Here is a 69,513-nt window from a genome sequence, read left to right on the forward strand (position 1 = left end):
AAGTCGTGCCTCGCTGGAAAGCTCTTTGGCAGCCACTCGTGTGGCCCCACAGCCTGTGTGGCTGCGGGCTTTGCGGCGGCTGTCAGCCTCTCCGCCAACAGTGCCCACGTGGCGCTGCCGTGCCAGCTTGCGAAGCATTTTCCGGTAGGGCTGCGGCTCTGACGACAACTCCCAAGCCCGAAGAGCCAGGAGGGAAAGCCATGCCTCGTTGGAAAGCTCTTTGGCAGCCGCTCGCGTGGCCCCACAGCCCATGGGGCTGCGGGCTCTGCGGCGGCCGTCAGCCTCGCTGCCACCGGCGCCCACGTGGCGCCGCTGCGCCAGCCTGCGAAGCGTTTTCCGGTAGGGCCGCGGCTCTGGCGACAGCTCCCACGCCCGAAGAGCCAGGAGGGAAAGCCGTGCCTCGTTGGAAAGCTCTTTGGCAGCCGCTCGCCTGGCGAAACAGCCTGTGGGGCTGCGGGCTTTGCGGCGGCCGTCAGTCTCGGAGCCACCGGCACCCACCAGGTGCAGCCGCGCCAGCCTGCGAAGCATTATCCGGTAGGGCCGCGGCTCTGGCGACAGCTCCCACGCCCAAGAGCAGGGAGGGAAAGCCGTGCCTCGTTGGAAAGCTCTTTGGCAGCCGCTCGCCTCGCGAAACAGCCTGTGGGGCTGCGGGCTTTGCGGCGGCCGTCAGCCTCGCTGCCACCGGCGCCCACGTGGCGCCGCCGCGCCAGCCTGCGAAGCATTTTCCGGTAGGCCCGCGGCTCTGGCGACAGCTCCCACGCCCGAAGAGCCAGGAGGGAAAGCCGTGCCTCGTTGGAAAGCTCTTTGGCGGCCGCTCGCGTGGCCCCACAGTCCGTGAGGCTGCGGGCTTTCCGGCGGCCGTCAGCCTCGGTTCCATCGGCGCCCACCAGGTGCAGCCGCGCCAGCCTGCGAAGCATTTTCCGGTAGGGCCGCGGCTCTGGCGACAGCTCCCACGCCCGAAGAGCCAGGAGGGAAAGCCATGCCTCGTTGGAAAGCTCTTTGGCAGCCGCTCGCGTGGCCCCACAGCCCGTGGGGCTGCGGGCTCTGCGGCGGCCGTCAGCCTCGCCGCCACCGGCGCCCACGTGGCGCCGCTGCGCCAGCCTGCGAAGCATTTTCCTGTAGGGCCGCGGCTCTGGCGACAGCTCCCACGCCCGAAGAGCCAGGAGGGAAAGCCGTGCCTCGTTGGAAAGCTCTTTGGCAGCCGCTCGCGTGGCCCCACAGCCCGTGGGGCTGCGGGCTTTGCGGCGGCCGTCAGCCTCGGCGCCACCGGCGCCCACGTCGCGCCGCCACGCCAGCCTGCGAAGTATTTTCCGGTACGTTACTTCCGGGTGGTCACGTGGGGAGCGGCGTCTGCCGGTCGCGTTTCCGTCGGGCGGGAGGATGGTAGGCGGTCCCCGCTCCCGGGACGGACCCCCCCCCGCTCCCGGGACGGTTCCCCCCGTCCCCGCGTCCCCCCCCCGCGTCCCCGGGCTCCCAGCCCGGACCCGGCCCCACCCCCCCCGTCCTCCGGCTCGGACCCCCCCTGCGTCCTCTGGCTCGGACCCCCCCGCTCCCGGGACGGTTCCCCCCCCGCGTCCCGTCCCCTGGCTCCCAGGCCGGCCCCGGCCCCGGCCCCCCCCGCCGCGTCCTCCGGCTCGGACCCCCCCTCCCTCCCTCCCTCGCGTACCCCCCCCATCGGGACGGTTCTCCCCCCGCGTCCCCGGGCTCCCGGGCCGGCCCCCCCCTGCTCCCGGGCCGGCGTCCCCCCGCTCCCGGGCCCGCAGCACCCCCGCTCTCTGTTCCTTTGCGAGGAGACGGGCCCCGGCCCTCCTCCCCAGCCGAGGCACTGCCGGCAGATGTCCTCCCCCCGTCCTGTTCCCGACAGCGGCGGCCGCCCCTGGCTGCGCTTGGTCGCCTCTCGATGCAGGTGCCAGGAGCATCCGGGTGGGGAAAGCAGCGTCTCCAGGAGCTCCTGCTGCAGGGGGGGCTCCCGCTGGGGCGAGTGGTCGGGGAACTGCTGCCCCTTCTCTTTCTCTCCCGGAGGCCGCGGTTGTCCGCTCCTCCCCGGGGTTGTCGTGGGCTGCCTTTGCCACAGACTTGCCTGGGCTGTCTCCGTTCAGCCCCGTTCTCCCTCCTGGTGTGGGCGACCTGGGACTGGTGGACGTTTACTGGCTTTGAACAGGAGCTGCTGTGGGTGAAGCTTAAGATGCTTGAAAAACGTGAAACAGCCAGAGAACAACATCAAGGTGATTGAGCCAGAAGGTGCTTCCTGCGGCAGGGAAGAGACAGCCAAGCATTTCTGGGTGAGGAAGGGTCCCCTCTGAGTTGTCCTCAGCAGACCAGATTGCTGATATGTACCGCAGGGTCCGTACGCGTATCCAAAATCACGGTATGGCCATGGGGAAGGGTTGTGTGCGTGCAAGGCTGCACATCTGGGAAGCTTCATATCGCAAGAGCTGTAAGACACCGCTGTGTTCTCTTAGGTGGAGGATGGTCAAGTGACCAGCGCTGCAGAAGAGGAAGGGACAGAGAAAGAGAGAGGCACCTGAACTGGAAAATTCTGTGGGCAGCGCTGAAAGCAGGAGCTGCGGTGAGTCCCAGGCTTTGGGGCCGTGTCCCACTCGTCAGGAGCCTCCGTTGGCTGCAGTCTTCACAGACCTTCACGAAAGAAGGACGCTTTAGATTGCCACCTAGCTTTACGCCAGAAGTTTTTTTCCTGTCTTGGCAGAATTCCAGCTGCCAGCGTTTCTCCGTGGTCGCCCTTCCTTCTGCCGTGATGGTACAGGACAGACGGAAAGAATCCGGAGTGCTCTGCGAGTACGAGGTGCGTCTGCGATGCGCGTCTGCTTTTTTCCTGAGGTACTTGTAGTGTGGACTCTGAAGTTAACGGGAAGGATGTGCCAGCGCTCCTCCTATAGTTTTTCTGTGAAATATTTTAACAAAATCCTTATCGCTTCCCGCTGTCAGGAAAGAGGGGAGGGTAAGTGACTTCAGATTTGTAAATTCTCAGCGGCACGGACTAAGGTGAGATAAATCTCAAGGTCCATACAGAAACATTTATTAGCTTACCAAAATGGTTAGTATAGATCTTAACAAGCCCACGATAATTGGTTAGGTATATAAAAAATTATGGCAGGTGTTGGGGTGTACATTGTGTTAGTTAACACCAGGTGTAGGAGAACTTATGGCAAGCGGTGCTTAAGGTCGTACTTAAGGTCATCTTAAGGTCATCACTTCACAGCTCTAACTGTTACTTAACAATTCCAAGAGAAAAGAGAAACTGAGGGACAGAGAGAGGAAAAGACAGAGAAAAAGACAGAGATAAAGAGATCGCGGGTCCTGGTTCCAGCGTCTTTTTCAGGGATTCTTCCCAGGCATAATCTTCTTCTTTCTTGGGAAGAATCTTCCCAGGCACTATCTATTTCTTTTGTTTCTTTTTTGTTCCCTCGGGGCACTTATTTTCCCCTTTTACGTTTGCTGAATCAGCACGGTCCGCCCTCCTTGCTGAGGACGGGCTCAGCTCAGGTTTCTCCCTTCTCCCCGGTGACGTGTGCCATGATTTGGGTGGAGAGACGAGTGCCATGGTCACACATGTTTAGCGTGATCTCTGTAATCTTCATTAGCACATGCAGGGCGTGCGCTTTCATGTGCGTTTCGCGGATAATGAAGCAAAGGTCACTCATGGGACACAACGGCCTCGAGAACTGAGAACGAGCGAGCTCAGGGCACGAGTGGCAGAACCGACCTGTCTTCACAAGACAGTTCTCCCACACTTTCAGCCGCCAGAAGTGTGAGCCTCATCAGCTGTTTGAAGGCCAGGCCTGCGTTATTTATTTCCTTGCGAGTGTTTGAGGCGTTCCACTGAAGGCTTGGAGGGGCTCCTGCCCCTCGGCAGGGAATTTACAGTCCGTCCCTCACAATCCTAAAAACAAAATAAAGTCTGTCCTGGAGCACGTTACGCCTCTGCAAAGCTTACTTCCCTCCATTTATTTTTCTCTTCCTGAAAGCATATTCTTCTCTTTCTGGGTGCTCACTGTCAAACGATACTGTGAAAATAATTCTGTACTAGAAGAGGGAAGGAACTGTTTGTAAGAGTTCACATGTCCAGAAGAAGCAGGCTTTGCTTTCACGATAAAAACTTTATGCTTTCTCAGTCAATAAGTCTTTAAAATATTTCACAGCGGTACTCGAAAACCTCACTGAGATACTGGCATCTGTCCTAAAGGCGATTGAGGTCAAAGAGGAGACATGGACAAAACGGGACAAACGGGCATCGCCTCTCTGTGTTCTCCAGGCTTTGCCGTGAAGCAGCAGCAGCGTTTAACTCGTGACGGCGAATCCTGTGGTTTTGGTTGTGGTTTTGGTGAGTTACGGCTTCAACAATGTCCTTTTTCTGTAACCTCGGGAGGAAGTTCATTTCCTTCCGCAGGCCCAAGTGCCGCGCGTCTCCCCCCAGTTGCTGGCATCGCCGGCCTTTGGGTTCTCGGTTGGAACAGTCGAGATACCATAAAAACGCGTTCCTCTGCGCCTTCAGCACAGCCAAAAGCATTCGCGAATCTGCCGGTCCTTTTTGGTAGCCCTACGGATCGCGGCGCCGGCGATTTGATTCCCCGCCCCCAAAAGTAAAACCATTTGGAGGAGTTTTTTCTCTCACTGATTTTTCTATGTTAAATGAAGCTAAAAAAAAAAAAGTGAGAGTTGTATAATCGACAAACTGACTTGCGTAGTTTAAACTGCAGCCGCCTAAACGGCTGTAGTGTACAATTTATGAGGTGTACCTGGGCAGTTAGGTATTTGTTTGAAATGTTTAAAAGGAGAGACAACTGAATGTTACGCGGTTTTCCCCCCCGTTTTTTTGGCAGAGTGCTCTGAAGTACTTCTGTCTGGCTTTCAGTGCCGCCTTTTCCCGGCAGCCAGTAGTGTCTCTCTCGGGCAGCGCCGCTGCCCCGATGTCCCTCCTCCTCCTCGTGTAGCACACAAAAAACCCCCCGTGGTCAAATCATAGCTGTGTATTTTGGAGACGGATAGTTTAATAGTATCCGTTCACAGCTGTGCAAGTTAAATTAGCGCCGAAGGAAAGCCAAGTACTTTCACAGGGTAAGTATTTTCACTGGGTGGATGTAAACTTCATGCACACCTTCTCAGTGAAAGGGAAAGGGCCAGGTGTTTCCCAGCACCAGCCGGAGGGTTCGCCCTTATGCTAAGAACGTGTTCAAAATGGCACTGATTAGTCTTAATCCTGACTTTTAAGAGTTCAAATGGCGCTGGCTTTTGAAGGCTGTGCTGTATTTCGAGCTGAGCTGTTTCCCCAGCTCCTGTCCCGTCCCTCCGTCTGACGGAATTCCTCTGCTCTCTTCTGTGCTGTTTTTTTGGGATGCTGAGCTATAATTGGGGATTTTTGTTTTCCAGGTGCCTCGTCGTAGGCGTCTCGTGCTGCTCGAGAGATGCCCCAGCCCAGGTTTGCAGCCGGTGGCGGAGCCCCCCTGAGGAGAAGGGGCCAGCCCTGGGTCTGGGCGTTTTAAGCCTTTTTTTGGGGTGAATAGAAGGGTGTCTGTGTGTGTGTGTCTTGGGGGGTGATGGTGTCATTTGGGGCACCCCGATGTCACTGGGGCAGCGATGATGCAGCAGAGGAGCAGGTGAGTGGGAGATGGGGGGGGGGGGTTACGTGGAGTTGCCCCCCCAAAAGAAGTGGGTCGCGGCCCCAGAATGTCTGAAAATTCTTGGGATGCATTAAAAAATGTGAAAACCTGTAACTATGGGCAGGATGCATTGAAATAGGGAATGAGAAACATACATATATATAAATTATGTATGTAAAAGTTCAAAATAAAAACCTCTGTCTCTAAGGATTCTGTGATTCTGTGTTATATGAAAGATCCTAGAATATAAAAATACTTAGATGCGTTTATAAAAAGATATTAGTGTCAAACTAGGTGTGTAGGCAGACAGCCTAAATAGATATTCGGTATCAAAAGCGTTAACGTAGGAAATGGGCAACGTAAATTCCCTAAACGTACAGATGTGTGTCAATACCGGAGCGGGTGCTGCCGCCTGGCGGCTGAAGGCGCGTCCTGCAGGTGGGGGGCGGCGCATGCGCAGTGCCCGCGCCTCCCGGCCCCCCTCGGCCCCCGCCGCCGCGTGGGTTCCGCAGCTCGTGCGCAGGCGCGGCTTCGCGGAGGCCCGTCCGGCCGCAGTCTCAAGAGAGCGGCGGCCGGAGGGCGAACCAGGACCGCCGGGACTCTGGCGAGCTCCGCGCCACCTGGAGCGGCATCGGTGCCGCCCGCCCGGCCTCCAGAGCGGCCATCGGCCCCTCCGCATCGGCTCTTACACGTTACCACGGCCCCGTCAGTGCCCGGCAGTTTTCCGGGTTTCCATCTACGTGACCTCGCGGTCCTCCAGGACCCCGGAAGTGCCCCCTCAGTCCTCCGACGCGCGTCTCCGTGGCACTTCGGTCCTCCAGGACCCCGGAAGTGCCCCCTCAGTCCTCCGACGCGCGTCTCCGTGGCACTTCGGTCCTCCACGACCCCGGAAGTGCCCCCTCAGCCCTCCGACGCGCGTCTCCGTGGCACTTCGGTCCTCCACGACCCCGGAAGTGCCCCCTCAGTCCTCTGACGCGCGTCTCCGTGGCACTTCGGTCCTCCACGACCCCGGAAGTGCCCCCTCAGTCCTCCGACGCGCGTCTCTATGGCACTTTAGTCCTCCAGGAGCCCGTCCGTAAATGCTCATAAGTCTTCTGGAAATCATATGCTTCCAACACTCTTCCAAAACGATAAAACACGATTATCAGTTAACCACAAAAATATCTGAAGATCGCAAAAATAATGCAACCCCTGCAGAGCTCTCTTCTCCACAGCAACAACTGGACAGAAATCACACAAAAGCGGTAAGAGAATCACCAGAGGTTAGTCCCAAATGGAAATAAAAAGGGGAGGCGCTTCGCCTGCTGGGAACTTAAGGCAGGAGAAGCAAAGCTGCTGCTCCCGCTGCCACCCGCCTTCACGTCTTCTGGGGGTTGGCCCTGCCCCTTTCCCAGGGGATTGTGGGAAGGGCGGTGGGCGGGGCCCGGGGTACACGAGCCCCAGCCCGGGCTCAGGAGCTCATTCTGCTGCTGGGCCCCGTGGGGTGGGTGCTCTGCTGGTCCCTCGCTTTGCTGCAGCTTTGGGACAGGCTCAGCTGTTTGGGCAGGCGTGTTTCGGCATTTAGGGAGGCAGAGGTGAGAAGGCTGAGCTGAGACCTTCGGGAGCAGTAAACATCCAGCTGCCTGTATGGTAGAAAGTTGACTGGTATGCTCCTTTTTTTTTCGGGTCATAACTTTGTGATGAGTGTTTAAGGGGTGCCCAGATGGTTTAATAGTATGCTTTTCTTTGTTCTAGGAGCACTGCGTTTTCCTAGAATTTCTGACTTTATTGAAGATAGAACTGTGGGTTTTTCACCAGTTTTGCAGTATGCTGTGTAAATTGCTGATATTGTTTCTCTTAATTGGGTTGATGATGAGATTATCTTATGGGGGTTAGGGTGAGCGTTTTGTATGCATCTGCATATATGGCACCAGCATTTCTCAAGAAAGCAGCAGGGACGTAAGGCATAGCGTCGTTCAGGGTATGGCATGGCTCATCACCTTTCCCCGTTGCCCATGGAGTGCCACGGTGTCCCTAGAGTTTTTGCAGCGGGCAGCAGGCCCCTCATAGATTGTGTCAGGACATTATTTGTTTTGTGGGTCTGATGCAGAGCCCAGAGTCTGTGGGAAGACAGAAGATAGGAGGTGCCTGCCAAACGCAGGGCACAGCTCAGAAGAGCTGCTCCTGAGAAGCAGCCGGCGTAGGGGGTTCAGGGTTGCAAATACAGGATGGGAGCTGTCAGGAAGAAGTGAGGCTCCTTCCCTGACGGTTGAGGAGAAGAGAAGGGGTTTCTAAAGTTTTGGCGCTGGGGGCTGGCTAGGAAAAGGAGGTGGGTTCATCAGTCTCTGTCATATCGGTTTTGCATTTGGATTTGGGTGTCGACAGGGTCTGGTCTGTTCTAGTCTCTTGCATTTGAGGTGAGCTGGACAGTGTGGAGGAGGAGCACGGGACTGATGATTTTGCAGAAATGCAATGGTAATTTTGTGTTTGTTGGTATCTTAGGTGCCATAAATAATTGTTGCTGCAGCCTCTGACTGGAATCGACGTGAAGCAGGTGAGTGGATTGCCATGGCACCTCTGAGGATGAGGGTGTTGTGGAAGAGGTTGGCATCTACTGTCATGGTGGTCACTGCTGGAGCTGTGATTTCTTTTTGTTTTGCTGATGAAGAGGAACATGGTGACTGCAGGAACACATCAGTTAGCTGTTTGTTGTGGTTTTTTTTGTCAAGGATGAATTCAGACCACTGGCCCTCTGAAAGCGAAGTAGAGGGACAGGTGCTGGAGGGGGGCCAAGGTTGACAGTTTCAGGGAGGAGTTTTAAAGTCAGGCTAGAGCAGAGGGCTATGCGGGAGCAGTCTCCTCTGAGTAGGTAAAGGGAGTGGGTTACTTTTCAGCACAAAGCTAGTGTGTGCTGGGCAGGGCAGTTCTGGCCTGTGTCTTTGGTTGTGTAGTTTGTGTGCTCTGTCTTCTGTGTCTTGGACTTTCCTTAAGTTTTGGTGTCCTTATTTCTCTTTGCACTCAAGGAGCACAGCATGTGCCTCGGGCACCACCTGTAGGGTCTCAAATGCCTGTGCTAATTGGCAGAGTGCCCAATGGGCACTTCTTTTCTTGCATAACAATTTTAAAGTGCAGATAGGACTTGCCTCTCAGGAGTTTCTGAATGGTCCTCTTCTGCAGCGTCGTTCCCGGCTGCCTGAGCAGCTCTCTTCTCTGAGCCCTAGCCGTTCTAGCCACCTGCTGTTACGCACTGGGATTTCTTCCCTGCATCCTTACGTTCTCGGGTCTTGAAGCCATGCTTCCTGCACATACGTCATCTCCGTTTTGACAGGAACTTCTTGGAATGGTCCGTTACATTTGACTCTTTTATGGCTTGGCTGTAGAGCCTGGTCGTGTCAGCGCTGCAGCCCTGTCGCTCTTCTTGCCCGACAGCGTCTCTTGTCTGAAAGTCGCTCTTCTTGCCCGACAGCGTCTCTTGTCTGAAAGTCGCTCTTCTTGTGGAGAGTTTTCTCTCATCTTGGAGTCACGTTGTCTCTAGTGCTGTGTGGTGTTGGGCTGCACGTGGGTGTGTTTGGCTTGGAGCTGCGCTGCCTGGGGCTGTAGAGTCAGGGGTAGGGGGAACAGCAGTAAGAGTATATGGTTAATACATTGATCTAATGAGACTGTTGAGGCCAAGGTGGTACAGTCAACTCCCATCAAGTTAGCCATCAGCAGGTGGTCTGGGCAGCTCTTTAATTAAGGGTTTTTTTGGGATGAGCAGAGCTATGTGGGAGGGGCTGTTCAGCAGTAGTGAAGCAGACTGCATCTCAAAGATGTTAAAGCTGCTTTGTGTGGGGTGTGATGTTTGTGTAGTTTGTTTTTTTTTTTTTTTTTAATGTCAGGCTGTAATTGTACTCCAGATGGTATTTCTAAGTCAAAAGAAGACCTTTTCCGGGGGGGTGTGGGTTGTCACACTGGGTCCCCCCCAAAAGAGGCAGTTCACAACCTAAAAATGCCTGAAAATTCATGGGGGGAATGTGTGTTTAAAAATGGAATAAAACCTGTCTATATGGGCATGAGGCATTGAAATAAAGAAGAATTTCTCATTTTTATACCTATTGTAAAATATGAGTTTATGTATATAAATTTGTTTTTGTTCTAGCTACTTAGATGTTAATTAGGGTGCTTTATGCAGGTTCAGGAAATACATGACTTGTAATTCCATGCTTTTTTGTTGCTTTCTGTATTTTGGGACTCAAGTAGTGCTGTTGAGTAACAAGTCAAAATGAGATTATCAATATGACTTTAAATTGCTAGCAATTTACAATAAATAACTTATTTCACAGAGGAAAATGTTTTTGAGAAAGTTTTCTCATAGAATCTGATTCTGTTTTGTTATTCACTCCCATCCAAAAAGGGGTTCTGGCAGAAGTTCGTTAGTACACACGGTCTTGCTAGAAATAAGGAATGACCCCATAGTAATAGATTGTGTTTGGGTTTGTATTTTTTTTTTTGAAGGACACTCAAGTACATAAATTTTAATAATACTGTTATCATTGCATTGAATAAGCTACTTTTCTATAGAGATAAGTCTGATGTTTATTTTTTTTCTATTTACATTCCATAAAAAAATAACTTAATTGCTCACCTGGACATGTCATTGATGCAATAGGTGTAGCTGCAAGGGAGGAGCAGATAATGCTTTTTCTATCAAGGGTCACTCTTCACTACTTTGTAAATAGTAAACTTAAAGCAAATAACAACACCTGCTGCACCTTCAGGTGCTTTTATGCTTCTGGGGGTTGGCCCCACCCTTTACCCAGGGGATTGTGGGAAAGGTGGTGGGTGGGGCCTGAGGGCCTCAGGTGGGGCCCGGGGTATATGAGCCACAGCTTCAGGGCAGGACCTTGTTCTTCTGCTGGTCTTTTCCAGGGTCGGAGCTCTGGAGCTTCTTAAGAGTTGTTTTGGAGCTTGTGCAGCTGTTTGGGAAGGCTTGTTTTAGCGTTTAAACTAGCATAGGTAAGACATCAGAGGTAAGGCTTCTCAATGTAAGGGTGGTTGCCATAGAAAGTGGAGTTGTATGTTATCTTTTTTTTTTTTCCCCCCATATCTTTAGTTTTGTAGGGAGCATTTGGTTTGTTTAAATGGCTTAATAGTATGTATCTTTTTTTTTTTTGCTTATGGCAGGTGGTGTGTTTTACTATAATTTCTGACTTCATTGAGGATAAAATCTTGTGTTTTTTTCCAATTTTGATGTACACTATGTTAGTTGGTGTTTTTATTAGTCTTAATTGTGTGTGTTATGAGATACTGGAGTAGGATTTAGGGTGAGTGTTTTGTACGTATCTATATATTGAGTTTGTTTGTTTTGAGGAAGCAGCAGGGATGGCTCATCATTTTGCCCCAGAGCATGCAGGGTATCACGGTGGCCCTAAAGCTCTTGCGGGAGGCTACCAGTAGGTTCTGTAACTGTTTTCCCGGCTTTCCAGGTCTGTAGCAGAGCCCGGAGTCTCTATGAAGGCGGAAGACAGGAGGTGCCTGCCAAACACAGGGCAGGGCTCAGAACAGCAGGTCCTGAGGAGCAGTTGGAAAATAAGGGGCAGGAGTTGTGGGGAAGCAGTGGGCCTCCTTCCCTGATGGTTCAGGAGGGGGATGGCTAGGAAAGGGAGGCGGGTTCATGTGTCTTTCTCAAACCAGTTTTGTAATTGGGTTTGGTTGTTGATGGTATCTAGTCTGCTCTAGGCTCTCGCATTTGAGGCAAGACAGATAGTATTGAGGAGGAGCACAGGACTGGTGGTTTGGCAGAAGCGCAGTGCAAATGCTGTGTTTCTTGGTATCTTAGGTGCCGTGAATAACTGTCGCTACAGCATCCAACTCTAGAATCTGTGTGGAGCAGGCAATCAGACTGCATCAGCATTCAGGAGGCTTGAGGGGTTTTGTGGAGGAGGTCGTCATCTCCTCTCAGGATGCTTATTGCTGGTGTTGTGGCTGCTTTTGTGATGACTTTCTCTTTTCCTTTTCCTTTTGCAGAGGAAGAGTAAGCCGGTGACTGCAGGAACGTATCGGATGGTTGTGTTTTGTGGACTACGTCGAGGATGGAATCAGATGCTAGCCCTCCAAAAGCTAAGTTGAGAGACCAGCACTGGAGAGGGGTGGAGGCTGACAATTGTGTAATGGGGTCTTTGACGTTAGTGTAGGGGGGAGGGCTGTTCTGGGGCACAGTCTCCTTTGGGCAGGTAAACAATGTAGCTTACTGTCCAGTGTGATGTTAGCGCATCCTAGGCAGGGCAGTTGCAGCCTGTGTGTGTTGTCGTGTCGTTCGTGTGGTCTGTGTTTTGCATCCTAGACCCTTTTTTTGGGTCTTGAGATCATCTTTAAGCTCCAGGAGCACGGAATGTGCATTGGGTGCCATCCTTATGGTGTCGAACACCTGCACCCGTGGGCGTAGCACCAACCGTCTGCCTCTCTTCTTGCATTAGCATCTTAAAGCGTGCATCGGTCTTGCATCTTGGAACTTTCTGGATGGCCCGCGTCAGCGACTGGGGCTTCTTCCCTGTGTCGTTAAGTTCTTAGGTCTTGAAGCTAGGCTTCCTGTGTGTCCATCTTGTCAGGCTCAACAGTCCCTTCTCAGGAACTGTGAAGTTCTACACTTTGTTTCAGGGGGTTCTGTGGAGCCTCTTCACATCGTCACCATCACGGTCCTGCAGGCTGTCTTGCCCGACGATGACTTTGGTCCCGGTGTCATCCTTCTTGCTGAGAGTTTTCTCTCATCCTTGAGGCGCGTCGTTTGTTGTGTTCTGTGTAGCGTCAGTCTGTGTGTGTTTGGCTTGGGGCTGCCCTGCCTGGGTGTGTAGCGTCCAGGGTAGGCAGAATCACGACAGCAGTCTGTACTGAATATGAGGATCTGTCTAGACCCAGGCAAAGGTTGCTCAGTCGTCTCGAATTGATTAGCTTTCGAGAGGCTGTGTGGATGGGTGTTTCATTAGTGGGCGCGGGCATAAGTGGAGACAAGTTGGAGAGGGTGTTCATGGCTAGTGGAGGGGACAGTATCTCAAAGATGGTAAACCTGCATTGTGTGGGGTGTAATGTTTGCAGGCGTCTCTTCTTTGGATGACAGGCTGTAGTTGGACTTATGTGAACAGGGTTCCTAAGTAGAAACAAGACCTTTGGAATTAAGCTACTGCTCTGCATTAGGGTAATGTTTGATGTTGGTGTGTTGCTTTTTTTTCAGATGCAGAGAGATGAGGTGGCCAGGGATACACAGGGGAGCTGATGGGGGTGCAGGACAAAGGTGGCTGAGCCCGAGGTCTTAAAGGGAAGATGTGACCGGCGGCTCCATGAATACATTTGGCCACTTCTTCTTTTTTTCATGTGAATGTGAGGTTACGTAGCCATGTGTGGAAGTGCTGGTCTGAGGTACAACAGAACTGGTGTTGTTTGCAGTCACTTTACTTTTCAGGTAAGTCTCTTCCAATGAAGTGAACTCTCTGAAAATAATGACGTATTTTTCAGGTAGTATCTGCCTTCAGAGCACCAAGAACTTATATTTACACTTAATGCGAAGGGATGCCGTGCGGAGAGGCTCTTGCTTATACTTATTCCTACAACAGCACAGCCCAGCTAACTTTTATATATGCCCTGTTGGAGGGTTGGAAGCAGAAAAGCGTAGAGGGGTTGTACCCATAGTGAAGAGTAGACGGGACCGGTGACCCGAATCTGACTGATAGGGTATTCCATCCCATCCTCATCACGCTCAGTATAAAAGCGGAGGGATCAAAGGGGTCGGTACCTGTTGTCTGGCCTCTGAAGACTCCTCTGTCTGTTCATTGTCCTTTGACCTCGATCCGTGCATTTATGCAACCAGGTCCGGAGTCTGGTTCCGGACTGTCACGGAGTCTGGTTCCGGACTTTGCCAGTGAAGCAGCGGTCATCCTGGGAGCTCTGTATCGGGTTGTGTATGTCCTGTATATATTTAATTGTTTTCTTGTTACTGTTGTCTTTTCTTGGTATTATTTTGCTGTTAAGATTTCATTACAGTTCAGTTTATCTTTCAGTCCCTAAGTCTCTCTCTCTTGTTCTTTTCTGCCTCAGGAGAGAAGTTAAAAGGGAGCATGTGTCACTTGTTTTACTGCATGGCCTAAGGCACAACAGCAATGATGACAGACAGGGCACCGGAGCAGACTCGGCCGAGGAGAGCGGCGGCCCCAAGCCTTGGTTCTTTCTCAGCCACTGCATTACAGGCGGCACACAAGCCTCTGCTTGCACTCTGTCTGTCGGTCCGATCCAGAACACAGTTCTGGCAGAAGTCGGATAATATGCGTCGTCTTGCTAGAAATGCTGTATGACTCGTTGTGGGGTTTCTTTTACAAGGAAACTAAAGCACATTGAGTCTTGATAAAAATATTGTTACTGTGCTTCATGATCTTCTGGCCTATTTAGGTTAGGATGATGTCTTTCTCTTTATGTCTACGCCCTGCAGAAGTTTAATTAAGTTTACTTACCTACCGGGCCCTGTTGCTGACACAGTTGATGTAGTTGTAATAAAAGAGCACATATTGTCCGTTCCTCTAAGGGTCGCTTTCTCCGTTTTGGTGTTTTGCATGCTGTACTTCTCAGGCCTGTGAGGAAAGGAGCAGCTTTTCCTCTGGCAGGCTCTATGCCTTGTGGAGGTCAGCCAGGCCCTTTCCCAGGTGCTGGTGGGAAGGGCGTTGGGCGGGGCCCGGGGTATATAACCCACAGCCTCTGCTGGGGCAGCTCGTTCTGCTGCCAGGTGTCTCCAGGGTCAGAGCTCTGCCTGTCCTTCAGTCGATTGCAGCTTTGGAGGCGGCTCAGCTCCTTGGGTGGAGATGTTATCCCATTTAGAGAATAGCAGGTAAGAAGCTGGAGGTGGCAAGACCTTCAGGACCAGGTGAGGTTTGGCAGCGTGTATAGTAGAGAGCGGCCTCATGTGCCGGTTCTCTTCCTTGTGGTTTTTCAGGTGAGTCGCGTGGTAATGAGTCTTAGGGGGCGGTGAGATAGTTTAAGGGTATGGTTTTCTCTCTTCCAGGCGTGGCGCATTTTCCTGGAATCCCTGACTGTATTGAAGACGGAACTTTCTTGTTTGTGTTTTTTTTTTTTCCCCCACTAGCTTTGCTGTATCCCAGATAAGATGCCAATAGAATTTGTCTCAATCGGGCAGATGATGAGATTACTTTGCAGGGACTGGGTGAGCACCTTGTCTGCAGCTGTAGATGGAGTTTCCACATTTCTCAGGAAAGCAGCAGGGCCATAAAGCATAACGTATTTCAGGATGTGGGGTGCCTTGTCACCTTCCCCCACCGTGCTCAGGGTTTTGCCGTGTCCCTGGAGCCTTTGCGGCTTGTGGCAGGCCCCTGGTATAGGTCAGATCAGGGCTTCACTGACTCTGTGGGTCTGCAGCAGAGCCCAGAGTCCGTGGGAAGACAGAAGATAGGAGGTGGTGGTGGGACGCAGGGAGAGGCTGGGAAGAGTGGCTCTCAAGAAGTGTCCAACGCCGGGTGTTCGGGCTGGCAAATAAAGGGTGGGATCTATGGGGAAGAAGTGGGGCTCCTTCCCTGGCAGCTCAGGGAGAAGAGAAGGGGTTTCTAAAGTTTTGGCACTGGGGGAGGGCTAGAAAAGGTAGCCGGGTTCATGAGTCCTTCTTGGACAGGTTTTGCAGATGGGTTCGGGTGTCGTCGGAGCCTGGTGTGCTCTAGGCTCTCGCATTTGAGGCGAGCCAGATAGTATCGAGGAGGAGCACGGGACTGGTGGTTTGGCAGTAGCGCAGTGGTAATGCTGTGTTTCTTGGTATCTTAGGTGCCGTGAATAACTGTTGCCGCAGCGTCAGACTCTGGAATTGGCGCTGAGCGGGCGAGCAGAATGCCTCGGTGTTCATGAGGCTGAGGGTGTTGTGGAAGAGGTCGGCATCTCCTCTCAGGATGCTTATTGCTGGTGCTGTGGCTGCTTTTGGGATAACTTTTTTTTTTCTTTTCCTTTTGCAGAGGAAGAGGAGGAAGCTGGTGACCACAGGAACGTACTGGATGGCTGTTTTCTGTGGACTGCCTCAAGGATGGATTCGGACCCCTGGCCCTCCAAAAGCTAAGTTGAGAGACTGGCGCTCGAGAGGGGACGAGGTTGAGAATTGCAAAAAGGTGTCTTTGAAGTTGGCGTAGGGGAGAGGTTTGTCCTGGAGGGCAGTCTCCTTTAGGCACGTAAGGGATGCGGCTTACTGTTCGGCATTCCCGGGCAGGGTGGTTCCAGCCTGTGTGTGTTGTTGTCTTTCGTGTGGTCCGTGTTCTGTGTCTTAGACCTTTCTTGGGTCTCGAGGTCGTCTTTAAGCTCCAGGAGCACGGCATGGCGCCTCAGGCGCCATCCCTAGGGTCTCGAACGCCTGCACCCATGGGCATAGCACCATTCGGCTGCTGGTCGTCTTGCGTTAGAAGCTTAAAGCTTGCATTGGTCTTGCGTCTTGGAAGTTTCCGGATGGCCCGCGTCTACAACTGGGACTTCTTCCCTATGTCATTATGTTCTTAGGTCTTGAAGCCAGGCTTCCCCCGCATACATCTTATCAGTCTTGACAGTCCCTTCTTATTCACAGATGATGATGTCCTACACTCTGTTTCAGGGGCTTCCATAGAGCCTCTTCACATCACCACCACGGTCTCCAGGTCGTCTTGCCCGACGGTGACTTCCGTCTGGGTGTCATCCTTCTTGCTGAGAGTTTTCTCTCATCCTTGAGATGCGTTGTTTTTAGCGTTTTGTGTAGTGTTGGTCTGTGCTTGTGTGTGTGTCTGGCTCGGAGCCCCCCTGCCCGGGTGTGTAGAGTCCAGGGCAGGCAGAATAGTGACGAGAGTCTACAGTTAATATGTGGATCTGTGGCGACCGAGGCAAAGGTTGGGTAGTCATCTGGAATTAATTTGCTCTCAGTAGGTTGGGTGCGTGGGTGTTTTATTAGTGGGTGTTGGCATAAGCAGAGCCAAGTCGGAGAGGCTGTTCACAGTCAGTGAAGGACACAGTATCTCAAAGATGTTCAGGCTGCTTTGTGTGGGGTGTAATGTTTGTGGGCTTTTTCTGTGTTTTTTTTTTTTTTGATGGCAGGCTGTAGTTGGATCTAATTGAACAGTGTTCCGAAGTAGAAACAAGACCTTTGGAATTAAGCTATCGCTCTGCATCGGCGTAATGTTGGATTTTTTTTTTTTTCTCTTTTTAGATGCCGAGAGATGAGATGTGCAGGGTGACGTAGGGGAGCCGAGAGGAGCGCTGTACGGAGGTGGCTCGGCATGTGGCATTAGAGGGAAGATGTGACTGGCGCCTCTATGAATACAATTGGGTACTTTTTTTTTCATGTGAATGAAGACAGAAGATAGGAGTTGATGGTGTGGCGGTTTGGCAGAAGCGCAGTGGTAATGTTGTGTTTCTTGGTCTCTTAGGTGCTGTGAATAACTATCATTGCAGCCTCGGACTCCGGAATCGGCGCAGAGCGGGCAAGCAGAACGCCACGGCATTCGGGAGGCTGAGCGTGTCGTCGAAGAGGTTGGCATCTCCTCTCAGGATGCTTATTGCTGGTGCTGTGGCGGCCTCTGGGATTATGTTTTATTTTCCTTTTGCAGAGGAAGAGGAGGAACCTGGTGACTGCGGAAATGTATCGGATGGCTGGTTTTTGCGGACCGCATCGAAGAAGGATTCAGATGGCTGGCCCTCCAAAAGCTAAGTTGACAGTCAGGCGCCGGAGAGGGGCCGAGGTGGACAATTGCAAAATGGGGTCTTTGACGTTAGCGTAGTGGCGAGGGCTGTCCCGGGGCACAGTCATATTTAGGAAGGTAAAGGATGTTGCTTACTGCTCAGTGTGACGCTAGCGTGTCCCGGGCAGGGCAGTTCCAGCCCGTGCGTGTTGTCATGTCGTTCATGTGGTCTGTGTTGTGTATCTTCGCCCCTTCTTGGGTCTCGAGGTCATCTTTGAGCTCCAGGAGCACGACGTGGGGCCCTGGGCGTCATCCTTAGGGTCTCGAATGCTTGGGCCTGTGGGCGTAGCACCATTCATCTGATGCTCTTCTTGCGTTAGCATCTTAAAGCGTGCATCAATCTTGCCTCTCGGAAGTTTCTGGACGGCCCACTTCCACGTCTGGGAGTTCTTCCCTGCGTCGTTACGTTCTTAGGTCTTGAAGCCAGACTTCCTGCACGTCCATCTTAGCGGGCTCAACAGTCCATTCTTATTACGTACCATCACGTTCTACAGTTTGCTTCAGGGGGTTCCGTAGAGCGTCTTCATGTTGACATCATCACGATCCCACAGATTTTCTTGCACGACGGTGACTTTGGTCCCCGTGTCATCTTTCTTGCTGAGAGTTTTCTCTCATCTTTGAGGCGTGTCGTTCGTAGCGTTCCGTGTAGTGTCTGTCCGTAACCGTGAGTGTTTGGCTCGGGGCTGCCCTGCCTGGGCACGTAGTGTCCAGGGTGGGCGGAATCCTGTGGAGAGTCTATATGTAGTACATGAATCCCAGTAGATCGGGGCAAAGGTGTTAGAGTTGTCTCAGGGTAGCCTTTGGGAGGCTGTGTAGACACCTCTTCTGTTTTGTTTGGGAAGAGCAGAGGCATGTTGGAAAGGCAATACAGCAGCAGTGAAGAAGAGTTCATGTGGAAGAGGGTACAGCTGGTTTTGGTGCGGATTTTTTTTTTTGTAATTTTCTTTGTGTACGGTTGTATTTGGACCTTAGATGGTATTTGTAAAAAGGTGCAAGGCTTTTTGTTGTTATGACTCTATTGCTCTGCCTCAGGGTGATTTCTCTGATGTCGTTCTTGCAGATGCAACAGGACAAGCTTGGCGGGGCAGCGTAGGAGAGGAGAGCAATGTAAGAAGGTGAGTCAGCACGTGGTATTAGAGAGAAGATGTGGCTCTGAGTACTGTATGTATTGGTTCTTTCCAATTTGAAGTTTTGAAGCAATGAATGACATGGGATGTGGGGATGGGGATGAGTCAGTCACTTCAGCCCACCCGCCGCTGCTGACCTTATCACATCTGCCTCAGAGGGAGCAACTTTCAAGTTTTAAAGCAACCCATGTCTGTTGGGTTTTATGGGTGGTTTGCGAGCCTTCAGGTTGCACGCCTCGGGGGAGGATGGGCGGGCAAGGTGAGGGAGTGGGAGATGGGGAATTTGGTAGGGTTCTGGGCAGTATCTCGGCGTGTGTTTCTTCGGTTGGTGTGACATGCAGGGTCAGAGGGGCGATGCTGCACACCCACTGAGTAGTCCCAGCAAGTGAGGCGGTTGTGGACACGTTGGCGTCTAATAGCCCAGTGCTACATTGCGGCTCAGGGGAGTGTTTGTCTTTGGTTTTGCAGGCGCCGCAGGCATCCGGAGCCGGACGAGCGTTGGAGGTGAGCTGGGTAGCAGAGAGGTAGCGCATGGGGGTGGTGGTTTCCCGTAAGCTCAACAGTAATATTGTGTGTCTTAGGTGTTTTAGGTGCCAGAACCAGAGTGTGCCACAAAGTCCAAACCCAGAATCCATGCGGAGCAGGTGAGCAGAAGGGTACGGCGCGTGTGATGCGGGGTACAGTTGCAGTACAACTTAGTGTTGACGGACGTGATGGTGCCTGATGGCACCATTTTGTGCAAATTGGGATTACGTTGCTCAGTAACTTCCTTGACTGCCATTTGAGATGGTCTTGTGTCGTACGCTTAAGAATTTGGTTCCGTACTATGTTCTTGTATATTTGAAATAGTATTGCTCCGCCTCACTCAGTATCGGTTTCGCATCGTGTTGCCCCGTCACGCTCTTGATTGCTCTGTGTTCTATTCTGGCATCGTACCACACCGTGTTGCGTGGTTTTTTTTTTTTAATCGGTTGTTCTTTGACTGTGTAATGCCTTGTACCGCCCTCTATTGCGTTATGTCTCGTGTTATATTGCCCCGTCGTAGCCTTGACTGCCTTCTGATCTGTTCGGGCCTCGTACCACGCTGTATTGCGGGTTTTTTAATCGGTTGTTCTTCATCTGGCTTTCTAATGCCTTGTACCGCCCTGTATTGTGTAACATCTTGCATTATATTGCCCCGTCATAGTCTCGACTGCCTTCTGATCCACTCTGGCATCGCACCGCACTGTATTGTGTGGTTTTTAATCGGTTCTTCTTTATTTGACTGTGTAATGCCTTGTACTGCTGTGTATTGTGTTACTTCTCATGTTATAGTGTGCTGTCGTTGTCTTGACTGCCTTCTGATGTTTTCTGGTATTACAGTTGAACGTATGCTGGGTTTCTTAATCGGTTGTTCTTCGTTTGGCTGCATGTTGCCTTGTTACCACCTGGTATGGTGTTGTGTCTTGCATTGTATTGCCCTGTCACTGTCTCGACGGTCATTTTACACGTTCCGTCCTAGGACCGCGCTGTATTGTGAATTCTTTCATGGGTTGTTGTTTCCTTGACTGTGTCGCCTGGTAGGGCCCCGTATCGCGTTACGTCTTGCCTTGTATTGCTCTGTCATTGTGGTGACCGACATCTGATATATTCTACCGTTGTATGGCACCGTACCGTCAATTCTTTCATTGTCTGCTCTGCATTTGATTGTATGTTGCCTTGTACTGCCCTGTGTAAGGTTAGATCTTGCATGGTGTTGCCCTGTCGTTGTCTTGCCAGTTATTTTAGAGTCTCTGGCACAGTATTGTGCAATTTTGAACCGGTTGGTCTGTATTTGACCGCTGTTGCGATGTCACCCCCCTTTTTCCTCCAGGCTGCTGCTCGAGCTATAACGACCAGCAGGAGTCGCTACGAGTGGCACTTGAACTTTGTGGGGTGGCTGGCACCAGAGTCAAGACACTGTGAGTCAGTTAGCTTGCTGTAGACCTAGCGGACAGACCAAGAGCCCTTTGAGCTTTCTTGCAAGGCAGCGGCCTGTTTGCCAGCGTTTCCCGGGGACACTCACTTAAGGTTCTGCTCCTCTAGGTTGAGAGAAGCCTTGCCGCAACAGATTCTGGGTAAGTGACTAACAGCATGCCAGACTTTGCCATCTTAGCTGAGCGATACGAAGGGTTTGATCACGCAGATATGATCCTTTAGAGGTGAACCGTTGCCCAAGTCCGGGGCGAGGATGGGATCCAGCCGCACCTAGACTCCTCTCGGAGAAGGAGTTTAGAAAGCAAGGGGGTCCTTTCCGAGCCTCGTGACTCAACAGGAGGGTCTCCCAGACAGCGTGTCAGACCCTGGCCCTGAGGCAGTAAATGACCCGGGGTGCGTGGCCATATGGAACCTGGTAAAGTGCCATCACGTGCGCTGCTACCTTTAGTGAATCACTGTTATGTTTGTTAATGTTTCTCTACCTCTCTCTTAGGAGTGAATTTTATCATTGCGCCCGCCACAACTGCATATGGCCTGTGTTACATCTTGCATTGCATTGCCCTGTCGTCTTGACGGTCACGTTAGAGAATCTGTCCTAGGTCTGGACTGTAGTTTGATGTCTCTCATGGGTTCTGATGTGGCTGTGTATTGCCTTGTCCGGCCCCGTGTGGTGTTACGTCTTCCATTGTATTGCTCTGTTGTTGTCTTGATTGTCATCTGATCTATTCTGCCGTTGTAGGCCACCATATTGTCACTTCCTTCATCAGCTGTTTTTTATGAGCCATGTAAAGGGTTGACGGCACAGACATAATCCTTTAGAGGTGAACCGTTGCCCAAGTCCGGGGCTAGGAATTGGATCCAGCCGCACCTAGACTCCTCTCCGAGAAGGAGTTTAGAAAGCAAGGGGGTCCTCTCCGAGCTAGGAATTGGATCCAGCCGCACCTAGACTCCTCTCCGAGAAGGAGTTTAGAAAGCAAGGGGGTCCTTTCCGAGCCTCGTGACTCAACGGGAGGGTCTCCCTGACAGCTCGTCTGACCCTGGCCCCTAGGCAGGAAATAATCCAGGGTCCGTGGCCACGGAACCTGATAAAGCGCCGTCATGCGCACTGCTGCCTTTGGAGAATCACTGTGTTGATGTTTCTGAATGTTTCTCTACTTTTCTCTTAGGAGTGAAGTGAATGGCTCCACCTGCCACAACTGCATATTGCCTTGTCCGGCCCCGTGTTGGGTTACGTCTTGCCTTGTATTGCCCTATCGTTGTCATGATTGCCACCTGACCCATGGTGTCATAGTAGTGCACTGCATTGTGAATTTTTTGACTGTCTGTTATTTATTTGACTGAGTATTGGCTGGCAGTGGCCTGTATTGTGTTATCTTGCACCGTATTGCCCTGTATTTGCCGTGACTGCCCTCTGAGACTTCCTGAGATCGTAGGGCGTTCTGTTGTGGGTTTTGTAATTGGCTGTTCTTTGTGTGACTGTGTATTGCTTTGTGCTGCCCTGTATTGTGTTACAGCTCGTGTTGCATTACTCTGTCATTGTTTTGACTGCGTTTTGGGACAGTGTCATAGTGCTGCACTGGATTATGGGTATTTTAACTGTTCTTGACTTGGCTGCGCGTTGCCTTTTACTGCTCTGTATGATGTTAGGTCTTGCACTGTATTGGTCTGTCGTTGTCTTGGCTGTTACTTTGGACTGTCTGGGATTGTACTTATTTATTGTGAAAGTTCCATTGGTTGTTCCTTATTTGACTGCTGGGGTGGTGCGGGCGCCCCTTCGTTTTGGCGCCCCAATCATCCATGGAGTTGTTCTGAGTGGTACTTGAAGTTGGGGGATGGTTGGCAACACAGTGGGGACCTAGATATTTTGTTCCTGTGCTGATGTGACTATAAGTCAATTAGCTTACCCCATAAATAGTGGACAGCCCAAGAGCCTTTTGACTTCTGCATGGCAGGGGCCTCCGTGCCAGGATCTCCCCTTGAGCAGGGACGCTCAATTAAGGTTCTGCTCCTCGAGATAGAGATGCCTTGCCGCAACAGATTCTCAGTAAGTGACTAATAGCATACAAAACCTTGTAGCCTTAGCTCAGTGATATAAAGGGTCGATGGCGCAGATACAATCCTTTAGAGGTGAACTGTTGCCTAAGTCCGGGGCTAGGAATTGGATCCAGCCGCACCTAGACTCCTCTCCGAGAAGGAGTTTAGAAAGCAAGGGGGTCCTTTCCGAGCCTCGTGACTCAACGGGAGGGTCTCCCTGACAGCTTGTCTGACCCTGGCCCCTAGGCAGTAAATAATCCGGGGTGCGTGGCCATATGGAATCTGGTAAAGCGCCGTCACATGCGCTGCTGCCTTTGGAGAATCACTGTGTTGATGTTTCTGAATGTTTCACCGCTTCTCTCTTAGAAGCGAAGTTAGCCGCTCGGCCTGCCACAACTGCGTATTGCCTTGTCCGGCCCTGTATGGCATCACGTTTGGCATTGTATTGTCCTCTATTTGCCCGGACTGCCATCTGATCTGTTCCGGCATTGTACTGGTGTGTATTGTGGGTTTTTTAATCGGTTGTGCGTTATTTGAATGCGTATTGCCCTGTCTAGTGTTGTATCTTGCATTGTACTGCCCCGTCATTCCGTTCACTGTCACTTTAGATGTTCTGGGATTGCAGCGATCCGTATTGTGCAGGTTTTATTCGTTAGTCTGTGTTTGACCGTGTATTGCCTTGTTACCACCTTGTATTGTGTTGCGGCTTGCATTGTATCGCCATGTTATTGTTCTGAGTGCCATCTGATACATTTTGGTGTTGTACAGCCCTGCATTGTTACGTCTTCCATTGTATAGCTCTGTCACTGCCTCGACTGCTGTCTCACGCGTTTTGGCATTGCATCGCACGGTATTGCGGGATACTTAATCAGTTATTTATTTGACCGTGTATTTCACTGTACTGCCCTGTATTGCGTTATTTCTTGCCTTGTATTGCTCTGTCATTGTCTTGACTGGCATCTCCATTTATTTTTGTTTTCTCCCGCACTGTATTGCGGTTCTTCTAATTGGTTGGTATTTAGTTGACTGCGTCTTCAGTTCTGCTCTGTCGTGTAATGTTGCATCTTGGATCGTGTCGCCCTATAGTTGTTTTGACTGCCACCCGAGACCGTGTGGGATCGTACTGCACCGTATTGTGGCGTTTTGATGGGTTGTTTCCTATATTATTCTGTATCGTGTTGTAGCAACCTGTATTGTGTTACATTGTGCGTTGTGTTGCCATGAAATAGTCTTAACTGTCCTTTTACACTCTCTGGGGTTGTACCGCACCGAACTGAGGGTGTTTTTGATCGGCTGTTCTATATTTGACTACGTATTGCTTTGTACTGCCCTGTATTTTCCTGAGTCTTGCGTCGTATTGCCCTCTCACCGTGCTGCGAGCCATCTGATGTATTCTGGCGTTGACAGGCACTGTATTGAGGGCTTCTTAGGCTGTTGTACTCTATTTGACCGTGCATCAATTTTGTGATCGGTCATTCCCTATTTGACTGTGTATTGGCCTTGTACTGCCCTGTGTAAAGTTACGTCTCGCATTGTATTGCCCTGTCATAGTATTGCCTGTCATAGTCTGTCATAGCACCAGGATGTGCCCTTGAGCGGGGACGCTTGCTTCAGGTTCTGCTCCTCAAGGCTGAGAGATCCCTTGCCGCAACAGAGTCTCGGTAAGTGACTAATACCACGCTAAACCTCGTAGCCTTAGCTCAGTGATATAAAGGGTTGATGGCGCGGATACAATCCTTTAGAGGTGAACCGGTGCCCAAGTCCAGGGCTAGGAATTGGATCCAGCCGCACTTAGACTGCTCTTCAAGAAGGAGTTTAGAAAGCAAGGGGGTTGTGGCTCGACGGGAGGGTCTCCCTAACAGCTCGTCTGACCCTGGCCCCTGTGCAATAAATGATCTGGGGTACGTGGCCACGGAACCTGGTAAAGGGATGTTACGTTCACTGCTGCCTTTGTCGAAACACTGTGTTGATGTTTCTAAATGTTTCTCTACTTCTCTCAGGACTGAAGTGAATCGCTCCACCCGCCACAACTGCATATTGCCTTGTCCGGCCCCGTATTGGGTTACCTCTCGCCTTGTATTGCCCTGTCCTTCTTTTGGTTGCCATCTGACCCATGTGAATTCACTGCACTGTGAATTTTGTGACTGTCTGTTATTTATTTGACTGAGTATTGCCTTGTACTGCCTTGTGTACTGCGACGTAGTGCTTTGTCTTGCCCTGTAATTGCCTTGACTGCCATCCGAGATGTTTTGAGATCGTACGGCAGCGTAGTGCGGGTTTTCTGGTCAGCTGTTCTCTATTTGACTGTGTACGGCCTTGCGCTGCCCTGCACGGTGTTCTGTCTCGCGTTGTCATTGTCTCGACCGACGTGTGGGATTGTTTGCCAGTGTTTGCCAGTGTGGTTTGGGTATTGTAGTTTACTGTTCTTCATTTGACTGCGTATTGCCTTGTACTGACCTGTATAACGTTATGTCTTGCACTGCATTGCCCTGGCATTGTCTTGACCGACATCTGAGACGGTCTGGCATTGTACTGTACTGTATTGGGAGTCTTGTAATTTGCTCTAATTTATTTGTCTGCGAATCGGGTTGTACTGCCCTGTATACTGTAACGTGTGGCATTGTACCGCCTGTCACTGGCTTAACGGTGGCTTTAGAGATTCTATCGTAAGACCGCACTCCGTTGTGAATTTCTCTACTGGTGATTCTGTGACGGCGTATTGCCTCGCACGGCCCAGTACTGTGTTACGCTTGACGTTGCATCGCTCTGTCATTGTCTTCAATGAGATGTGACACTTGGTAACATACGATGGCACTGTATTGCCAATTTTTCCAGTGGCTATGCTTAATTTGAGCATGTATTGATGTGTAGCGCTCTGTATGATGTTAAGTCGTACACTGTCTTGACTTAATAATAGAAATGCTAGAGGCTGGCGTGGTGCCAAGTGGGAAAGGGTGGCTGTGAGACTCTGAAGGCAGCAGGAAAGCCCGCAGCCCGAGGTGGTGCCGCCGCGCCAGCCTCCAAACCATTTTCCGGTAGGGCCGCGGCTCTGGCGACAGCTCCCACGCCGGAAGAGCCAGGAGGGAAAGCCATGCCTTGTTGGAAAGCTCTTTGGCAGCCGCTCGCGTGGCCCCACAGCCCGTGGGGCTGCGGGCTTTGCGGCGGCCGTCAGCCTCAGCGCCACCGGCGCCCACCAGCTACAGCCGCGCCAGCCTGCGAAGCATTTTCCGGTAGGGCCGCGACTCTGGCGACAGCTCCCACGCCTGAAGAGCCAGGAGGGAAAGCCATGCCTCGTTGGAAAGCTCTTTGGCAGCCGCTCGCCTGGCAAAACAGCCCGTGTGGCTGCGGGCTTTGCGGCGGCCGTCAGCCTCGCCGCCAACGGTGCCCACGTGGCGCTGCCGCGCCAGCTTGCGAAGCATTTTCCGGTAGGGCTGCGGCTCTGACGACAACTCCCAAGCCCGAAGAGCCAGGAAGGAAAGCCATGCCTCGTTGGAAAGCTCTTTGGCAGCCGCTCGCGTGGCCCCACAGCCCGTGGGGCTGCGGGCTTTCCGGCGGCCGTCAGCCTCGGCGCCACCAGCGCCCACGTGGCGCCGCTGCGCCAGCCTGCGAAGCATTGTCCGGTAGGGCCGCGGCTCTGACGACAGCTCCCAAGCCCGAAGAGCCAGGAGGGAAAGCCGTGCCTCGTTGGAAAGCTCTTTGGCAGACGCTCGCCTGGCGAAACAGCCTGTGGGGCTGCGGGCTTTGCGGCGGCCGTCAGCCTCGCTGCCACCGGCGCCCACGTGGCGCCGCCGCGCCAGCCTGCGAAGCATTTTCCGGTAGGGCCACGGCTCTGGCGACAGCTCCCACGCCCGAAGAGCCAGGAGGAAAAGCCGTGCCTCGTTGGAAAGCTCTTTGGCAGCCTCTTCCGTGGCCCCACAGCCCGTGGGGCTGCGGGCTTTGCGGCGGCCGTCAGCCTCTCCGCCAACGGTGCCCATGTGGCGCCGCCGCGCAAGTATGCAGAGCTTTTTGCGGTAGGGCCGCGACTCTGGCGACAGCTCCCAAGCCCGAAGACCCAGGAGGGAAAGCCGTGCCTCGTTGGAAAGCTCTTTGGCAGCCGCTCGCGTGGCCCCACAGCCCGTGGGGCTGCGGGCTTTGCGGCGACCGTCAGCCTCCCCGCCACCGGCGCCCACCAGGTGCAGCCGCGCCAGCCTGCGAAGCATTTTCCTGTAGGGCCGCGGCTCTGGCGACAGCTCCCACGCCCGAAGAGCAGGGAGGGAAAGCCATGCCTCGTTGGAAAGCTCTTTGGCAGCCGCTCGCCTGGCGAAACAGCCCGTGGGGCTGCGGGCTTTGCGGCGGCCGTCAGCCTCGGAGCCACCGGCGCCCACGTGGCGCCGCCGCGCCAGCCTGCGAAGCATTTTCCGGTAGGGCCGCAACTCTGGCGACAGCTCCCTCGCCCGAAGAGCCAGGAGGGAAAGCCGTGCCTCGTTGGAAAGCTCTTTGGCAGCCGATCGCGTGGCCCCACAGCCCGTGGGGCTGCGGGCTTTGTGGCGGCCGTCAGCCTCCCCGCCACCGGCGCCCACCAGGTGCAGCCGCGCCAGCCTGCGAAGCATTTTCCGGTAGGGCCGCGACTCTGGCGACAGCTCCCACGCCCGAAGACCTAGGAGGGAAAGCCGTGCCTCGTTGGAAAGCTCTTTGGCAGCCGCTCGCCTGGCGAAACAGCCCGTGGGCCTGCGGGCTTTGCGGCGGCCGTCATCCTCGCTGCCACCGGCGCCCACGTGGCGCCGCTGCGCCAGCCTACGAAGCATTTTCCGGTAGGGCCGCGTCTCTGGCGACAGCTCCCACGCCCGAAGAGCCAGGAGGGAAAGCCATGCCTCGTTGGAAAGCTCTTCGGCAGCCGCTCGCGTGGCCCCACAGCCCGTAGGGCTGCGGGCTTTGCGGCGGCCGTCAGCCTCAGCGCCACCGGCGCCCACCAGCTACAGCCGCGCCAGCCTGCGAAGCATTTTCCGGTAGGGCCGCGGCTCTGGCGACAGCTCCCACGCCCGAAGAGCCAGGAGGGAAAGCCGTGCCTTGTTGGAAAGCTCTTTGGCAGCCGCTCGCGTGGCCCCACAGCCCATGGGGCTGCGGGCTTTGTGGCGGCCGTCAGCCTCCCCGCCACCGGCGCCCACCAGGTGCAGCCGCGCCAGCCTGCGAAGCATTTTCCTGTAGGGCCGCGGCTCTGGCGACAGCTCCCACGCCCGAAGAGCCAGGAGGGAAAGCCGTGCCTCGTTGGAAAGCTCTTTGGCAGCCGCTCGCGTGGCCTCACAGCCCGTGGGGCTGCGGGCTTTGCGGCGGCCGTCAGCCTCGGCGCCACCGGCGCCCACGTGGCGCTGCCGAGCCAGCTTGCGAAGCATTTTCCAGTAGGGCCACGGCTCTGACGACAACTCCAAAGCCCGAAGACCCAGGAGGGAAAGCCGTGCCTCGTTGGAAAGCTCTTTGGCAGCCGCTTGCGTGGCCCCACAGCCCGTGGGGCTGCGGGCTTTGCGGCGGCCGTCAGCCTCGGAGCCACCAGCGCCCACGTGGCGCCGCCCCACCAGCCTGCGAAGCATTTTCCGGTAGGGCCGCGGCTCTGGCGACAGCTCCCACGCCCGAAGAGCCAGGAGGGAAAGCCGTGCCTCGTTGGAAAGCTCTTTGGCAGCCGCTCGCGTGGCCCCACAGCCCGTGGGGCTGCGGGCTTTGCGGCGGCCGTCAGCCTCCGCGCCACCGGCGCCCACGTGGCGCCGCCGCACAAGCCTGCGAAGCATTTTCCGGTAGGGCCGCGGCTCTGGCGACAGCTCCCACGCCCGAAGAGCCAGGAGGGAAAGCCGTGCCTCGTTGGAAAGCTCTTTGGCAGCCGCTCGCCTGGCGAAACAGCCTGTGGGGCTGCGGGCTTTGCGGCGGCCGTCAGCCTCGCTGCCACCGGCGCCCATGTGTCACCGCCTCACCAGGCTGCGAAGCATTTTCCGGTAGGGCTGCGGCTCTGGCGACAGCTCCCACGCCCGAAGAGCCAGGAGGGGGAGGATGGGCGGGCAAGGTGAGGGAGTGGGAGATGGGGAATTTGGTAGGGTTTTGGGCAGTATCTCGGCGTGTGTTTTTTCGGTTGGTGTGACATGCAGGGTCAGAGGGGCGATGCTGCGCACCCACTGAGTAGTCCCAGCAAGTGAGGCGGTTGTGGACACGTTGGCGTCTAATAGCCCAGTGCTACATTGCGGCTCAGGGGAGTGTTTGTCTTTGGTTTTGCAGGCACCGCAGGCATCCGGAGCCGGACGAGCGTTGGAGGTGAGCTGGGTAGCAGAGAGGTAGCGCATGGGGGTGGTGGTTTCCCGTAAGCTCAAGAGTAATATTGTGTGTCTTAGGTGTTTTAGGTGCCAGAACCAGAGTGTGCCACAAAGTCCAAACCCAGAATCCATGCGGAGCAGGTGAGCAGAAGGGTACGGCGCGTGTGATGCGGGGTACAGTTGCAGTACAACTTAGTGTTGACGGACGTGATGGTGCCTGATGGCACCATTTTGTGCAAATCGGGATTACGTTGCTCAGTAACTTCCTTGACTGCCATTTGAGATGGTCTTGTGTCGTACGCTTAAGAATTTGGTTCCGTACTATGTTCTTGTATATTTGAAATAGTATTGCTCCGCCTCACTCAGTATCGGTTTCGCATCGTGTTGCCCCGTCACGCTCTTGATTGCTCTGTGTTCTATTCTGGCATCGTACCACACCGTGTTGCGTGGTTTTTTTTTTTTTAATCGGTTGTTCTTTGACTGTGTAATGCCTTGTACCGCCCTCTATTGCGTTATGTCTCGTGTTATATTGCCCCGTCGTAGCCTTGACTGCCTTCTGATCTGTTCGGGCCTCGTACCACGCTGTATTGCGGGTTTTTTAATCGGTTGTTCTTCATCTGGCTTTCTAATGCCTTGTACCGCCCTGTATTGTGTAACATCTTGCATTATATTGCCCCGTCATAGTCTCGACTGCCTTCTGATCCACTCTGGCATCGCACCGCACTGTATTGTGTGGTTTTTAATCGGTTCTTCTTTATTTGACTGTGTAATGCCTTGTACTGCTGTGTATTGTGTTACTTCTCATGTTATAGTGTGCTGTCGTTGTCTTGACTGCCTTCTGATGTTTTCTGGTATTACAGTTGAACGTATGCTGGGTTTCTTAATCGGTTGTTCTTCGTTTGGCTGCATGTTGCCTTGTTACCACCTGGTATGGTGTTGTGTCTTGCATTGTATTGCCCTGTCACTGTCTCGACGGTCATTTTACACGTTCCGTCCTAGGACCGCGCTGTATTGTGAATTCTTTCATGGGTTGTTGTTTCCTTGACTGTGTCGCCTGGTAGGGCCCCGTATCGCGTTACGTCTTGCCTTGTATTGCTCTGTCATTGTGGTGACCGACATCTGATATATTCTACCGTTGTATGGCACCGTACCGTCAATTCTTTCATTGTCTGCTCTGCATTTGATTGTATGTTGCCTTGTACTGCCCTGTGTAAGGTTAGATCTTGCATGGTGTTGCCCTGTCGTTGTCTTGCCAGTTATTTTAGAGTCTCTGGCACAGTATTGTGCAATTTTTAACCGGTTGTTGTGTATTTGACCGCTGTTGCGATGTCACCCCCCTTTTTCCTCCAGGCTGCTGCTCGAGCTATAACGACCAGCAGGAGTCGCTACGAGTGGCACTTGAACTTTGTGGGGTGGCTGGCACCAGAGTCAAGACACTGTGAGTCAGTTAGCTTGCTATAGACCTAGCGGACAGACCAAGAGCCCTTTGAGCTTTCTTGCAAGGCAGCGGCCTGTTTGCCAGCGTTTCCCGGGGACACTCACTTAAGGTTCTGCTCCTCTAGGTTGAGAGAAGCCTTGCCGCAACAGATTCTGGGTAAGTGACTAACAGCATGCCAGACTTTGCCATCTTAGCTGAGCGATACGAAGGGTTTGATCACGCAGATATGATCCTTTAGAGGTGAACCGTTGCCCAAGTCCGGGGCGAGGATGGGATCCAGCCGCACCTAGACTCCTCTCGGAGAAGGAGTTTAGAAAGCAAGGGGGTCCTTTCCGAGCCTCGTGACTCAACAGGAGGGTCTCCCAGACAGCGTGTCAGACCCTGGCCCTGAGGCAGTAAATGACCCGGGGTGCGTGGCCATATGGAACCTGGTAAAGTGCCATCACGTGCGCTGCTACCTTTAGTGAATCACTGTTATGTTTGTTAATGTTTCTCTACCTCTCTCTTAGGAGTGAATTTTATCATTGCGCCCGCCACAACTGCATATGGCCTGTGTTACATCTTGCATTGCATTGCCCTGTCGTCTTGACGGTCACGTTAGAGAATCTGTCCTAGGTCTGGACTGTAGTTTGATGTCTCTCATGGGTTCTGATGTGGCTGTGTATTGCCTTGTCCGGCCCCGTGTGGTGTTACGTCTTCCATTGTATTGCTCTGTTGTTGTCTTGATTGTCATCTGATCTATTCTGCCGTTGTAGGCCACCATATTGTCACTTCCTTCATCAGCTGTTTTTTATGAGCCATGTAAAGGGTTGACGGCACAGACATAATCCTTTAGAGGTGAACCGTTGCCCAAGTCCGGGGCTAGGAATTGGATCCAGCCGCACCTAGACTCCTCTCCGAGAAGGAGTTTAGAAAGCAAGGGGGTCCTCTCCGAGCTAGGAATTGGATCCAGCCGCACCTAGACTCCTCTCCGAGAAGGAGTTTAGAAAGCAAGGGGGTCCTTTCCGAGCCTCGTGACTCAACGGGAGGGTCTCCCTGACAGCTCGTCTGACCCTGGCCCCTAGGCAGGAAATAATCCAGGGTCCGTGGCCACGGAACCTGATAAAGCGCCGTCATGCGCACTGCTGCCTTTGGAGAATCACTGTGTTGATGTTTCTGAATGTTTCTCTACTTTTCTCTTAGGAGTGAAGTGAATGGCTCCACCTGCCACAACTGCATATTGCCTTGTCCGGCCCCGTGTTGGGTTACGTCTTGCCTTGTATTGCCCTATCGTTGTCATGATTGCCACCTGACCCATGGTGTCATAGTAGTGCACTGCATTGTGAATTTTTTGACTGTCTGTTATTTATTTGACTGAGTATTGGCTGGCAGTGGCCTGTATTGTGTTATCTTGCACCGTATTGCCCTGTATTTGCCGTGACTGCCCTCTGAGACTTCCTGAGATCGTAGGGCGTTCTGTTGTGGGTTTTGTAATTGGCTGTTCTCTGTGTGACTGTGTATTGCTTTGTGCTGCCCTGTATTGTGTTACAGCTCGTGTTGCATTACTCTGTCGTTGTTTTGACTGCGTTTTGGGACAGTGTCATAGTGCTGCACTGGATTATGGGTATTTTAACTGTTCTTGACTTGGCTGCGCGTTGCCTTTTACTGCTCTGTGTGATGTTAGGTCTTGCACTGTATTGGTCTGTCGTTGTCTTGGCTGTTACTTTGGACTGTCTGGGATTGTACTTATTTATTGTGAAAGTTCCATTGGTTGTTCCTTATTTGACTGCTGGGGTGGTGCGGGCGCCCCTTCGTTTTGGCGCCCCAGTCATCCATGGAGTTGTTCTGAGTGGTACTTGAAGTTGGGGGATGGTTGGCAACACAGTGGGGACCTAGATATTTTGTTCCTGTGCTGATGTGACTATAAGTCAATTAGCTTACCCCATAAATAGTGGACAGCCCAAGAGCCTTTTGACTTCTGCATGGCAGGGGCCTCCGTGCCAGGATCTCCCCTTGAGCAGGGACGCTCAATTAAGGTTCTGCTCCTCGAGATAGAGATGCCTTGCCGCAACAGATTCTCAGTAAGTGACTAATAGCATACAAAACCTTGTAGCCTTAGCTCAGTGATATAAAGGGTCGATGGCGCAGATACAATCCTTTAGAGGTGAACCGTTGCCTAAGTCCGGGGCTAGGAATTGGATCCAGCCGCACCTAGACTCCTCTCCGAGAAGGAGTTTAGAAAGCAAGGGGGTCCTTTCCGAGCCTCGTGACTCAACGGGAGGGTCTCCCTGACAGCTTGTCTGACCCTGGCCCCTAGGCAGTAAATAATCCGGGGTGCGTAGCCATATGGAATCTGGTAAAGCGCCGTCACATGCGCTGCTGCCTTTGGAGAATCACTGTGTTGATGTTTCTGAATGTTTCACCGCTTCTCTCTTAGAAGCGAAGTTAGCCGCTCGGCCTGCCACAACTGCGTATTGCCTTGTCCGGCCCTGTATGGCATCACGTTTGGCATTGTATTGTCCTCTATTTGCCCGGACTGCCATCTGATCTGTTCCGGCATTGTACTGGTGTGTATTGTGGGTTTTTTAATCGGTTGTGCGTTATTTGAATGCGTATTGCCCTGTCTAGTGTTGTATCTTGCATTGTACTTCCCCGTCATTCCGTTCACTGTCACTTTAGATGTTCTGGGATTGCAGCGATCCGTATTGTGCAGGTTTTATTCGTTAGTCTGTGTTTGACCGTGTATTGCCTTGTTACCACCTTGTATTGTGTTGCGGCTTGCATTGTATCGCCATGTTATTGTTCTGAGTGCCATCTGATACATTTTGGTGTTGTACAGCCCTGCATTGTTACGTCTTCCATTGTATAGCTCTGTCACTGCCTCGACTGCTGTCTCACGCGTTTTGGCATTGCATCGCACGGTATTGCGGGATACTTAATCAGTTATTTATTTGACCGTGTATTTCACTGTACTGCCCTGTATTGCGTTATTTCTTGCCTTGTATTGCTCTGTCATTGTCTTGACTGGCATCTCCATTTATTTTTGTTTTCTCCCGCACTGTATTGCGGTTCTTCTAATTGGTTGGTATTTAGTTGACTGCGTCTTCAGTTCTGCTCTGTCGTGTAATGTTGCATCTTGGATCGTGTCGCCCTATAGTTGTTTTGACTGCCACCCGAGACCGTGTGGGATCGTACTGCACCGTATTGTGGCGTTTTGATGGGTTGTTTCCTATATTATTCTGTATCGTGTTGTAGCAACCTGTATTGTGTTACATTGTGCGTTGTGTTGCCATGAAATAGTCTTAACTGTCCTTTTACACTCTCTGGGGTTGTACCGCACCGAACTGAGGGTGTTTTTGATCGGCTGTTCTATATTTGACTACGTATTGCTTTGTACTGCCCTGTATTTTCCTGAGTCTTGCGTCGTATTGCCCTCTCACCGTGCTGCGAGCCATCTGATGTATTCTGGCGTTGACAGGCACTGTATTGAGGGCTTCTTAGGCTGTTGTACTCTATTTGACCGTGCATCAATTTTGTGATCGGTCATTCCCTATTTGACTGTGTATTGGCCTTGTACTGCCCTGTGTAAAGTTACGTCTCGCATTGTATTGCCCTGTCATAGTATTGCCTGTCATAGTCTGTCATAGCACCAGGATGTGCCCTTGAGCGGGGACGCTTGCTTCAGGTTCTGCTCCTCAAGGCTGAGAGATCCCTTGCCGCAACAGAGTCTCGGTAAGTGACTAATACCACGCTAAACCTCGTAGCCTTAGCTCAGTGATATAAAGGGTTGATGGCGCGGATACAATCCTTTAGAGGTGAACCGGTGCCCAAGTCCAGGGCTAGGAATTGGATCCAGCCGCACTTAGACTGCTCTTCAAGAAGGAGTTTAGAAAGCAAGGGGGTTGTGGCTCGACGGGAGGGTCTCCCTAACAGCTCGTCTGACCCTGGCCCCTGTGCAATAAATGATCTGGGGTACGTGGCCACGGAACCTGGTAAAGGGATGTTACGTTCACTGCTGCCTTTGTCGAAACACTGTGTTGATGTTTCTAAATGTTTCTCTACTTCTCTCAGGACTGAAGTGAATCGCTCCACCCGCCACAACTGCATATTGCCTTGTCCGGCCCCGTATTGGGTTACCTCTCGCCTTGTATTGCCCTGTCCTTCTTTTGGTTGCCATCTGACCCATGTGAATTCACTGCACTGTGAATTTTGTGACTGTCTGTTATTTATTTGACTGAGTATTGCCTTGTACTGCCTTGTGTACTGCGACGTAGTGCTTTGTCTTGCCCTGTAATTGCCTTGACTGCCATCCGAGATGTTTTGAGATCGTACGGCAGCGTAGTGCGGGTTTTCTGGTCAGCTGTTCTCTATTTGACTGTGTACTGCCTTGCGCTGCCCTGCACGGTGTTCTGTCTCGCGTTGTCATTGTCTCGACCGACATGTGGGATTGTTTGCCATTGTTTGCCAGTGTGGTTTGGGTATTGTAGTTTACTGTTCTTCATTTGACTGCGTATTGCCTTGTACTGACCTGTATAACGTTATGTCTTGCACTGCATTGCCCTGGCATTGTCTTGACCGACATCTGAGACGGTCTGGCATTGTACTGTACTGTATTGGGAGTCTTGTAATTTGCTCTAATTTATTTGTCTGCGAATCGGGTTGTACTGCCCTGTATACTGTAACGTGTGGCATTGTACCGCCTGTCACTGGCTTAACGGTGGCTTTAGAGATTCTATCGTAAGACCGCACTCCGTTGTGAATTTCTCTACTGGTGATTCTGTGACGGCGTATTGCCTCGCACGGCCCAGTACTGTGTTACGCTTGACGTTGCATCGCTCTGTCATTGTCTTCAATGAGATGTGACACTGGGTAACATACGATGGCACTGTATTGCCAATTTTTCCAGTGGCTATGCTTAATTTGAGCATGTATTGATGTGTAGCGCTCTGTATGATGTTAAGTCGTACACTGTCTTGACTTAATAATAGAAATGCTAGAGGCTGGCGTGGTGCCAAGTGGGAAAGGGTGGCTGCGAGACTCTGAAGGCAGCAGGAAAGCCCGCAGCCCGAGGTGGTGCCGCCGCGCCAGCCTCCAAACCATTTTCCGGTAGGGCCGCGGCTCTGGCGACAGCTCCCACGCCCGAAGAGCCAGGAGGGAAAGCCGTGCCTCGTTGGAAAGCTCTTTGGCAGCCGCTCGCGTGGCCCCACAGCCCGTGGGGCTGCGGGCTTTGTGGTGGCCGTCATCCTCCCCGCCACTGGCGCCCACCAGGTGCAGCCGCGCCAGCCTGCGAAGCATTTTCCGGTAGGGCCGCGGCTCTGGCGACAGCTCCCACGCCCGAAGAGCCAGGAGGGAAAGCCGTGCCTCGTTGGAAAGCTCTTTGGCAGCCGCTCGCGTGGCCCCACAGCCCGTGGGGCTGCGGGCTTTGCGGCGGCCGTCAGCCTCAGCGCCACCGGCGCCCACCAGCTACAGCCGCGCCAGCCTGCGAAGCATTTTCCGGTAGGGCCGCGACTCTGGCGACAGCTCCCACGCCTGAAGAGCCAGGAGGGAAAGCCATGCCTCGTTGGAAAGCTCTTTGGCAGCCGCTCGCCTGGCAAAACAGCCCGTGTGGCTGCGGGCTTTGCGGCGGCCGTCAGCCTCGCCGCCAACGGTGCCCACGTGGCGCTGCCGCGCCAGCTTGCGAAGCATTTTCCGGTAGGGCTGCGGCTCTGACGACAACTCCCAAGCCCGAAGAGCCAGGAAGGAAAGCCATGCCTCGTTGGAAAGCTCTTTGGCAGCCGCTCGCGTGGCCCCACAGCCCGTGGGGCTGCGGGCTTTCCGGCGGCCGTCAGCCTCGGCGCCACCAGCGCCCACGTGGCGCCGCTGCGCCAGCCTGCGAAGCATTGTCCGGTAGGGCCGCGGCTCTGACGACAGCTCCCAAGCCCGAAGAGCCAGGAGGGAAAGCCGTGCCTCGTTGGAAAGCTCTTTGGCAGACGCTCGCCTGGCGAAACAGCCTGTGGGGCTGCGGGCTTTGCGGCGGCCGTCAGCCTCGCTGCCACCGGCGCCCACGTGGCGCCGCCGCGCCAGCCTGCGAAGCATTTTCCGGTAGGGCCACGGCTCTGGCGACAGCTCCCACGCCCGAAGAGCCAGGAGGGAAAGCCGTGCCTCGTTGGAAAGCTCTTTGGCAGCCTCTTCCGTGGCCCCACAGCCCGTGGGGCTGCGGGCTTTGCGGCGGCCGTCAGCCTCTCCGCCAACGGTGCCCATGTGGCGCCGCCGCGCAAGTATGCAGAGCTTTTTGCGGTAGGGCCGCGACTCTGGCGACAGCTCCCACGCCCGAAGACCCAGGAGGGAAAGCCGTGCCTCGTTGGAAAGCTCTTTGGCAGCCGCTCGCGTGGCCCCACAGCCCGTGGGGCTGCGGGCTTTGCGGCGACCGTCAGCCTCCCCGCCACCGGCGCCCACCAGGTGCAGCCGCGCCAGCCTGCGAAGCATTTTCCTGTAGGGCCGCGGCTCTGGCGACAGCTCCCACGCCCGAAGAGCAGGGAGGGAAAGCCATGCCTCGTTGGAAAGCTCTTTGGCAGCCGCTCGCCTGGCGAAACAGCCCGTGGGGCTGCGGGCTTTGCGGCGGCCGTCAGCCTCGGAGCCACCGGCGCCCACGTGGCGCCGCCGCGCCAGCCTGCGAAGCATTTTCCGGTAGGGCCGCAACTCTGGCGACAGCTCCCTCGCCTGAAGAGCCAGGAGGGAAAGCCGTGCCTCGTTGGAAAGCTCTTTGGCAGCCGCTCGCCTGGCGAAACAGCCTGTGGGGCTGCGGGCTTTGCGGCGGCCGTCATCCTCGCTGCCACCGGCGCCCACGTGGCGCCGCTGCGCCAGCCTACGAAGCATTTTCCGGTAGGGCCGCGTCTCTGGCGACAGCTCCCACGCCCGAAGAGCCAGGAGGGAAAGCCATGCCTCGTTGGAAAGCTCTTCGGCAGCCGCTCGCGTGGCCCCACAGCCCGTAGGGCTGCGGGCTTTGCGGCGGCCGTCAGCCTCAGCGCCACCGGCGCCCACCAGCTACAGCCGCGCCAGCCTGCGAAGCATTTTCCGGTAGGGCCGCGGCTCTGGCGACAGCTCCCACGCCCGAAGAGCCAGGAGGGAAAGCCGTGCCTTGTTGGAAAGCTCTTTGGCAGCCGCTCGCGTGGCCCCACAGCCCATGGGGCTGCGGGCTTTGTGGCGGCCGTCAGCCTCCCCGCCACCGGCGCCCACCAGGTGCAGCCGCGCCAGCCTGCGAAGCATTTTCCTGTAGGGCCGCGGCTCTGGCGACAGCTCCCACGCCCGAAGAGCCAGGAGGGAAAGCCGTGCCTCGTTGGAAAGCTCTTTGGCAGCCGCTCGCGTGGCCTCACAGCCCGTGGGGCTGCGGGCTTTGCGGCGGCCGTCAGCCTCGGCGCCACCGGCGCCCACGTGGCGCTGCCGAGCCAGCTTGCGAAGCATTTTCCAGTAGGGCCACGGCTCTGACGACAACTCCAAAGCCCGAAGACCCAGGAGGGAAAGCCGTGCCTCGTTGGAAAGCTCTTTGGCAGCCGCTTGCGTGGCCCCACAGCCCGTGGGGCTGCGGGCTTTGCGGCGGCCGTCAGCCTCGGAGCCACCAGCGCCCACGTGGCGCCGCCCCACCAGCCTGCGAAGCATTTTCCGGTAGGGCCGCGGCTCTGGCGACAGCTCCCACGCCCGAAGAGCCAGGAGGGAAAGCCGTGCCTCGTTGGAAAGCTCTTTGGCAGCCGCTCGCGTGGCCCCACAGCCCGTGGGGCTGCGGGCTTTGCGGCGGCCGTCAGCCTCCGCGCCACCGGCGCCCACGTGGCGCCGCCGCACAAGCCTGCGAAGCATTTTCCGGTAGGGCCGCGGCTCTGGCGACAGCTCCCACGCCCGAAGAGCCAGGAGGGAAAGCCGTGCCTCGTTGGAAAGCTCTTTGGCAGCCGCTCGCCTGGCGAAACAGCCTGTGGGGCTGCGGGCTTTGCGGCGGCCGTCAGCCTCGCTGCCACCGGCGCCCATGTGTCACCGCCTCACCAGGCTGCGAAGCATTTTCCGGTAGGGCTGCGGCTCTGGCGACAGCTCCCACGCCCTAAGAGCCAGGAGGGGGAGGATGGGCGGGCAAGGTGAGGGAGTGGGAGATGGGGAATTTGGTAGGGTTTTGGGCAGTATCTCGGCGTGTGTTTTTTCGGTTGGTGTGACATGCAGGGTCAGAGGGGCGATGCTGCGCACCCACTGAGTAGTCCCAGCAAGTGAGGCGGTTGTGGACACGTTGGCGTCTAATAGCCCAGTGCTACATTGCGGCTCAGGGGAGTGTTTGTCTTTGGTTTTGCAGGCGCCGCAGGCATCCGGAGCCGGACGAGCGTTGGAGGTGAGCTGGGTAGCAGAGAGGTAGCGCATGGGGGTGGTGGTTTCCCGTAAGCTCAAGAGTAATATTGTGTGTCTTAGGTGTTTTAGGTGCCAGAACCAGAGTGTGCCACAAAGTCCAAACCCAGAATCCATGCGGAGCAGGTGAGCAGAAGGGTACGGCGCGTGTGATGCGGGGGATATTGCAGTACAACTTAGTGTTGACGGACGTGATGGTGCCTGATGGCACCATTTTGTGCAAATCGGGATTACGTTGCTCGGTAACTTCCTTGACTGCCATTTGAGATGGTCTTGTGTCGTACGCTTAAGAATTTGGTTCCGTACTATGTTCTTGTATATTTGAAATAGTATTGCTCCGCCTCACTCAGTATCGGTTTCGCATCGTGTTGCCCCGTCACGCTCTTGATTGCTCTGTGATCTATTCTGGCATCGTACCACACCGTGTTGCGTGGTTTTTTTTTTTTAATCGGTTGTTCTTTGACTGTGTAATGCCTTGTACCGCCCTCTATTGCGTTATGTCTCGTGTTATATTGCCCCGTCGTAGCCTTGACTGCCTTCTGATCTGTTCGGGCCTCGTACCACGCTGTATTGCGGGTTTTTTAATCGGTTGTTCTTCATCTGGCTTTCTAATGCCTTGTACCGCCCTGTATTGTGTAACATCTTGCATTATATTGCCCCGTCATAGTCTCGACTGCCTTCTGATCCACTCTGGCATCGCACCGCACTGTATTGTGTGGTTTTTAATCGGTTCTTCTTTATTTGACTGTGTAATGCCTTGTACTGCTGTGTATTGTGTTACTTCTCATGTTATAGTGTGCTGTCGTTGTCTTGACTGCCTTCTGATGTTTTCTGGTATTACAGTTGAACGTATGCTGGGTTTCTTAATCGGTTGTTCTTCGTTTGGCTGCATGTTGCCTTGTTACCACCTGGTATGGTGTTGTGTCTTGCATTGTATTGCCCTGTCACTGTCTCGACGGTCATTTTACACGTTCCGTCCTAGGACCGCGCTGTATTGTGAATTCTTTCATGGGTTGTTGTTTCCTTGACTGTGTCGCCTGGTAGGGCCCCGTATCGCGTTACGTCTTGCCTTGTATTGCTCTGTCATTGTGGTGACCGACATCTGATATATTCTACCGTTGTATGGCACCGTACCGTCAATTCTTTCATTGTCTGCTCTGCATTTGATTGTATGTTGCCTTGTACTGCCCTGTGTAAGGTTAGATCTTGCATGGTGTTGCCCTGTCGTTGTCTTGCCAGTTATTTTAGAGTCTCTGGCACAGTATTGTGCAATTTTTAACCGGTTGTTGTGTATTTGACCGCTGTTGCGATGTCACCCCCCTTTTTCCTCCAGGCTGCTGCTCGAGCTATAACGACCAGCAGGAGTCGCTACGAGTGGCACTTGAACTTTGTGGGGTGGCTGGCACCAGAGTCAAGACACTGTGAGTCAGTTAGCTTGCTATAGACCTAGCGGACAGACCAAGAGCCCTTTGAGCTTTCTTGCAAGGCAGCGGCCTGTTTGCCAGCGTTTCCCGGGGACACTCACTTAAGGTTCTGCTCCTCTAGGTTGAGAGAAGCCTTGCCGCAACAGATTCTGGGTAAGTGACTAACAGCATGCCAGACTTTGCCATCTTAGCTGAGCGATACGAAGGGTTTGATCACGCAGATATGATCCTTTAGAGGTGAACCGTTGCCCAAGTCCGGGGCGAGGATGGGATCCAGCCGCACCTAGACTCCTCTCGGAGAAGGAGTTTAGAAAGCAAGGGGGTCCTTTCCGAGCCTCGTGACTCAACAGGAGGGTCTCCCAGACAGCGTGTCAGACCCTGGCCCTGAGGCAGTAAATGACCCGGGGTGCGTGGCCATATGGAACCTGGTAAAGTGCCATCACGTGCGCTGCTACCTTTAGTGAATCACTGTTATGTTTGTTAATGTTTCTCTACCTCTCTCTTAGGAGTGAATTTTATCATTGCGCCCGCCACAACTGCATATGGCCTGTGTTACATCTTGCATTGCATTGCCCTGTCGTCTTGACGGTCACGTTAGAGAATCTGTCCTAGGTCTGGACTGTAGTTTGATGTCTCTCATGGGTTCTGATGTGGCTGTGTATTGCCTTGTCCGGCCCCGTGTGGTGTTACGTCTTCCATTGTATTGCTCTGTTGTTGTCTTGATTGTCATCTGATCTATTCTGCCGTTGTAGGCCACCATATTGTCACTTCCTTCATCAGCTGTTTTTTATGAGCCATGTAAAGGGTTGACGGCACAGACATAATCCTTTAGAGGTGAACCGTTGCCCAAGTCCGGGGCTAGGAATTGGATCCAGCCGCACCTAGACTCCTCTCCGAGAAGGAGTTTAGAAAGCAAGGGGGTCCTCTCCGAGCTAGGAATTGGATCCAGCCGCACCTAGACTCCTCTCCGAGAAGGAGTTTAGAAAGCAAGGGGGTCCTTTCCGAGCCTCGTGACTCAACGGGAGGGTCTCCCTGACAGCTCGTCTGACCCTGGCCCCTAGGCAGGAAATAATCCAGGGTCCGTGGCCACGGAACCTGATAAAGCGCCGTCATGCGCACTGCTGCCTTTGGAGAATCACTGTGTTGATGTTTCTGAATGTTTCTCTACTTTTCTCTTAGGAGTGAAGTGAATGGCTCCACCTGCCACAACTGCATATTGCCTTGTCCGGCCCCGTGTTGGGTTACGTCTTGCCTTGTATTGCCCTATCGTTGTCATGATTGCCACCTGACCCATGGTGTCATAGTAGTGCACTGCATTGTGAATTTTTTGACTGTCTGTTATTTATTTGACTGAGTATTGGCTGGCAGTGGCCTGTATTGTGTTATCTTGCACCGTATTGCCCTGTATTTGCCGTGACTGCCCTCTGAGACTTCCTGAGATCGTAGGGCGTTCTGTTGTGGGTTTTGTAATTGGCTGTTCTTTGTGTGACTGTGTATTGCTTTGTGCTGCCCTGTATTGTGTTACAGCTCGTGTTGCATTACTCTGTCATTGTTTTGACTGCGTTTTGGGACAGTGTCATAGTGCTGCACTGGATTATGGGTATTTTAACTGTTCTTGACTTGGCTGCGCGTTGCCTTTTACTGCTCTGTGTGATGTTAGGTCTTGCACTGTATTGGTCTGTCGTTGTCTTGGCTGTTACTTTGGACTGTCTGGGATTGTACTTATTTATTGTGAAAGTTCCATTGGTTGTTCCTTATTTGACTGCTGGGGTGGTGCGGGCGCCCCTTCGTTTTGGCGCCCCAGTCATCCATGGAGTTGTTCTGAGTGGTACTTGAAGTTGGGGGATGGTTGGCAACACAGTGGGGACCTAGATATTTTGTTCCTGTGCTGATGTGACTATAAGTCAATTAGCTTACCCCATAAATAGTGGACAGCCCAAGAGCCTTTTGACTTCTGCATGGCAGGGGCCTCCGTGCCAGGATCTCCCCTTGAGCAGGGACGCTCAATTAAGGTTCTGCTCCTCGAGATAGAGATGCCTTGCCGCAACAGATTCTCAGTAAGTGACTAATAGCATACAAAACCTTGTAGCCTTAGCTCAGTGATATAAAGGGTCGATGGCGCAGATACAATCCTTTAGAGGTGAACCGTTGCCTAAGTCCGGGGCTAGGAATTGGATCCAGCCGCACCTAGACTCCTCTCCGAGAAGGAGTTTAGAAAGCAAGGGGGTCCTTTCCGAGCCTCGTGACTCAACGGGAGGGTCTCCCTGACAGCTTGTCTGACCCTGGCCCCTAGGCAGTAAATAATCCGGGGTGCGTAGCCATATGGAATCTGGTAAAGCGCCGTCACATGCGCTGCTGCCTTTGGAGAATCACTGTGTTGATGTTTCTGAATGTTTCACCGCTTCTCTCTTAGAAGCGAAGTTAGCCGCTCGGCCTGCCACAACTGCGTATTGCCTTGTCCGGCCCTGTATGGCATCACGTTTGGCATTGTATTGTCCTCTATTTGCCCGGACTGCCATCTGATCTGTTCCGGCATTGTACTGGTGTGTATTGTGGGTTTTTTAATCGGTTGTGCGTTATTTGAATGCGTATTGCCCTGTCTAGTGTTGTATCTTGCATTGTACTTCCCCGTCATTCCGTTCACTGTCACTTTAGATGTTCTGGGATTGCAGCGATCCGTATTGTGCAGGTTTTATTCGTTAGTCTGTGTTTGACCGTGTATTGCCTTGTTACCACCTTGTATTGTGTTGCGGCTTGCATTGTATCGCCATGTTATTGTTCTGAGTGCCATCTGATACATTTTGGTGTTGTACAGCCCTGCATTGTTACGTCTTCCATTGTATAGCTCTGTCACTGCCTCGACTGCTGTCTCACGCGTTTTGGCATTGCATCGCACGGTATTGCGGGATACTTAATCAGTTATTTATTTGACCGTGTATTTCACTGTACTGCCCTGTATTGCGTTATTTCTTGCCTTGTATTGCTCTGTCATTGTCTTGACTGGCATCTCCATTTATTTTTGTTTTCTCCCGCACTGTATTGCGGTTCTTCTAATTGGTTGGTATTTAGTTGACTGCGTCTTCAGTTCTGCTCTGTCGTGTAATGTTGCATCTTGGATCGTGTCGCCCTATAGTTGTTTTGACTGCCACCCGAGACCGTGTGGGATCGTACTGCACCGTATTGTGGCGTTTTGATGGGTTGTTTCCTATATTATTCTGTATCGTGTTGTAGCAACCTGTATTGTGTTACATTGTGCGTTGTGTTGCCATGAAATAGTCTTAACTGTCCTTTTACACTCTCTGGGGTTGTACCGCACCGAACTGAGGGTGTTTTTGATCGGCTGTTCTATATTTGACTACGTATTGCTTTGTACTGCCCTGTATTTTCCTGAGTCTTGCGTCGTATTGCCCTCTCACCGTGCTGCGAGCCATCTGATGTATTCTGGCGTTGACAGGCACTGTATTGAGGGCTTCTTAGGCTGTTGTACTCTATTTGACCGTGCATCAATTTTGTGATCGGTCATTCCCTATTTGACTGTGTATTGGCCTTGTACTGCCCTGTGTAAAGTTACGTCTCGCATTGTATTGCCCTGTCATAGTATTGCCTGTCATAGTCTGTCATAGCACCAGGATGTGCCCTTGAGCGGGGACGCTTGCTTCAGGTTCTGCTCCTCAAGGCTGAGAGATCCCTTGCCGCAACAGAGTCTCGGTAAGTGACTAATACCACGCTAAACCTCGTAGCCTTAGCTCAGTGATATAAAGGGTTGATGGCGCGGATACAATCCTTTAGAGGTGAACCGGTGCCCAAGTCCAGGGCTAGGAATTGGATCCAGCCGCACTTAGACTGCTCTTCAAGAAGGAGTTTAGAAAGCAAGGGGGTTGTGGCTCGACGGGAGGGTCTCCCTAACAGCTCGTCTGACCCTGGCCCCTGTGCAATAAATGATCTGGGGTACGTGGCCACGGAACCTGGTAAAGGGATGTTACGTTCACTGCTGCCTTTGTCGAAACACTGTGTTGATGTTTCTAAATGTTTCTCTACTTCTCTCAGGACTGAAGTGAATCGCTCCACCCGCCACAACTGCATATTGCCTTGTCCGGCCCCGTATTGGGTTACCTCTCGCCTTGTATTGCCCTGTCCTTCTTTTGGTTGCCATCTGACCCATGTGAATTCACTGCACTGTGAATTTTGTGACTGTCTGTTATTTATTTGACTGAGTATTGCCTTGTACTGCCTTGTGTACTGCGACGTAGTGCTTTGTCTTGCCCTGTAATTGCCTTGACTGCCATCCGAGATGTTTTGAGATCGTACGGCAGCGTAGTGCGGGTTTTCTGGTCAGCTGTTCTCTATTTGACTGTGTACGGCCTTGCGCTGCCCTGCACGGTGTTCTGTCTCGCGTTGTCATTGTCTCGACCGACGTGTGGGATTGTTTGCCAGTGTTTGCCAGTGTGGTTTGGGTATTGTAGTTTACTGTTCTTCATTTGACTGCGTATTGCCTTGTACTGACCTGTATAACGTTATGTCTTGCACTGCATTGCCCTGGCATTGTCTTGACCGACATCTGAGACGGTCTGGCATTGTACTGTACTGTATTGGGAGTCTTGTAATTTGCTCTAATTTATTTGTCTGCGAATCGGGTTGTACTGCCCTGTATACTGTAACGTGTGGCATTGTACCGCCTGTCACTGGCTTAACGGTGGCTTTAGAGATTCTATCGTAAGACCGCACTCCGTTGTGAATTTCTCTACTGGTGATTCTGTGACGGCGTATTGCCTCGCACGGCCCAGTACTGTGTTACGCTTGACGTTGCATCGCTCTGTCATTGTCTTCAATGAGATGTGACACTTGGTAACATACGATGGCACTGTATTGCCAATTTTTCCAGTGGCTATGCTTAATTTGAGCATGTATTGATGTGTAGCGCTCTGTATGATGTTAAGTCGTACACTGTCTTGACTTAATAATAGAAATGCTAGAGGCTGGCGTGGTGCCAAGTGGGAAAGGGTGGCTGCGAGACTCTGAAGGCAGCAGGAAAGCCCGCAGCCCGAGGTGGTGCCGCCGCGCCAGCCTCCAAACCATTTTCCGGTAGGGCCGCGGCTCTGGCGACAGCTCCCACGCCCGAAGAGCCAGGAGGGAAAGCCGTGCCTCGTTGGAAAGCTCTTTGGCAGCCGCTCGCGTGGCCCCACAGCCCGTGGGGCTGCGGGCTTTGCGGCGGCCGTCAGCCTCAGCGCCACCGGCGCCCACCAGCTACAGCCGCGCCAGCCTGCGAAGCATTTTCCGGTAGGGCCGCGACTCTGGCGACAGCTCCCACGCCTGAAGAGCCAGGAGGGAAAGCCATGCCTCGTTGGAAAGCTCTTTGGCAGCCGCTCGCCTGGCAAAACAGCCCGTGTGGCTGCGGGCTTTGCGGCGGCCGTCAGCCTCGCCGCCAACGGTGCCCACGTGGCGCTGCCGCGCCAGCTTGCGAAGCATTTTCCGGTAGGGCTGCGGCTCTGACGACAACTCCCAAGCCCGAAGAGCCAGGAAGGAAAGCCATGCCTCGTTGGAAAGCTCTTTGGCAGCCGCTCGCGTGGCCCCACAGCCCGTGGGGCTGCGGGCTTTCCGGCGGCCGTCAGCCTCGGCGCCACCAGCGCCCACGTGGCGCCGCTGCGCCAGCCTGCGAAGCATTGTCCGGTAGGGCCGCGGCTCTGACGACAGCTCCCAAGCCCGAAGAGCCAGGAGGGAAAGCCGTGCCTCGTTGGAAAGCTCTTTGGCAGACGCTCGCCTGGCGAAACAGCCTGTGGGGCTGCGGGCTTTGCGGCGGCCGTCAGCCTCGCTGCCACCGGCGCCCACGTGGCGCCGCCGCGCCAGCCTGCGAAGCATTTTCCGGTAGGGCCACGGCTCTGGCGACAGCTCCCACGCCCGAAGACCCAGGAGGGAAAGCCGTGCCTCGTTGGAAAGCTCTTTGGCAGCCGCTCGCGTGGCCCCACAGCCCGTGGGGCTGCGGGCTTTGCGGCGACCGTCAGCCTCCCCGCCACCGGCGCCCACCAGGTGCAGCCGCGCCAGCCTGCGAAGCATTTTCCGGTAGGGCCGCGGCTCTGACGACAGCTCCCACGCCCGAAGAGCCAGGAGGGAAAGCCGTGCCTCGTTGGAAAGCTCTTTGGCAGCCGCTCGCCTGGCGAAACAGCCCGTGGGGCTGCGGGCTTTGCGGCGGCCGTCAGCCTCGGAGCCACCGGCGCCCACGTGGCGCCGCCGCGCCAGCCTGCGAAGCATTTTCCGGTAGGGCCGCAACTCTGGCGACAGCTCCCTCGCCTGAAGAGCCAGGAGGGAAAGCCGTGCCTCGTTGGAAAGCTCTTTGGCAGCCGATCGCGTGGCCCCACAGCCCGTGGGGCTGCGGGCTTTGTGGCGGCCGTCAGCCTCCCCGCCACCGGCGCCCACCAGGTGCAGCCGCGCCAGCCTGCGAAGCATTTTCCGGTAGGGCCGCGACTCTGGCGACAGCTCCCACGCCCGAAGACCTAGGAGGGAAAGCCGTGCCTCGTTGGAAAGCTCTTTGGCAGCCGCTCGCCTGGCGAAACAGCCTGTGGGGCTGCGGGCTTTGCGGCGGCCGTCATCCTCGCTGCCACCGGCGCCCACGTGGCGCCGCTGCGCCAGCCTACGAAGCATTTTCCGGTAGGGCCGCGTCTCTGGCGACAGCTCCCACGCCCGAAGAGCCAGGAGGGAAAGCCATGCCTCGTTGGAAAGCTCTTCGGCAGCCGCTCGCGTGGCCCCACAGCCCGTAGGGCTGCGGGCTTTGCGGCGGCCGTCAGCCTCAGCGCCACCGGCGCCCACCAGCTACAGCCGCGCCAGCCTGCGAAGCATTTTCCGGTAGGGCCGCGGCTCTGGCGACAGCTCCCACGCCCGAAGAGCCAGGAGGGAAAGCCGTGCCTTGTTGGAAAGCTCTTTGGCAGCCGCTCGCGTGGCCCCACAGCCCATGGGGCTGCGGGCTTTGTGGCGGCCGTCAGCCTCCCCGCCACCGGCGCCCACCAGGTGCAGCCGCGCCAGCCTGCGAAGCATTTTCCTGTAGGGCCGCGGCTCTGGCGACAGCTCCCACGCCCGAAGAGCCAGGAGGGAAAGCCGTGCCTCGTTGGAAAGCTCTTTGGCAGCCGCTCGCGTGGCCTCACAGCCCGTGGGGCTGCGGGCTTTGCGGCGGCCGTCAGCCTCGGCGCCACCGGCGCCCACGTGGCGCTGCCGAGCCAGCTTGCGAAGCATTTTCCAGTAGGGCCACGGCTCTGACGATAACTCCAAAGCCCGAAGATCCAGGAGGGAAAGCCGTGCCTCGTTGGAAAGCTCTTTGGCAGCCGCTTGCGTGGCCCCACAGCCCGTGGGGCTGCGGGCTTTGCGGCGGCCGTCAGCCTCGGAGCCACCAGCGCCCACGTGGCGCCGCCCCACCAGCCTGCGAAGCATTTTCCGGTAGGGCCGCGGCTCTGGCGACAGCTCCCACGCCCGAAGAGCCAGGAGGGAAAGCCGTGCCTCGTTGGAAAGCTCTTTGGCAGCCGCTCGCGTGGCCCCACAGCCCGTGGGGCTGCGGGCTTTCCGGCGGCCGTCAGCCTCCGCGCCACCGGCGCCCACGTGGCGCCGCCGCACAAGCCTGCGAAGCATTTTCCGGTAGGGCCGCGGCTCTGGCGACAGCTCCCACGCCCGAAGAGCCAGGAGGGAAAGCCGTGCCTCGTTGGAAAGCTCTTTGGCAGCCGCTCGCCTGGCGAAACAGCCTGTGGGGCTGCGGGCTTTGCGGCGGCCGTCAGCCTCGCTGCCACCGGCGCCCATGTGTCACCGCCTCACCAGGCTGCGAAGCATTTTCCGGTAGGGCTGCAGCTCTGGCGACAGCTCCCACGCCCGAAGAGCCAGGAGGGGGAGGATGGGAGGGCAAGGTGAGGGAGTGGGAGATGGGGAATTTGGTAGGGTTTTGGGCAGTATCTCGGCGTGTGTTTTTTCGGTTGGTGTGACATGCAGGGTCAGAGGGGCGATGCTGCGCACCCACTGAGTAGTCCCAGCAAGTGAGGCGGTTGTGGACACGTTGGCGTCTAATAGCCCAGTGCTACATTGCGGCTCAGGGGAGTGTTTGTCTTTGGTTTTGCAGGCGCCGCAGGCATCCGGAGCCGGACGAGCGTTGGAGGTGAGCTGGGTAGCAGAGAGGTAGCGCATGGGGGTGGTGGTTTCCCGTAAGCTCAAGAGTAATATTGTGTGTCTTAGGTGTTTTAGGTGCCAGAACCAGAGTGTGCCACAAAGTCCAAACCCAGAATCCATGCGGAGCAGGTGAGCAGAAGGGTACGGCGCGTGTGATGCGGGGGATATTGCAGTACAACTTAGTGTTGACGGACGTGATGGTGCCTGATGGCACCATTTTGTGCAAATCGGGATTACGTTGCTCGGTAACTTCCTTGACTGCCATTTGAGATGGTCTTGTGTCGTACGCTTAAGAATTTGGTTCCGTACTATGTTCTTGTATATTTGAAATAGTATTGCTCCGCCTCACTCAGTATCGGTTTCGCATCGTGTTGCCCCGTCACGCTCTTGATTGCTCTGTGATCTATTCTGGCATCGTACCACACCGTGTTGCGTGGTTTTTTTTTTTTAATCGGTTGTTCTTTGACTGTGTAATGCCTTGTACCGCCCTCTATTGCGTTATGTCTCGTGTTATATTGCCCCGTCGTAGCCTTGACTGCCTTCTGATCTGTTCGGGCCTCGTACCACGCTGTATTGCGGGTTTTTTAATCGGTTGTTCTTCATCTGGCTTTCTAATGCCTTGTACCGCCCTGTATTGTGTAACATCTTGCATTATATTGCCCCGTCATAGTCTCGACTGCCTTCTGATCCACTCTGGCATCGCACCGCACTGTATTGTGTGGTTTTTAATCGGTTCTTCTTTATTTGACTGTGTAATGCCTTGTACTGCTGTGTATTGTGTTACTTCTCATGTTATAGTGTGCTGTCGTTGTCTTGACTGCCTTCTGATGTTTTCTGGTATTACAGTTGAACGTATGCTGGGTTTCTTAATCGGTTGTTCTTCGTTTGGCTGCATGTTGCCTTGTTACCACCTGGTATGGTGTTGTGTCTTGCATTGTATTGCCCTGTCACTGTCTCGACGGTCATTTTACACGTTCCGTCCTAGGACCGCGCTGTATTGTGAATTCTTTCATGGGTTGTTGTTTCCTTGACTGTGTCGCCTGGTAGGGCCCCGTATCGCGTTACGTCTTGCCTTGTATTGCTCTGTCATTGTGGTGACCGACATCTGATATATTCTACCGTTGTATGGCACCGTACCGTCAATTCTTTCATTGTCTGCTCTGCATTTGATTGTATGTTGCCTTGTACTGCCCTGTGTAAGGTTAGATCTTGCATGGTGTTGCCCTGTCGTTGTCTTGCCAGTTATTTTAGAGTCTCTGGCACAGTATTGTGCAATTTTTAACCGGTTGTTGTGTATTTGACCGCTGTTGCGATGTCACCCCCCTTTTTCCTCCAGGCTGCTGCTCGAGCTATAACGACCAGCAGGAGTCGCTACGAGTGGCACTTGAACTTTGTGGGGTGGCTGGCACCAGAGTCAAGACACTGTGAGTCAGTTAGCTTGCTATAGACCTAGCGGACAGACCAAGAGCCCTTTGAGCTTTCTTGCAAGGCAGCGGCCTGTTTGCCAGCGTTTCCCGGGGACACTCACTTAAGGTTCTGCTCCTCTAGGTTGAGAGAAGCCTTGCCGCAACAGATTCTGGGTAAGTGACTAACAGCATGCCAGACTTTGCCATCTTAGCTGAGCGATACGAAGGGTTTGATCACGCAGATATGATCCTTTAGAGGTGAACCGTTGCCCAAGTCCGGGGCGAGGATGGGATCCAGCCGCACCTAGACTCCTCTCGGAGAAGGAGTTTAGAAAGCAAGGGGGTCCTTTCCGAGCCTCGTGACTCAACAGGAGGGTCTCCCAGACAGCGTGTCAGACCCTGGCCCTGAGGCAGTAAATGACCCGGGGTGCGTGGCCATATGGAACCTGGTAAAGTGCCATCACGTGCGCTGCTACCTTTAGTGAATCACTGTTATGTTTGTTAATGTTTCTCTACCTCTCTCTTAGGAGTGAATTTTATCATTGCGCCCGCCACAACTGCATATGGCCTGTGTTACATCTTGCATTGCATTGCCCTGTCGTCTTGACGGTCACGTTAGAGAATCTGTCCTAGGTCTGGACTGTAGTTTGATGTCTCTCATGGGTTCTGATGTGGCTGTGTATTGCCTTGTCCGGCCCCGTGTGGTGTTACGTCTTCCATTGTATTGCTCTGTTGTTGTCTTGATTGTCATCTGATCTATTCTGCCGTTGTAGGCCACCATATTGTCACTTCCTTCATCAGCTGTTTTTTATGAGCCATGTAAAGGGTTGACGGCACAGACATAATCCTTTAGAGGTGAACCGTTGCCCAAGTCCGGGGCTAGGAATTGGATCCAGCCGCACCTAGACTCCTCTCCGAGAAGGAGTTTAGAAAGCAAGGGGGTCCTCTCCGAGCTAGGAATTGGATCCAGCCGCACCTAGACTCCTCTCCGAGAAGGAGTTTAGAAAGCAAGGGGGTCCTTTCCGAGCCTCGTGACTCAACGGGAGGGTCTCCCTGACAGCTCGTCTGACCCTGGCCCCTAGGCAGGAAATAATCCAGGGTCCGTGGCCACGGAACCTGATAAAGCGCCGTCATGCGCACTGCTGCCTTTGGAGAATCACTGTGTTGATGTTTCTGAATGTTTCTCTACTTTTCTCTTAGGAGTGAAGTGAATGGCTCCACCTGCCACAACTGCATATTGCCTTGTCCGGCCCCGTGTTGGGTTACGTCTTGCCTTGTATTGCCCTATCGTTGTCATGATTGCCACCTGACCCATGGTGTCATAGTAGTGCACTGCATTGTGAATTTTTTGACTGTCTGTTATTTATTTGACTGAGTATTGGCTGGCAGTGGCCTGTATTGTGTTATCTTGCACCGTATTGCCCTGTATTTGCCGTGACTGCCCTCTGAGACTTCCTGAGATCGTAGGGCGTTCTGTTGTGGGTTTTGTAATTGGCTGTTCTTTGTGTGACTGTGTATTGCTTTGTGCTGCCCTGTATTGTGTTACAGCTCGTGTTGCATTACTCTGTCGTTGTTTTGACTGCGTTTTGGGACAGTGTCATAGTGCTGCACTGGATTATGGGTATTTTAACTGTTCTTGACTTGGCTGCGCGTTGCCTTTTACTGCTCTGTGTGATGTTAGGTCTTGCACTGTATTGGTCTGTCGTTGTCTTGGCTGTTACTTTGGACTGTCTGGGATTGTACTTATTTATTGTGAAAGTTCCATTGGTTGTTCCTTATTTGACTGCTGGGGTGGTGCGGGCGCCCCTTCGTTTTGGCGCCCCAGTCATCCATGGAGTTGTTCTGAGTGGTACTTGAAGTTGGGGGATGGTTGGCAACACAGTGGGGACCTAGATATTTTGTTCCTGTGCTGATGTGACTATAAGTCAATTAGCTTACCCCATAAATAGTGGACAGCCCAAGAGCCTTTTGACTTCTGCATGGCAGGGGCCTCCGTGCCAGGATCTCCCCTTGAGCAGGGACGCTCAATTAAGGTTCTGCTCCTCGAGATAGAGATGCCTTGCCGCAACAGATTCTCAGTAAGTGACTAATAGCATACAAAACCTTGTAGCCTTAGCTCAGTGATATAAAGGGTCGATGGCGCAGATACAATCCTTTAGAGGTGAACCGTTGCCTAAGTCCGGGGCTAGGAATTGGATCCAGCCGCACCTAGACTCCTCTCCGAGAAGGAGTTTAGAAAGCAAGGGGGTCCTTTCCGAGCCTCGTGACTCAACGGGAGGGTCTCCCTGACAGCTTGTCTGACCCTGGCCCCTAGGCAGTAAATAATCCGGGGTGCGTAGCCATATGGAATCTGGTAAAGCGCCGTCACATGCGCTGCTGCCTTTGGAGAATCACTGTGTTGATGTTTCTGAATGTTTCACCGCTTCTCTCTTAGAAGCGAAGTTAGCCGCTCGGCCTGCCACAACTGCGTATTGCCTTGTCCGGCCCTGTATGGCATCACGTTTGGCATTGTATTGTCCTCTATTTGCCCGGACTGCCATCTGATCTGTTCCGGCATTGTACTGGTGTGTATTGTGGGTTTTTTAATCGGTTGTGCGTTATTTGAATGCGTATTGCCCTGTCTAGTGTTGTATCTTGCATTGTACTTCCCCGTCATTCCGTTCACTGTCACTTTAGATGTTCTGGGATTGCAGCGATCCGTATTGTGCAGGTTTTATTCGTTAGTCTGTGTTTGACCGTGTATTGCCTTGTTACCACCTTGTATTGTGTTGCGGCTTGCATTGTATCGCCATGTTATTGTTCTGAGTGCCATCTGATACATTTTGGTGTTGTACAGCCCTGCATTGTTACGTCTTCCATTGTATAGCTCTGTCACTGCCTCGACTGCTGTCTCACGCGTTTTGGCATTGCATCGCACGGTATTGCGGGATACTTAATCAGTTATTTATTTGACCGTGTATTTCACTGTACTGCCCTGTATTGCGTTATTTCTTGCCTTGTATTGCTCTGTCATTGTCTTGACTGGCATCTCCATTTATTTTTGTTTTCTCCCGCACTGTATTGCGGTTCTTCTAATTGGTTGGTATTTAGTTGACTGCGTCTTCAGTTCTGCTCTGTCGTGTAATGTTGCATCTTGGATCGTGTCGCCCTATAGTTGTTTTGACTGCCACCCGAGACCGTGTGGGATCGTACTGCACCGTATTGTGGCGTTTTGATGGGTTGTTTCCTATATTATTCTGTATCGTGTTGTAGCAACCTGTATTGTGTTACATTGTGCGTTGTGTTGCCATGAAATAGTCTTAACTGTCCTTTTACACTCTCTGGGGTTGTACCGCACCGAACTGAGGGTGTTTTTGATCGGCTGTTCTATATTTGACTACGTATTGCTTTGTACTGCCCTGTATTTTCCTGAGTCTTGCGTCGTATTGCCCTCTCACCGTGCTGCGAGCCATCTGATGTATTCTGGCGTTGACAGGCACTGTATTGAGGGCTTCTTAGGCTGTTGTACTCTATTTGACCGTGCATCAATTTTGTGATCGGTCATTCCCTATTTGACTGTGTATTGGCCTTGTACTGCCCTGTGTAAAGTTACGTCTCGCATTGTATTGCCCTGTCATAGTATTGCCTGTCATAGTCTGTCATAGCACCAGGATGTGCCCTTGAGCGGGGACGCTTGCTTCAGGTTCTGCTCCTCAAGGCTGAGAGATCCCTTGCCGCAACAGAGTCTCGGTAAGTGACTAATACCACGCTAAACCTCGTAGCCTTAGCTCAGTGATATAAAGGGTTGATGGCGCGGATACAATCCTTTAGAGGTGAACCGGTGCCCAAGTCCAGGGCTAGGAATTGGATCCAGCCGCACTTAGACTGCTCTTCAAGAAGGAGTTTAGAAAGCAAGGGGGTTGTGGCTCGACGGGAGGGTCTCCCTAACAGCTCGTCTGACCCTGGCCCCTGTGCAATAAATGATCTGGGGTACGTGGCCACGGAACCTGGTAAAGGGATGTTACGTTCACTGCTGCCTTTGTCGAAACACTGTGTTGATGTTTCTAAATGTTTCTCTACTTCTCTCAGGACTGAAGTGAATCGCTCCACCCGCCACAACTGCATATTGCCTTGTCCGGCCCCGTATTGGGTTACCTCTCGCCTTGTATTGCCCTGTCCTTCTTTTGGTTGCCATCTGACCCATGTGAATTCACTGCACTGTGAATTTTGTGACTGTCTGTTATTTATTTGACTGAGTATTGCCTTGTACTGCCTTGTGTACTGCGACGTAGTGCTTTGTCTTGCCCTGTAATTGCCTTGACTGCCATCCGAGATGTTTTGAGATCGTACGGCAGCGTAGTGCGGGTTTTCTGGTCAGCTGTTCTCTATTTGACTGTGTACGGCCTTGCGCTGCCCTGCACGGTGTTCTGTCTCGCGTTGTCATTGTCTCGACCGACGTGTGGGATTGTTTGCCAGTGTTTGCCAGTGTGGTTTGGGTATTGTAGTTTACTGTTCTTCATTTGACTGCGTATTGCCTTGTACTGACCTGTATAACGTTATGTCTTGCACTGCATTGCCCTGGCATTGTCTTGACCGACATCTGAGACGGTCTGGCATTGTACTGTACTGTATTGGGAGTCTTGTAATTTGCTCTAATTTATTTGTCTGCGAATCGGGTTGTACTGCCCTGTATACTGTAACGTGTGGCATTGTACCGCCTGTCACTGGCTTAACGGTGGCTTTAGAGATTCTATCGTAAGACCGCACTCCGTTGTGAATTTCTCTATTGGTGATTCTGTGACGGCGTATTGCCTCGCACGGCCCAGTACTGTGTTACGCTTGACGTTGCATCGCTCTGTCATTGTCTTCAATGAGATGTGACACTGGGTAACATACGATGGCACTGTATTGCCAATTTTTCCAGTGGCTATGCTTAATTTGAGCATGTATTGATGTGTAGCGCTCTGTATGATGTTAAGTCGTACACTGTCTTGACTTAATAATAGAAATGCTAGAGGCTGGCGTGGTGCCAAGTGGGAAAGGGTGGCTGCGAGACTCTGAAGGCAGCAGGAAAGCCCGCAGCCCGAGGTGGTGCCGCCGCGCCAGCCTCCAAACCATTTTCCGGTAGGGCCGCGGCTCTGGCGACAGCTCCCACGCCCGAAGAGCCAGGAGGGAAAGCCGTGCCTCGTTGGAAAGCTCTTTGGCAGCCGCTCGCGTGGCCCCACAGCCCGTGGGGCTGCGGGCTTTGTGGTGGCCGTCATCCTCCCCGCCACTGGCGCCCACCAGGTGCAGCCGCGCCAGCCTGCGAAGCATTTTCCGGTAGGGCCGCGGCTCTGGTGACAGCTCCCACACCCGAAGAGCCAGGAGGGAAAGCCGTGCCTCGTTGGAAAGCTCTTTGGCAGCCGCTCGCCTGGCGAAACAGCCCGTGGGGCTGCGGGCTTTGCGGCGGCCGTCAGCCTCGGCGCCACCGACGCCCACGTGGCGCCACCGCGCCAGCTTGCGAAGCATTTTCCAGTAGGGCCACGGCTCTGACGACAACTCCCAAGCCCGAAGAGCCAGGACGGAAAGCCGTGCCTCGTTGGAAAGCTCTTTGGCAGCCGCTTGCGTGGCCCCACAGCCCGTGGGGCTGCGGGCTTTGTGGCGGCCGTCAGCCTCGGAGCCACCGGCGCCCACGTGGCGCCGCCCCACCAGCCTGCGAAGCATTTTCTGGTAGGGCCGCAACTCTGGCGACAGCTCCCAAGCCCGAAGAGCCAGGAGGGAAAGCCATGCCTCGTTGGAAAGCTCTTTGGCAGCCGCTCGCGTGGCCCCACAGCCCGTGGGGCTGCGGGCTTTGCGGCGGCCGTCAGCCTCAGCGCCACCGGCGCCTACCAGCTACAGCCGCGCCAGCCTGCGAAGCATTTTCCGGTAGGGCCGCGACTCTGGCGACAGCTCCCACGCCCGAAGAGCCAGGAGGGAAAGCCGTGCCTCGTTGGAAAGCTCTTTGGCAGCTGCTCGCGTGGCCCCACAGCCCGTGGGGCTGCGGGCTTTGCGGCGGCCGTCAGCCTCGGCGCCACCGGCGCCTACGTGGCGCTGCCGCGCCAGCTTGCGAAGCATTTTCCGGTAGGGCTGCAACTCTGGCGACAGCTCCCAAGCCCGAAGAGCCAGGAGGGAAAGCCATGCCTCGTTGGAAAGCTCTTTGGCACCCGCTCGCCTGGCTAAACAGCCCGTGGGGCTGCGGGCTTTGCGGCGGCCGTCAGCCTCGGAGCCACCAGCGCCCACCAGGTTCAGCCGCGCCAGCCTGCGAAGCATTTTCCTGTAGGTCCGCGGCTCTGGCGACAGCTCCCATGCCCGAAGACCTAGGAGGGAAAGCCGTGCCTCGTTGGAAAGCTCTTTGGCAGCCGCTCGCGTGGCCCCACAGCCCGTGGGGCTGCGGGCTTGGTGGCGGCCGTCAGCCTCCCCGCCACCGGCGCCCACCAGGTGCAGCCGCGCCAGCCTGCGAAGCATTTTCCTGTAGGGCCGCGGCTCTGGCGACAGCTCCCACGCCCGAAGACCTAGGAGGGAAAGCCGTGCCTCGTTGGAAAGCTCTTTGGCAGCCGCTCGCCTGGCGAAACAGCCTGTGGGGCTGCGGGCTTTGCGGCGGCCGTCATCCTCGCTGCCACCGGCGCCCACGTGGCGCCGCTGCGCCAGCCTACGAAGCATTTTCTGGTAGGGCCGCAACTCTGGCGACAGCTCCCACGCCCGAAGAGCCAGGAGGGAAAGCCATGCCTCGTTGGAAAGCTCTTTGGCAGCCGCTCGCGTGGCCCCACAGCCCGTGGGGCTGCGGGCTTTGCGGCGGCCGTCAGCCTCAGCGCCACCGGCGCCCACCAGCTACAGCCGCGCCAGCCTGCGAAGCATTTTCCGGTAGGGCCGCGGCTCTGGCGACAGCTCCCACGCCCGAAGAGCCAGGAGGGAAAGCCGTGCCTCGTTGGAAAGCTCTTTGGCAGCCGCTCGCGTGGCCCCACAGCCCGTGGGGCTGCGGGCTTTGTGGCGGCCGTCAGCCTCGGAGCCACCAGCGCCCACGTGGCGCCGCCCCACCAGCCTGCGAAGCATTTTCCGGTAGGGCCGCGGCTCTGGCGACAGCTCCCACGCCCGAAGAGCCAGGAGGGAAAGCCGTGCCTCGTTGGAAAGCTCTTTGGCAGCCGCTCGCGTGGCCCCACAGCCCGTGGGGCTGCGGGCTTTGCGGCGGCGGTCAGCCTCCGCGCCACCGGCGCCCACGTGGCGCCGCCGCACAAGCCTGCGAAGCATTTTCCGGTAGGGCCGCGGCTCTGGCGACAGCTCCCACGCCCGAAGAGCCAGGAGGGAAAGCCGTGCCTCGTTGGAAAGCTCTTTGGCAGCCGCTCGCGTGGCCCCACAGCCCTTCGGGCTGCGGGCTTTGCGGTGGCCGTCAGCCTCGGCGCCACCGGCGCCCACGTGGCGCTGCCGCGCCAGCTTGCGAAGCATTTTCCGGTAGGGCTGTAGTTCTGACGACAGCTCCCACGCCCGAAGAGCCAGGAGGGAAAGCCATGCCTCGTTGGAAAGCTCTTTGGCAGCCGCTCGCGTGGCCCCACAGCCCGTGGGGCTGCGGGCTTTGCGGCGGTTGTCAGCCTCGGAGCCACCGGCACCCACGTGGCGCCGCCCCACCAGCCTGCGAAGCATTTTCCGGTAGGGCCGCAACTCTGGCGACAGCTCCCAAGCCCGAAGAGCCAGGAGGGAAAGCCGTGCCTCGTTGGAAAGCTCTTTGGCAGCCGCTCGCTTGGCGAAACAGCCCGTGCGGCTGCGGGCTTTGCGGCGGCCGTCAGCCTCGGAGCCACCGGCGCCCACGTGGCGCCGCCCCACCAGCCTGCGAAGCATTTTCCGGTAGGGCCGCAACTCTGGCGACAGCTCCCAAGCACGAAGAGCCAGGAGGGAAAGCTGTGCCTCGTTGGAAAGCTCTTTGGCAGCCGCTCGCGTGGCCCCACAGCCCGTGGGGCTGCGGGCTTTGCGGCGGCCGTCAGCCTCAGCGACACCGGCGCCTACTAGCTACAGCCGCGCCAGCCTGCGAAGCATTTTCCGGTAGGGCCGCGGCTCTGGCGACAGCTCCCACGCCCGAAGAGCCAGGAGGGAAAGCCGTGCCTCGTTGGAAAGCTCTTTGGCAGCCGCTCGCCTGGCGAAACAGCCCGTGGGGCTGCGGGCTTTGCGGCGGCCGTCAGCCTCGGAGCCACCGGCGCCCACGTGGCGCCGCCGCGCCAGCTTGCGAAGCATTTTCCTGTAGGGCCACGGCTCTGACGACAACTCCCAAGCCCGAAGAGCCAGGAGGGAAAGCCGTGCCTCGTTGGAAAGCTCTTTGGCAGCCGCTCGCGTGGCCCTACAGCCCATGGGGCTGCGGGCTTTGCGGCGGCCGTCAGCCTCGGCGCCACCGGCGCCCACGTGGTACCGCCGCACCAGCCTGCGAAGCTTTTTCCGGTAGGGCCGCGGCTCTGGCGACAGCTCCCACGCCCGAAGAGCCAGGAGGGAAAGCCGTGCCTCGTTGGAAAGCTCTTTGGCAGCCGCTCGCGTGGCCCCACAGCCCGTGGGGCTGCGGGCTTTGTGGCGGCCGTCAGCCTCGGAGCCACCAGCGCCCACGTGGCGCCGCCCCACCAGCCTGCGAAGCATTTTCCGGTAGGGCCGCGGCTCTGGCGACAGCTCCCACGCCCGAAGAGCCAGGAGGGAAAGCCGTGCCTCGTTGGAAAGCTCTTTGGCAGCCGCTCGCGTGGCCCCACAGCCCGTGGGGCTGCGGGCTTTGCGGCGGCGGTCAGCCTCCGCGCCACCGTCGCCCACGTGGCGCCGCCGCACAAGCCTGCGAAGCATTTTCCGGTAGGGCCGCGGCTCTGACGACAGCTCCCACGCCCGAAGAGCCAGGAGGGAAAGCCGTGCCTCGTTGGAAAGCTCTTTGGCAGCCGCTCGCGTGGCCCCACAGCCCGTGGGGCTGCGGGCTTTGCGGCGGTTGTCAGCCTCGGAGCCACCGGCACCCACGTGGCGCCGCCCCACCAGCCTGCGAAGCATTTTCCGGTAGGGCCGCAACTCTGGCGACAGCTCCCAAGCCCGAAGAGCCAGGAGGGAAAGCCGTGCCTCGTTGGAAAGCTCTTTGGCAGCCGCTCGCTTGGCGAAACAGCCCGTGCGGCTGCGGGCTTTGCGGCGGCCGTCAGCCTCGGAGCCACCGGCGCCCACGTGGCGCCGCCCCACCAGTCTGCGAAGCATTTTCCGGTAGGGCCGCAACTCTGGCGACAGCTCCCAAGCACGAAGAGCCAGGAGGGAAAGCTGTGCCTCGTTGGAAAGCTCTTTGGCAGCCGCTCGCGTGGCCCCACAGCCCGTGGGGCTGCGGGCTTTGCGGCGGCCGTCAGCCTCAGCGACACCGGCGCCTACTAGCTACAGCCTCGCCAGCCTGCGAAGCATTTTCCGGTAGGGCCGCGGCTCTGGCGACAGCTCCCACGCCCGAAGAGCCAGGAGGGAAAGCCGTGCCTCGTTGGAAAGCTCTTTGGCAGCCGCTCGCCTGGCGAAACAGCCCGTGGGGCTGCGGGCTTTGCGGCGGCCGTCAGCCTCGGAGCCACCGGCGCCCACGTGGCGCCGCCGCGCCAGCTTGCGAAGCATTTTCCAGTAGGGCCACGGCTCTGACGACAACTCCCAAGCCCGAAGAGCCAGGAGGGAAAGCCGTGCCTCGTTGGAAAGCTCTTTGGCAGCCGCTCGCGTGGCCCTACAGCCCATGGGGCTGCGGGCTTTGCGGCGGCCGTCAGCCTCGGCGCCACCGGCGCCCACGTGGTACCGCCGCACCAGCCTGCGAAGCTTTTTCCGGTAGGGCTGCGGCTCTGACGACAGCACCCAAGCCCGAAGAGCCTGGAGGGAAAGCCGTGCCTCGTTGGAAAGCTCTTTGGCAGCCGCTCGCGTGGCCCCACAGCCCGTGTGGCTGCGGGCTTTGTGGCGGCCGTCAGCCTCGGCGCCACCGGCGCCCACCAGGTGCAGCCGCGCCAGCCTGCGAAGCATTTTCCTGTAGGGCCGCGGCTCTGGCGACAGCTCCCACGCCCGAAGACCTAGGAGGGAAAGCCGTGCCTCGTTGGAAAGCTCTTTGGCAGCCGCTCGCCTGGCGAAACAGCCTGTGGGGCTGCGGGCTTTGCGGCGGCCGTCAGCCTCGCTGCCACCGGCGCCCACGTGGCGCCGCTGCGCCAGCCTGCGAAGCATTTTCCGGTAGGGCCGCGGCTCTGGCGACAGCTCCCACGCCCGAAGACCTAGGAGGGAAAGCCGTGCCTCGTTGGAAAGCTCTTTGGCAGCCGCTCGCGTGGCCCCACAGCCCGTGGGGCTGCGGGCTTTCCGGCGGACGTCAGCCTCAGCGACACCTGCGCCCACGTGGCGCCGCCGCGCCAGCCTGCGAAGCATTTTCCTGTAGGGCTGCGGCTCTGGCGACAGCTCCCACGCCCGAAGAGCCAGGAGGGAAAGCCGTGCCTCGTTGGAAAGCTCTTTGGCAGCCGCTCGCCTGGCGAAACAGCCCGTGGGGCTGCGGGCTTTGCGGCGGCCGTCAGCCTCGGAGCCACTGGCGCCCACGTGGCGCCGCCCCACCAGCCTGCGAAGCATTTTCCGGTAGGGCCGCGGCTCTGGCGACAGCTCCCAAGCACGAAGAGCCAGGAGGGAAAGCCGTGCCTCGTTGGAAAGCTCTTTGGCAGCCGCTCGTGTGGCCCCACAGCCCGTGTGGCTGCGGGCTTTGCGGCGGCCGTCAGCCTTTCCGCCACCGGCGCCCACGTGGCGCCGCCGCACGAGCCTGCGAAGCATTTTCCGGTAGGGCCGCGGCTCTGGCGACAGCTCCCACGCCCGAAGAGCCAGGAGGGAAAGCCATGCCTCGTTGGAAAGCTCTTTGGCAGCCGCTCGCGTGGCCCCACAGCCCGTGGGGCTGCGGGCTTTGCGGCGACCGTCAGCCTCCCCGCCACCGGCGCCCACCAGGTGCAGCCGCGCCAGCCTGCGAAGCATTTTCCGGTAGGGCCGCGGCTTTGGCGACAGCTCCCACGCCCGAAGAGCAGGGAGGGAAAGCCATGCCTCGTTGGAAAGCTCTTTGGCAGCCTCTTGCGTGGCCCCACAGCCCGTGGGGCTGCGGGCTTTGCGGCGGCCGTCAGCCTCGGCGCCACCGGCGCCCACGTGGCGCTGCCGCGCCAGCCTGCGAAGCATTTTCCGGTAGGGCTGCGGCTCTGACGACAGCTCCCAAGCCCGAAGAGCCAGGAGGGAAAGCCGTGCCTCGTTGGAAAGCTCTTTGGCGGCCGCTCGCGTGGCCCCACAGCCCGTGGGGCTGCAGGCTTTCCGGCGGATGTCAGCCTCAGCGACACCGGCGCCCACGTGGCGCCGCCGCGCCAGCCTGCGAAGCATTTTCCTGTAGGGTTGCGGCTCTGGCGACAGCTCCCACGCCCGAAGAGCCAGGAGGGAAAGCCGTGCCTCGTTGGAAAGCTCTTTGGCAGCCGCTCGCCTGGCGAAACAGCCCGTGGGGCTGCGGGGTTTGCGGCGGCCGTCAGCCTTGCTGCCACCGGCGCCCACGTGGCGCCGCCTCACCAGGCTGCGAAGCATTTTCCGGTAGGGCTGCGGCTCTGGCGACAGCTCCCAAGCACGAAGAGCCAGGAGGGAAAGCCGTGCCTCGTTGGAAAGCTCTTTGGCAGCCGCTCGCGTGGCCCCACAGCCCGTGGGGCTGCGGGCTTTGCGGCGGTTGTCAGCCTCGGAGCCACTGGCGCCCACGTGGCGCCGCCCCACCAGCCTGCGAAGCATTTTCCGGTAGGGCCGCAACTCTGGCGACAGCTCCCAAGCCCGAAGAGCCAGGAGGGAAAGCCATGCCTCGTTGGAAAGCTCTTTGGCAGCCGCTCGCGTGGCCTCACAGCCCGTGCGGCTGCGGGCTTTGCGGCGGCCGTCAGCCTCGGAGCCACCGGCGCCCACGTGGCGCCGCCCCACCAGCCTGCGAAGCATTTTCCGGTAGGGCCGCAACTCTGGCGACAGCTCCCAAGCACGAAGAGCCAGGAGGGAAAGCCGTGCCTCGTTGGAAAGCTCTTTGGCAGCCGCTCGCGTGGCCCCACAGCCCGTGGGGCTGCGGGCTTTCCGGCGGCCGTCAGCCTCACCGCCACCGGCGCCCACCAGCTACAGCCGCGCCAGCCTGCGAAGCATTTTCCGGTAGGGCCGCAGCTCTGGCGACAGCTCCCACGCCCTAAGAGCGAGGAGGGAAAGCTGTGCCTCGTTGGAAAGCTCTTTGGCAGCCACTCGCGTGGCCCCACAGCCCGTGGGGCTGCGGGCTTTGTGGGGGCCGTCAGCCTTGGAGCCACCGGCGCCCACCAGGTGCAGCCGCGCCAGCCTGCGAAGCATTTTCCTGTAGGGCTGCGACTCTGGCGACAGCTCCCACGCCCGAAGAGCCAGGAGGGAAAGCCGTGCCTCGTTGGAAAGCTCTTTGGCAGCCGCTCGCCTGGCGAAACAGCCCGTGGGGCTGCGGGCTTTGCGGCGGCCATCAGCCTCGGAGCCACCGGCGCCTACGTGGCGCCGCCGCGCCAGCTTGCGAAGCATTTTCCAGTAGGGCCACGGCTCTGACGACAACTCCCAAGCCCGAAGAGCCAGGAGGGAAAGCCGTGCCTCGTTGGAAAGCTCTTTGGCAGCCGCTCGCGTGGCCACACAGCCCATGGAGCTGCGGGCTTTGCGGCGGCCATCAGCCTCGGCGCCACCGGCGCCCACGTGGTACCGCCGCACCAGCCTGCGAAGCATTTTCCGGTAGGGCTGCGGCTCTGGCGACAGCTCCCACGCCCGAAGAGCAGGGAGGGAAAGCCATGTCTCGTTGGAAAGCTCTTTGGCAGCCGCTCGCGTGGCCCCACAGCCCGTGGGGCTGCGGGCTTTGCGGCGGCCGTCAGCCTCGGAGCCACCAGCGCCTACGTGGCGCCGCCCCACCAGCCTGCGAAGCATTTTCCGGTAGGGCTGCTGCTCTGACGACAGCTCCCACGCCCGAAGAGCCAGGAGGGAAAGCCGTGCCTCGTTGGAAACCTCTTTGGCAGCCGCTCGCGTGGCCCCACAGCCCGTGGGGCTGCGGGCTTTCCGGCGGACGTCAGCCGCAGCGACACCGGCGCCCACATGGCGCCGCCGCGCCAGCCTGCGAAGCATTTTCCTGTAGGGCTGCGGCTCTGGCGACAGCTCCCACGCCCGAAGAGCCAGGAGGGAAAGCCGTGCCTCGTTGGAAAGCTCTTTGGCAGCCGCTCGCCTGGCGAAACAGCCCGTGGGGCTGCGGGCTTTGCGGCGGCCGTCAGCCTCGGAGCCACCGGCGCCCACGTGGCGCCGCCCCACCAGCCTGCGAAGCATTTTCTGGTAGGGCCGCGTCTCTGGCGACAGCTCCCACGCCCGAAGAGCCAGGAGGGAAAGCCGTGCCTCGTTGGAAAGCTCTTTGGCAGCCGCTCGCGTGGCCCCACAGCCCGTGGGGCTGCGGGCTTTGTGGCGGCCGTCAGCCTCGGAGCCACCGGCGCCCACCAGGTGCAGCCGCGCCAGCCTGCGAAGCATTTTCCTGTAGGGCCGCGGCTCTGGCGACAGCTCCCACGCCCGAAGAGCCAGGAGGGAAAGCCGTGCCTCGTTGGAAAGCTCTTTGGCAGCCGCTCGCCTGGCGAAACAGCCTGTGGGGCTGCGGGCTTTGCGGCGGCCGTCAGCCTCGCTGCCACCGGCGCCCATGTGTCGCCGCCTCACCAGGCTGCGAAGCATTTTCCGGTAGGGCTGCGGCTCTGACGACAACTCCCAAGCCCGAAGAGCCAGGAGGGAAAGCCATGCCTCGTTGGAAAGCTCTTTGGCAGCCGCTCGCGTGGCCCCACAGCCCGTGGGGCTGCGGGCTTTGCGGCGGTTGTCAGCCTCGGAGCCACCGGCGCCCACGTGGCGCCGCCCCACCAGCCTACGAAGCATTTTCCGGTAGGGCCGCAACTCTGGCGACAGCTCCCAAGCCCGAAGAGCCAGGTGGGAAAGCCGTGCCTCGTTGGAAAGCTCTTTGGCAGCCGCTCGCCTGGCGAAACAGCCCGTGCGGCTGCGGGCTTTGCGGCGACCGTCAGCCTCCCCGCCACCGGCGCCCACCAGGTGCAGCCGCGCCAGCCTGCGAAGCATTTTCCGGTAGGGCCGCAACTCTGGCGACAGCTCCCACGCCCGAAGAGCCAGGAGGGAAAGCCATGCCTCGTTGGAAAGCTCTTTGGCAACCTCTTGCGTGGCCCCACAGCCCGTGGGGCTGCGGGCTTTGTGGCGGCCGTCAGCCTCCCCGGCACTGGCGCCCACCAGGTGCAGCCGCGCCAGCCTGGGAAGCATTTTCCGGTAGGGCTGCGGCTCTGACGACAGCTCCCACGCCCGAAGAGCCAGGAGGGAAAGCCGTGCCTCGTTGGAAACCTCTTTGGCAGCCGCTCGCGTGGCCCCACAGCCCGTGGGGCTGCGGGCTTTCCGGCGGACGTCAGCCTCAGCGACACCGGCGCCCACGTGGCGCCACCGCGCCAGCCTGCGAAGCATTTTCCTGTAGGGCTGCGGCTCTGGCGACAGCTCCCACGCCCGAAGAGCCAGGAGGGAAAGCCGTGCCTCGTTGGAAAGCTCTTTGGCAGACGCTCGCCTGGCGAAACAGCCCGTGGGGCTGCGGGCTTTGCGGCGTCCGTCAGCCTCGGAGCCACCGGCGCCCACGTGGCGCCACCCCACCAGCCTGCGAAGCATTTTCCGGTGGGGCCGCAACTCTGGCGACAGCTCCCACGCCCGAAGAGCCAGGAGGGAAAGCCGTGCCTCGTTGGAAAGCTCTTTGGCAGCCGATCGCGTGGCCCCACAGCCCGTGGGGCTGCGGGCTTTGCGGCGGTTGTCAGCCTCGGAGCCACCGGCGCCCACCAGGTGCAGCCGCGCCAGCCTGCGAAGCATTTTCCTGTAGGGCCGCGGCTCTGGCGACAGCTCCCACGCCCGAAGAGCGAGGAGGGAAAGCCGTGCCTCGTTGGAAAGCTCTTTGGCAGCCGCTCGCCTGGCGAAACAGCCTGTGGGGCTGCGGGCTTTGCGGCGGCCGTCAGCCTCGCTGCCAACGGTGCCCACGTGGCGCTGCCGTGCCAGCTTGCGAAGCATTTTCCGGTAGGGCTGCGGCTCTGACGACAACTCCCAAGCCCGAAGAGCCAGGAGGGAAAGCCATGCCTCGTTGGAAAGCTCTTTGGCAGCCGCTCGCGTGGCCCCACAGCCCATGGGGCTGCGGGCTCTGCGGCGGCCGTCAGCCTCGCCGCCACCGGCGCCCACGTGGCGCCGCTGCGCCAGCCTGCGAAGCGTTTTCCGGTAGGGCTGCGGCTCTGGCGACAGCTCCCACGCCCGAAGAGCCAGGAGGAAAAGCCATGCCTCGTTGGAAAGCTCTTTGGCAGCCGATCGCGTGGCCCCACAGCCCGTGTGGCTGCGGGCTTTGCGGCGGCCGTCAGCCTCGGAGCCACCGGCGCCCACGTGGCGCCGCCCCACCAGCCTGCGAAGCATTTTCCTGTAGGGCCGCGGCTCTGGCGACAGCTCCCACGCCCGAAGAGCCAGGAGGGAAAGCCGTGCCTCGTTGGAAAGCTCTTTGGCAGCCGATCGCGTGGCCCCACAGCCCGTGTGGCTGCGGGCTTTGCGGCGGCCGTCAGCCTCCCCGCCACCGGCCCCCACCAGGTGCAGACGCGCCAGCCTGCGAAGCATTTTCCTGTAGGGCCGCGGCTCTGGCGACAGCTCCCACGCCCTAAGAGCGAGGAGAGAAAGCCGTGCCTCGTTGGAAAGCTCTTTGGCAGCCGCTCGCCTGGCGAAACAGCCTGTGGGGCTGCGGGCTTTGCGGCGGCCGTCAGCCTCGCTGCCACCGGCGCCCACGTGGCGCCGCTGCGCCAGCCTGCGAAGCATTTTCCGGTAGGGCCGCATCTCTGGCGACAGCTCCCACGCCCGAAGAGCCAGGAGGGAAAGCCATGCCTCGTTGGAAAGCTCTTTGGCAGCCTCTCGCGTGGCCCCACAGCCCGTGGGGCTGCGGGCTTTGTGGCGGCCGTCAGCCTCGGCGCCACCGGCGCCCACATGGCGCCGCCGCGCCAGCTTGCGAAGCATTTTCCGGTAGGGCCGCAACTCTGGCGACAGCTCCCAAGCACGAAGAGCCAGGAGGGAAAGCCGTGCCTCGTTGGAAAGCTCTTTGGCAGCCGCTCGCCTGGCGAAACAGCCCGTGGGGCTACGGGCTTTGCCGCGGCCGTCAGCCTCGGAGCCACCGGCGCCCACGTGGCGCCGCCCCACCAGCCTGTGAAGCATTTTCCGGTAGGGCCGCAACTCTGGCGACAGCTCCCAAGCACGAAGAGCCAGGAGGGAAAGCCGTGCCTCGTTGGAAAGCTCTTTGGCAGCCGATCGCGTGGCCCCACAGCCCGTGGGGCTGCGGGCTTTGCGGCGGCCGTCAGCCTCCCCGCCACCGGCGCCACCAGGTGCAGCCGCGCCAGCCTGCGAAGCATTTTCCTGTAGGGCCGCGGCTCTGGCGACAGCTCCCACGCCCGAAGAGCGAGGAGGGAAAGCCGTGCCTCGTTGGAAAGCTCTTTGGCAGCCGCTCGCCTGGCGAAACAGCCTGTGGGGCTGCGGGCTTTGCGGCGGCCGTCAGCCTCGCTGCCACCGGCGCCCATGTGTCACCGCCTCACCAGGCTGCGAAGCATTTTCCGGTAGGGCCGCGGCTCTGGCGACAGCTCCCACGCCCGAAGAGCGAGGAGGGAAAGCCGTGCCTCGTTGGAAAGCTCTTTGGCAGCCGCTCGCCTGGCGAAACAGCCTGTGGGGCTGTGGGCTTTGCGGCGGCCGTCAGCCTCGCCGCCAACGGTGCCCACGTGGCGCTGCCGTGCCAGCTTGCGAAGCATTTTCCGGTAGGGCTGCGGCTCTGACGACAGCTCCCAAGCCCGAAGAGCCAGGAGGGAAAGCCGTGCCTCGTTGGAAAGCTCTTTGGCGGCCGCTCGCCTGGCGAAACAGCCTGTGGGGCTGCGGGCTTTGCGGCGGTTGTCAGCCTCGCTGCCACCGTCGCCCATGTGTCGCCGCCTCACCAGGCTGCGAAGCATTTTCCGGTAGGGCTGCGGCTCTGACGACAACTGCCAAGCCCGAAGAGCCAGGAGGGAAAGCCGTGCCTCGTTGGAAAGCTCTTTGGCAGGCGCTCGCGTGGCCCCACAGCCCGTGGGGCTGCGGGCTTTGCGGCGGTTGTCAGCCTCGGAGCCACCGGCGCCCACGTGGTGCCGCCCCACCAGCCTGCGAAGCATTTTCCGGTAGGGCCGCAACTCTGGCGACAGCTCCCAAGCCCGAAGAGCCAGGAGGGAAAGCCATGCCTCGTTGGAAAGCTCTTTGGCAGCCGCTCGCCTGGCGAAACAGCCCGTGCGGCTGCGGGCTTTGCAGCGGCCGTCAGCCTCGGAGCCACCGGCGCCCACGTGGCACCGCCCCACCAGCCTGCGAAGCATTTTCCGGTAGGGCCGCAACTCTGGCGACAGCTCCCACGCCCGAAGAGCCAGGAGGGAAAGCCGTGCCTCGTTGGAAAGCTCTTTGGCGGCCGCTCGCCTGGCGAAACAGCCTGTGGGGCTGCGGGCTTTGCGGCGGCCGTCAGCCTCGCTGCCACCGGCGCCCACGTGGCGCCGCTGCGCCAGCCTGCGAAGCATTTTCCGGTAGGGCCGCGTCTCTGGCGACAGCTCCCACGCCCGAAGAGCCAGGAGGGAAAGCCATGCCTCGTTGGAAAGCTCTTTGGCAGCCTCTCGCGTGGCCCCACAGCCCGTGGGGCTGCGGGCTTTGTGGCGGCCGTCAGCCTCGGCGCCACCGGCGCCCACATGGCGCCGCCGCGCCAGCTTGCGAAGCATTTTCCGGTAGGGCCGCAACTCTGGCGACAGCTCCCAAGCACGAAGAGCCAGGAGGGAAAGCCATGCCTCGTTGGAAAGCTCTTTGGCAGCCGCTCGCCTGGCGAAACAGCCCGTGGGGCTGCGGGCTTTGCCGCGGCCGTCAGCCTCGGAGCCACCGGCGCCCACGTGGCGCCGCCCCACCAGCCTGTGAAGCATTTTCCGGTAGGGCCGCAACTCTGGCGACAGCTCCCAAGCACGAAGAGCCAGGAGGGAAAGCCGTGCCTCGTTGGAAAGGTCTTTGGCAGCCGATCGCGTGGCCCCACAGCCCGTGGGGCTGCGGGCTTTGTGGCGGCCGTCAGCCTCCCCGCCACCGGCGCCCACCAGGTGCAGCCGCGCCAGCCTGCGAAGCATTTTCCTGTAGGGCCGCGTCTCTGGCGACAGCTCCCACGCCCGAAGAGCGAGGAGGGAAAGCCGTGCCTCGTTGGAAAGCTCTTTGGCAGCCGCTCGCCTGGCGAAACAGCCTGTGGGGCTGCGGGCTTTGCGGCGGCCGTCAGCCTCGCTGCCACCGGCGCCCATGTGTCACCGCCTCACCAGGCTGCGAAGCATTTTCTGGTAGGGCCGCGGCTCTGGCGACAGCTCCCACGCCCGAAGAGCGAGGAGGGAAAGCCGTGCCTCGTTGGAAAGCTCTTTGGCAGCCGCTCGCGTGGCCCCACAGCCCATGGGGCTGCGGGCTCTGCGGCGGCCGTCAGCCTCGCCGCCACCGGCGCCCACTTGGCGCCGCTGCGCCAGCCTGCGAAGCGTTTTCCGGTAGGGCCGCGGCTCTGGCGACAGCTCCCACGCCCGAAGAGCCAGGAGGGAAAGCCGTGCCTCGTTGGAAAGCTCTTTGGCAGCCGCTCGCGTGGCCCCACAGCCCGTGGGGCTGCGGGCTTTGCGGCGGTTGTCAGCCTCGGAGCCACCGGCGCCCACGTGGCGCCGCCCCACCAGCCTGCGAAGCATTTTCCGGTAGGGCCGCAACTCTGGCGACAGCTCCCACGCCCGAAGAGCGAGGAGGGAAAGCCGTGCCTCGTTGGAAAGCTCTTTGGCAGCCGCTCGCCTGGCGAAACAGCCTGTGGGGCTGCGGGCTTTGCGGCGGCCGTCAGCCTCGGAGCCACCGGCACCCACCAGGTGCAGCCGCGCCAGCCTGCGAAGCATTTTCCTGTAGGGCCGTGGCTCTGGCGACAGCTCCCACGCCCGAAGAGCCAGGAGGGAAAGCCGTGCCTCGTTGGAAAGCTCTTTGGCAGCCGCTCGCGTGGCCCCACAGCCCGTGGGGCTGCGGGCTTTGTGGCGGCCGTCAGCCTCCCCGCCACCGGCCCCCACCAGGTGCAGCCGCGCCAGCCTGCGAAGCATTTTCCGGTAGGGCCGCGGCTCTGGCGACAGCTCCCAAGCCCGAAGAGCCAGGAGGGAAAGCCATGCCTCGTTGGAAAGCTCTTTGGCAGCCTCTTGCGTGGCCCCACAGCCCGTGGGGCTGCGGGCTTTGTGGCGGCCGTCAGCCTCCCCGCCACTGGCGCCCACCAGGTGCAGCCGCGCCAGCCTGCGAAGCATTTTCCGGTAGGGCTGCGGCTCTGACGACAGCTCCCACGCCCGAAGAGCCAGGAGGGAAAGCCGTGCCTCGTTGGAAAGCTCTTTGGCAGCCGCTCGCGTGGCCCCACAGCCCGTGGGGCTGCGGGCTTTCCGGCGGACGTCAGCCTCAGCGACACCGGCGCCCACGTGGCGCCGCCGCGCCAGCCTGCGAAGCATTTTCCTGTAGGGCTGCGGCTCTGGCGACAGCTCCCACGCCCGAAGAGCCAGGAGGGAAAGCCGTGCCTCGTTGGAAAGCTCTTTGGCAGCCGCTCGCCTGGCGAAACAGCCTGTGGGGCTGCGGGCTTTGCGGCGGCCGTCAGCCTCGCTGCCACCGGCGCGCATGTGTCGCCGCCTCACCAGGCTGCGAAGCATTTTCCGGTAGGGCTGCGGCTCTGACGACAACTCCCAAGCCCGAAGAGCCAGGAGGGAAAGCCGTGCCTCGTTGGAAAGCTCTTTGGCAGCCGATCGCGTGGCCCCACAGCCCGTGGGGCTGCGGGCTTTGCGGCGGTTGTCAGCCTCGGAGCCACCGGCGCCCACGTGGCGCCGCCCCACCAGCCTGCGAAGCATTTTCCGGTAGGGCCGCAACTCTGGCGACAGCTCCCAAGCCCGAAGAGCCAGGAGGGAAAGCCATGCCTCGTTGGAAAGCTCTTTGGCAGCCGCTCGCCTGGCGAAACAGCCCGTGCGCTGCGGGCTTTGCGGCGGCCGTCAGCCTCGGAGCCACCG

This window comes from Chroicocephalus ridibundus, chromosome 20 (assembly GCF_963924245.1).
Source record: "Chroicocephalus ridibundus chromosome 20, bChrRid1.1, whole genome shotgun sequence".
Taxonomy (NCBI): domain Eukaryota; kingdom Metazoa; phylum Chordata; class Aves; order Charadriiformes; family Laridae; genus Chroicocephalus; species Chroicocephalus ridibundus.